The sequence below is a fragment of the Mustela putorius genome, unplaced genomic scaffold, assembly GCF_011764305.1.
Source record: "Mustela putorius furo isolate JIRA1106 unplaced genomic scaffold, ASM1176430v1.1 tig00003901_pilon_pilon_pilon, whole genome shotgun sequence".
NCBI lineage: Eukaryota > Metazoa > Chordata > Mammalia > Carnivora > Mustelidae > Mustela > Mustela putorius.
In genome coordinates this window covers 7,567,687-7,638,780 of record NW_025422049.1, presented here as the reverse complement: position 1 = coordinate 7,638,780, position 71,094 = coordinate 7,567,687, and the positions used below count along the sequence as shown (strand labels likewise).

At 43.3% G+C, this 71,094-nt stretch overlaps 4 protein-coding genes across 6 annotated transcripts; 2 read left to right on the top strand and 2 right to left on the bottom strand.

Moving 5' to 3' along the window:
* Positions 1 to 4,257: 4,257 nt before the first annotated feature.
* On the bottom strand, positions 4,258 to 4,714 carry LOC101680993 (NADH dehydrogenase [ubiquinone] 1 beta subcomplex subunit 4-like). The gene has a single exon (XM_045068241.1). The coding sequence runs from the start codon at positions 4,706 to 4,708 to the stop codon at positions 4,319 to 4,321; it is 390 nt and encodes a 129-aa protein (XP_044924176.1). The 5' UTR covers positions 4,709 to 4,714; the 3' UTR covers positions 4,258 to 4,318.
* Positions 4,715 to 10,330: 5,616 nt separating this feature from the next.
* Positions 10,331 to 10,789, top strand: LOC101680718 (histone H3.3A-like). The gene has a single exon (XM_013061254.2). It carries the CDS (start codon positions 10,346 to 10,348, stop codon positions 10,754 to 10,756), a length of 411 nt encoding a protein of 136 aa, XP_012916708.1. The 5' UTR covers positions 10,331 to 10,345; the 3' UTR covers positions 10,757 to 10,789.
* Positions 10,790 to 18,452: 7,663 nt separating this feature from the next.
* On the top strand, positions 18,453 to 21,685 carry LOC101680202 (testis-expressed protein 13D-like). Its single transcript, XM_004762064.3, has 2 exons — positions 18,453 to 19,718; positions 20,540 to 21,685. Exons 1-2 carry the CDS (start codon positions 18,683 to 18,685, stop codon positions 20,587 to 20,589), a joined length of 1,086 nt encoding a protein of 361 aa, XP_004762121.1. The 5' UTR covers positions 18,453 to 18,682; the 3' UTR covers positions 20,590 to 21,685.
* Positions 21,686 to 29,458: 7,773 nt separating this feature from the next.
* On the bottom strand, positions 29,459 to 68,770 carry LAMP2 (lysosomal associated membrane protein 2). 3 transcript variants are annotated; one of them, XM_045068239.1, is made up of 9 exons: positions 68,522 to 68,770; positions 57,510 to 57,628; positions 56,627 to 56,840; positions 52,117 to 52,275; positions 50,832 to 51,019; positions 49,489 to 49,611; positions 44,966 to 45,029; positions 44,273 to 44,437; positions 29,459 to 31,844 (listed from the first exon to the last, which is right to left on the bottom strand). In XM_045068239.1, the coding sequence occupies exons 1-9, from the start codon at positions 68,583 to 68,585 to the stop codon at positions 31,702 to 31,704; spliced, it is 1,239 nt and encodes a 412-aa protein (XP_044924174.1). In that variant the 5' UTR covers positions 68,586 to 68,770; the 3' UTR covers positions 29,459 to 31,701. The 3 variants fall into 3 exon arrangements, with proteins under 3 accessions (XP_044924174.1, XP_004762120.1, XP_004762119.1); XM_004762063.3 differs by lacking the exon at positions 29,459 to 31,844 and adding an exon at positions 34,117 to 34,625 and having other exon boundaries at positions 68,522 to 68,769; XM_004762062.3 differs by lacking the exon at positions 29,459 to 31,844 and adding an exon at positions 38,979 to 41,468 and having other exon boundaries at positions 68,522 to 68,769.
* Positions 68,771 to 71,094: the final 2,324 nt, after the last annotated feature.

Here is a 71,094-nt window from a genome sequence, read left to right as displayed (position 1 = left end):
CCAGGACCCTGGGATCATGACCTGAACTGAAGACAGAGGTTTAACCCACTGAGCTACCCAGGCACTCCGAAAGTCTTTATTTTTGCCTGTTTTAAAAAAAATATGTTGATGAGTATAGGATTCTTGATTGGGAGGGGCACCTGAGTGGCTCAGTTGGATAAGCATCCAACTGTTCATCTCAGTTCAGGTCTTAATCTCAGTGTTGTGAGTTCAAGCCCCATGTTGGGCTCCACACTAGGCATGGAACCTACTTAAAAAAAAAAAAAAGAGGTGTTTTTTTTTTTAAGATTTTATTTATTTATTTGACAAACATAGATCACAAGTAGGCAGAGAAGCAGGCAGAGAGGGAGGAGGAAGCAGGCTCCCCGCTGAGCACGAGCCGGATGCCGATGCTGATGTGGGGCTTGATCCTAGGAACACTGGGATCAGGATCTGAGCTGAAGGCAGATGCTTAACAGACTGAACCACCCAGGCATCCCTTCTAACCCTAACCCTGACCCTGTTTGTAAGATTTTCTCTTTATCACTACTTCTAGGCCATATGATATTATGTGCTTGACACAGTTTTCATGTTCCTTGTGATGGGAGTTCATTGATCTTCTTGGATCCGTGGGCTTCCTAAAATTTGGAAATAACTCAGCCATAATTTGTTCTTCAAATATTCTTTCAGCTACCACTCCCACCTCATCCTCTCCTTCAGGGACTCTGAATACATATATGTATTAGGTTGCTTTATATTCTCCCATAATTCATTGATACACTGACCTTTGTTTCCATTCATTTTCTATCTGCATTTCATTTCAACTATTTTCTATTGTTTTATCTTCAAATACACGAATATTTTCCTCCACACCTGACAATCTATCATTAATCAAAAATACAGTGCTTATTTCATCTCAGATACTGCAGTTTTCATTTCCACAAGTTTGATTTGGATCCTTTTCATATTTCCCATGTCTCTATTTATTATGTTCAATCTTTCTGTACTATATTGGGGATGTTAAATACATTTATAATGACCCTTTTAATGATTTATTTGTTATTTGAGAGAGAGAGTGGGGGGCGAGGGGCAGAGTGAGAGGGAGAGAAAGAATCTCAAGTAGACTCAATGCCGAGCACAGAGCCCCTCGTGGGACTTGATCTCATGATCCCGAGATCATGACCTGAGTTGAGACCAAGCATCGGATGTTCAACTGACTGAGCCACCCAGATGTCCCAATGATGTTTTTAAAAGATTAGATGGTTACAGATTTATGGGCAGAGGGTACATGGCTTGGCCTTCTGATTAGGAAGCTGAAAGGAAAATGACTAAAAAATTGCAGGCAAAAGAGTCTGGGATGTGGATGAACGTATGGCAATGCTTACAAAGTGTGAAGATCTTTGTATCACTTGTTAATGCTCACAGACAGTGTCTACCATAGAAGAGGTACTAAAAAACCAAGTAAACAAATGACTTGGTCAGTTGACATCAGCCCGTCACTTCGGTGCTAGCATGTTGAGCACAGGAAAAAGACGGCCTTAAGGGTAGAGGTGGAGACTAAAGATGGGCACAAAAGCATGGATTCATACTTACCAAGACTGGTCTGGCTATTGCTACCTCTGAATCTCTAATCTATCAACAAATTAGGCCAATAGGGAGCATCTCGTATGGCATCGTCACTTTATGTGTCCAACTGACCATTTGGTGACAAGTTGACTACAATGAGCCACTTCATTACTGGACATACCACCAGTTTGTTTTCATGGCAATGGATGTACATTCCTGGTATGGGTTTGCCTTTCTGGATCACAAAGTCCGAGTCAACACTACTACCTCAGATCTTACAGAGTATTTGATCGATTAGCATGTCATATCACATAACACTGCATTAAGCCGGGAGATCCATTTTACAGCAGAGTAAATATAAGAATGGGACTATGATGATGAGATCTACTGGTTCCATAACATATGACATCCCCCCAGAAAGCTGACAGCCTTACAAAGTAGTGGAATTGCCTGCTGAGGAATAGTTGAAGCACCAACTCAAAGTAAATACTTTGTGAGGACAGAATGCTGTTCTCCAGAATGCATTAAATTCATCGAATCAAACATTTTTACATGGTGTGTATCTTCAATTGGGATACACGGGTTCAGGAGCCAAGAAGTGGAAACAGGAGTAGCCACAATTATCATCACTTCTAGGGACACATTTGGAGAACTTTATGTTTGCCATCCCTGCAATTCTGAACTTTCTAAGGTCAGAGGTGCTGGCCCTGAGGGGAGCTCACTCTAGCCCAGGATTTCTCAACCTTGCCCCTAATGACACTTGGGGCTAGATAAGTCTTTGTTTGCAGGGGCTGTCCTATACATTATAGGATATCTAACAGCATCCCTGGCTAGATGACAGTAACACACTCTTCCCAGCTGTGATGGACAAAAATGTCTCCAGATATTTCCAAATGTTCTCTGGGAGACTGAATTGCCCCAAGCTGAGAATCACTGCTCTATCCAATAGAGGGAAAAAAAAAAGGTTCACATTGAACTATAATTTGTGGCTGCCACCCAGGCATTTTGATCTCCTAGTGTCCACAGTCCAGCAGGCAAGAAGAGTCACCATTTTAACTTGGTCAGTTGACCCTGACCATCAGGAGACAGGGCTACTATTGCGCAATGGAAACAGGGAGGAATGATTGGAGGATCAAGAAGTCTCTAAGCAGAAGCAGCCACTAGGTTGGGTTACTACTCTGTCAAAGATCTGTCCAGCGAGGGGAAAAGACCAACTAGATACACACACTTCATTACTGACATAGATAGTATAAGCAGGATCAGCTCAATGTCAGCTCCCCACATCCCTAATCTCACAGAATGACTCCTGAACCACAGGGGTCAGGTAACAGACTGATAGAGCACTCTGTTGTGGAGGAACCAATTCTAAACTGCAGCTAAGAAATGTTAGAGCCTTTATCTATATGCTAAGAAGGCCAAGGTAGACAGTCCATACCTCATTGGAACCAGGGAGGTAGATAAGCACCTGGTTTGTGGCATCCTCCTGCAAGATAGGGTTGAGCCTTACCCATGTGGCCTACACAGATACATGAAGGTTCCCAGCGTGCTATGGTTGATCCATTTCCCTACAGGTATGTATTTGGAACCCAGGTGATCCACTTGAATATTTCTAGGTACTACCTTTCCCGGTTATGACTCTAAATGGACAGGTACAGCGACCTGAACTGAGGTCTTGAACTGAGAAGGACCTAGTGAGGTGATTGAGGCCACTCAAGGACTAAGGTCCGGGTCATACCTCTAGGTAAGCCACTGAGACAACAGAGGTAGTAACTGGGGATAAATGGATCTTAAAATGGAAGGTGGAGGAAGGAGATATTGACTATTAATTGTGAACCCAAGACCAATGTCTACAGTGTTGCTTGTGTTTATAACACTGACCTCCCTCTTCTAAGTTTCCCCTTAGGAGGAAAGATCTTATAGAGTCTTGTAGAATCTGCCCCCCAAATATAAAGAAAGAAGCAGTGGCACAGGTAGTATATTGTGGTAGACAAAAACATATACTACCTAGCTGCCTCTTCGAGGAAAAGGTTGCTGCTCAGCTCTGGGAAGGGCAGTCAGCGGACCCTAGGTAGCTGTCAGTGTTCTCAAAGTGTGTCTCAGCAACCATCTCTCTTTGCCCAAGTTACACCCTTCCTGTGGCAGCCCACATGTAGGAACTGAGTGAGTCTGACCCAGGGCCATGCTGATTGGCAGTACTCATGCCAAAGCCCTTTGCTGGGTCACCGAAGTCTTTGGCCTATATCATATTCCAGCCTCTCCACTGGCCCAAGGCTACTTCCTCTGCCTTTCGTGGGTGTTGATCCCTGACAAACATCTGACACCCTAACTCCATTTCAGCATCTGTTTCTGGAGAACCCAAACTGGAACACCAATGATGATGTGCAGATCCAGGTTTAGCAGAAACAGTGTATCTTGATATGTCAAAATATACTCTGCACTGATATTTTTGCAGCATAAAGTTGTTCATAATATTTCCTTAAAGCATTTTAATGTCTGTATGAATCTGCAATGATGTACCATCTCTCATTCTTTATATTGCTAATTTGTGTCTTTTCACTTCTTCTCCCCTGGTGAGTCTGCCTGGAGGTTTATCAATTTCACTGATTTCCTTAAAGACCTGCTTTAGAGTTCACTGATTTTCCTCTATTGTAGTTTTACTGTTTTCTACCTCAATGATTTCTGTTCTGATTTTTTTTTTGAATAATAAGAAAATTTTTAATGATTAATAGAAGATTTATTTAAACAATAATACAGAGAGTCATCACTACCAGACTTAGTATGAAATATTCCATGTTCGATCCAATTTTCCTTCCTGGATAAGTTTTTCTTTCCTATCTCTGTCAGTTTTGAATACATAAAACCAGAACAAAAGGGGCCCCATTCCAAACAGAGCTCCTAAGAGCGAGGTCTTGGGAGTGGGTCTGAAATTGGGATAGATGTTTGCCGATCTTGCATAGGTCCAACGAAGCAATGCAGGATCTTCGATGAGCCCTTGGCATTTGGGGTCGTTGTACTGAAGCAGATACTCCCGTTTAAGTCGGGATCTTATGGCCAACCGCTCGGCTTGCGCCTTCCGGGCTTCCGGAGATACGTTGTATTCGGCCGGGTCGAGGGTAGAGGGTAGGGTAGCCAGAGGCGACGGCTCGTACTTGGGGAACGACATCTTGGCACTCCCTCTGTTCTGATTTTTAAAAATTATTTTGCATTTAATTAGTTCTTATATTTTTGGATTCTTTTTTGGGGAGTTCTTAAAGTGGAAACTCAGGTCATCGAACTGGACCTTTCCTCTATTCTAATGTAAACATTTAGTTCTATAAAATTTCAGGTATGTTTAGATTTAAACAATATATTTAAACATGTTTAAATTTTCCTCTAAGTAAGCTTGGGCTTTAGCTACACCTCAATCATTCTGCTATATTGTGCTTTTATTTTAATTCCCTTCAAAATGCTTTCTAATTTCCCATTTAATTCCTTCTTTAACTCATGAAATATTTAGATGTAGTATTATTTAGTTTCCAAATATGCAGGTATTCATAGGTATCTTTCTGTTACTGATTTCTAATTTAATTTTCCATTGTGGTAAGATGACATTCATTATATTATCTAAATGATTTTATATGTATTGACTTGTTTTATAACTCAGAATATTGTCTATTTTGGCAAATGATCACCTGAAATATATATTCTGATGTTTGCAGGTATAATGTTCCATAAATATCAATTAAGTCAAGTTAGTCATATTTTTAAAATATATTTTGTTTAGTTATTTGACAGAGAGAGAGAGAGAGAGATCACAAATAGGCAGAGAGGCAGGCAGAGAGAGAGGGGGAAACAGGCTCCCTGCTGAGCAGAGAGCCCCATGTGGGGCTCAATCCCAGAACCCTGGGATCATGACCTGAGTCAAAGGCAGAGGCTTTAACCCACTGAGCCACCCAGGCACCCCTGTTAGTCATATTTTTTGCTCGATCATACTTCTCAAGGCTTCTTTGTGTTTGCTGCTCTGCTGTCTACTTTGTTTGAAATTAAAGCCACCATTTCAGTTTCATTTTGATTAGTGTTAGGAGGATGTATTTTTTTTTCTATTCTTATACTTAAACTTATTTGTGTCTTTATATCTAAGGTGAGTTTACTGTAGACCACACGTAGTTGGGTCTTCGGTTTTTTCTTATGCTGACAATCTCTACCATTTACTTGAGTTGTTCAGACTGTTTATTAATAACGTGATTATTGATATGAATTTTATTTAAATCTACCATCTTGCTATTTGTTTTCTGCTGGTCTTCTTGGTTCATTGTTTCCCTTTCTTCTTTTTTCTGCCTTCTATTTGAATTAATTGGGTTTTAAAAATGATTCTACTTTATCCCCTTTATTGATTTATTAGCTATATTGTTTGATTTATTTGTTGGGTTTTTTTTAAGACATTGCTTTAGGGTTCATAGCAGGTATTTTTAACATATCACTGTCTACCTTGAAGTCATATTTTACCACTTCTCATATAGTATAGGAAATTTACAATATACATCCATTTTCATCTTTGTGCTATCATCATATATTTGTCTTCTATATAAACTACAAACATCACATTACATTGCTATTATTTGCCTTAACCAATTATTTTTTTTTTGCAAACATGACTTTTAATAACTAAATTGTATTATGTACTATTGAGAGTATGGATGTGTCAAATGTATTTAACCAATTCCAAATTGTGCATTAAAGTTGTTACCTTTTTGGGCTGATATTACAAATTATATAGCAATAAACATTCTTGCATAAAAATCTCTTTGCATGTTTCTGATTATTTCTCTACGATAGTTTTTTATTATGGTAAAAGTCCATATAACATAATATTTAACATCCTAATCATTTTGGGGGCCACTAGGGTGGCTCAGTCAGTTAAGCCTCTGCCTTCAGCTCAGGTCATGATCCCAGGGTCCTGGGATAGAGCCCCGCATCGGGCTCTCTGCTCAGCAGGAAGCCTGCTTCTCCCTCTCCCTCTGCCTGCCATTCTGCCTGCTTGTGCTCTCACTCTCTCTCTGTGTCAAATAAATAAATAATCTTTGAAAAAAAAAAACCATACTAACCATTTTTAAGTGTATAGTTCAGTAATGTTCAGTATCTTTATATTGTTGTGAAATGGATCTCCAGAAATTTTTCATCTTGCAAATCTGAAACTTTATACCCATTAAACAACTCTTCCTTTTCTCCCTCCCCCAGTCTCTGGCAATAACCATTCTACTTTCTGTTTCTGTGAATTTAGATACTTCATATAAGTGAAATCATATGGTATTTTTCTTTTTTGGCTGGTTTATTTCACTTAGCAGAATGTCCTCAACATTCATCCATATTCTGGTATGTGACAGAATTTCATTTATTAATTTATTTGGATGCCTTTTCTTGAGTGTGTCATTTGGGATGGCTTCTATTGCTACATATTCAAGTTTACTATTTTTTTTCTTCTGCAATGTCTAATTTGTTGTCAATCTCATCTAGTATATTTTTATTTCAAATTGTACAGTTCTCATCTCGAGATCTGATTTTTGTCTTTTATATTATCCATGTTTTTACCAAACTTTTTGAACATACAGAATATAGTTATAACTGTTTTAATGTCCTTGTCTTCTAATTCCAACATCTGTGTTACCTTGGGATTGCTTTCAATTGCTTGATTTTTTTTTCATTTCATTATGATTTATGTTTTCCTCCTTTTTTCATACCTAGTAATTTTTTGCTGGATGCCCAAGATTATAAATTTTAACTTATTGGGTATTTATTGTTTTTGTAACTCACAAATATTACTGGGCATTTTTCTCAGACATAGTTAAGTTATATGGAAACAGTTGGGTCCTTTAGGATCTGGCTTTTATGATACTCCAGGTAGACTGAGAGCAGTGTTCAGTCTGAGTCTAAATACCCTCCACTACTAAGATAAGACCTCAATACTCAGGACACCTGGGTGGCTCAGTCGGTTAAGCGTCTGCCTTGAGCTCAAGTCACGATCTCAGGGTCCTGGAACTGAGTCCTGCATCAGGCTCCTTGCTCAGCGAGGAGCCTGTTTCTGCCTCTGGCTGCTGCTCCCCCTGCTTTTGCTCTTTTCTCTGACAAATAAATAAATAAAATCTTAAAAAAAAAAAAAAGAACCTCAAGAGTCTAGCCAATGTCCCATGAATTGTGAAGTTTTACCAGTTTGACTAAGGGATCAGGTACTATTTCTAGCTCTGTGTTCCAGTCTTTTTGTGTGGTTAATTCCTTAGCCTTCGGTAGTTTCCTCAAATGTATGTGCACATTAGTACTGGGGGGAACTTCTGTTTGTCCGTGGAGTCCTCTCTATATACATCTCTCCTATCTAGTACTCTGTCTTCCAAACTCTAGTTGCCGTAGTCTCCCCAGACTTCCACTCCATTTCCTCAGTTTTTCAGGTTCCACCTGGGTTCCCTCTCCTTACACCATGGCCTGGAAACCCACTGTGGACCGTATGCCACACAAGCATGGGGTTCACCTCATTTATCAGGAGTCATTGTCCTTAATTACTTAATGGCCAATTACTTTAAACTTAAAACTGTTATTTCATATCTTTTGTCCATTTTTAAGGGTTTTTTCTGGTGGGAAAATAAATTATTTTCTGTTATATCCCTATCATATCATTTTGGCCAGTAGTGGAAATCTACCTCCTTTTTTTTTGTTAAATTCTACTTCAAAGTGTGTCAGTCAGGCTTCAAAGTAGTAGAACTACCATGTGTGTGTCTGTATGTGCGCTTGTAGGTATATGCATGTAACTTATAAGGGATTTTCTACAGAGATTTTCCCTTACACAATTGTAGGAATTGGTTAAGGATTCTCTGTAAAGCTGTTATCTTTAGGTCTGATGCTGAAACCTGAGGTCTGCAGTGTAAGTAATCAGGACAGCAAGCTGGACGTAATGTAAAGCATCAGAGAACAAACCCAAAGTGGAACACACAAGCATGAGCTGGCCCCCCCAAGGAGAGGCTAAAACCTTTGTCAGTTCCTATTTCTTCTGACCTTGACGGAATGGGTATTCTGTAGAGGCCAAGACACTTCATCACAGAACTAAATTCACACAACCTGGCCCAGGAGTCAGAGGAGCCAAAGGAGGACCCAGCAAAAAGTGGAACAGTTCCAAACCCAGCTCCCACTTTGTGTCAATAAGGTGAATCCACACAAAAAAGCCACCGTGTGTTTAAGCTACGAAGTGGCCACCGCTTCATTTTGTCCCCCAAATCTCCCAAAATAAACTCGTATGTGTCCCACCCTAACAGGAAACATAAAGGAAAGCGAGCTCCCCCAATGTTTATAGCAGCAATGTCCACAACAGTCAAAATATGGAAAGAGCCCAGATGTCTATTGACAGGCGAATGGATAAAGAAGAAGTGGTGTATATCTACAAGGGAGTATTACTCAGCCATCAAAAAGGATAAAATCTTGCCATTTGCCATGATGTAGATGGAACTAGAGGGCTATTATGCTAAGTGAAATAAGTCAGTTAGAGAAAGACAAATATATGATTCCACTCATACGTGGAATTTAAGAAACAAAACAGAGAATCATAGAGGTAGGGAAGGAAAAATAAAATAAGGCAAAATCGGAGAAGGAGACAAACCAGAAAAGACTCTTAACTGTAGGAAACAAGCTCAGGGTTGCTTGAGGGGGGTGGGTACGGGAAAAGAGGTAACTGGGTGATGGAGATCAAGGAGGGCACTTGGAGTAATGAGCATTGCATGCAACTGATGAATCACTACACTCTACCCCTGAAACGAAGAGTACACTATATGTTAATTAAATTGGATTTTAAATAATTGTTAAAATTTTTATTTTATTCTTTTTATCATTATGTTCAATTAGCCAGTGTATAGTACATCATTTGTTTTTGATGTAGTGTTCAACAATTCATTAGTTGCATTAAAAATTTTTTTAAGTTAAAAAAAAAAAGGGTTTTGGGGCGCCTGGGTGGCTCAGTGTGTTAAGCCGCTGCCTTCGGCTCAGGTCATGATCTCAGGGTCCTGGGATCGAGCCCCGCATCGGGCTCTCTGCTCAGCGGGGAGCCTGCTTCCCTTCCTCTCTCTCTGCCTGCCTCTCTGCCTACTTGTGATCTCTCTCTGTCAAATAAATAAATAAAATCTTTAAAAAAAAAAAAAAGGGTGTTTTGGGAAATGTAACTGAAAAGGAAGGACTGAAGGAAGGAAACCAGGAAGGTAGGGAGAGAGGGAAGGAGGAATCAGATACAGTGGAGAAAACAAAACAATGAAACAGAGGTCCACAGCTTGACCCAATTGAAGATCCAAAGTTTACTAAAAGAATTTATAAAACAGAAAGATAAAAGTGTGCTGATTTGCTTTTGCACCTCTACAACATAGCTTCTGAATTAACTTTAATACCTGCTGAAATGCATCAACTGGCAAACCTTGATGGCCTTAATACTTGGGCTCAAATTATAGTGATACCTGAGGATCCTTCTAAATTTGAACACAAGCCCTATAACCATAGGAAGTTACCATAACATAAAATAGAGGGCAGATATGCCTCATCCTGATTATCAGGACAATAGCTTTGGCTAAATTCCCTGTGATGGTAGCACCCACTGCCCTAAAATATCCCATAATAAGGACACAGACGCTCTAATCTGATGGATACTAAATTAAAATCAAATCTTTGGCACTTAGAAACTGGCTTTAAAAAATGAGACCACAGTGTTCACAGCCCCCGCTGCGCCGCCGTCGCTCGCCAACGCCGGCACCGCCTCTCGCTTGCCGAGCTCCAGCCGAAGTAGGGAGGTTTCTGTACCATGGCTCCTACAAAGCAGACTGCCCACAAATCGACCGGGGGTAAAGCTCCAAGGAAGCAACTGGCTACAAAAGCCGCTCGCAAGAGTGCGCCCTCTACCGGAGGGGTGAAGAAACTTCATCGTTACAGGCCTGGTACTGTGGCATTCCGTGAAATTAGACGATATCAGAAGTCCACTGAACTTATGATTTGCAAATTTCCTTTCCAGCGTCTGGTGCAAGAAATTGCTCAGGACTTCAAAACAGACCTGCGCTTCCAGAGTGCAGCTATTGCTGCTTTGCAGGAGGCAAGCGAGGCCTATCTGGTGGGCCTCTTTGAAGACACCAACCTGTGTGCTCTCCATGCCAAACGTGCCACAATTATGCCAAAAGACATCCAGCTAGCGTGCCGCATACGTGGAGAACGTGCTTAAGAATCCACTATGATGGAATACATTTCATTCTTTTTTTTTTAAGATTTTATTTATTTATTTGACAGACAGAGATCACAAGTAGGCAGAGAGGCAGGCAGAGAGCCTGATGTGGGGCTCGATCCCAGGACCCTGGGATCATGACCTGAGCCGAAGGCAGAGGCTTTAACCCACTGAGCCACCCAGGCGCCCCTACATTTCATTCTTAAAAAAAAAAAAAAATCTCTTCTTCCTGTTATTGGTAGTTCTGAATGTTAGATATTTTTTTCCCATGGGGTCAAAAGGTACCTAAGTATATGGTTGCAAGTGGAAAAATAGGGGACAGAAATCAGGTATTGGCAGTTTTTCCATTTTCATTTGTGTGTGAATTTTTAATATAAATGCGGGGGCATATAAAGCATTAATGCAAGTCAAAATGTTTCAGTGAACACGTTTCAGCAGTTCAACTTTATAACAATTATAAATAAACCTGTTAAATTTTTCTGGACAATGCCAGCATTTGGATTTTTTAAAAACAAGTAAATTTCTTATTGATGGCAACTAAATGGTGTTTGTAGCATTTTTATCATACAGTAGATCCATCCATTCGCTATACTTTTCTGAGTTGTCCTACATGCAAGTACATGTTTTTAATGTTGTCTGTCTTCTGTGCTGTTCCTGTAAGTTTGCTATTAAAATACATTAAACTATAAAAAAAATGAGACCACATGCAACTTCTCCCCTCCACATACCTGTTAAAAAAAAGCTACCAAGGTCCAATGTAAACTTAAATAGGGCCTTCAATGATAGAAACCCATTATATAATATATATTATGTAATTAAATATTTAGAGAAAGAGTGATTGTTAACCACTCCTCCTCCATTTAACAATTCAGTTTGACCTGTTCTTACACTTGGAAAGAACAAATGGTACCTCCTAGAAGATTATTGCAGCCTTGGTGCTGTGGTCCCATTCATTAAGGCTCCCATACTCAGAATTATTGAAATTACTATCTGATCAGCAACTGGTAAATATTTTTCTATAATAGATTTGGCTCATATGTTCTGTTTAGTGTCTATTCTACCGTTAGTTTCCTTTACCTGCTGTAGACATGATACACCTTAACCTGGTAATCTATGGAGTACCACAACAGCCTGGCCATCACACACAATCTTTGCAGATGTGATCTTAACAACATCTAGATTTTTCCAGGGACACACGTAAAGCATTATATGACACCCTCCCAGGGGACATTTATTTGGAACACTTATTCAGGGCATATGAATACTCATAAGGGAGCTCAGCAAAGTGGATGGGCCATTGCCTCACACATAGTGCAAGGCCCCGCCATCTCTGTAAATTCCTAAAAATTATTTGGTAAACCAAGGGCCCCCCCATTCCTAACACCTACTGACTCTTTCAACACCCACAGTATTAAAACAAACCTGGGCGCCTGGGTGGCTCAGTTGGTTAAGCGTCTGCCTTTGGCTCAGGTCATGATCCCAGGGTCCTGGGATTGAGTCCCGCAAGGGGAATCCCTGTTAAGCGGGGAGTCTGTGGCTCCCCCTGCCCCTCTCCCCCACTGCATTCAAGTGCATGAGCACACACTCTCTCTCTCACTCTCTTGCATGGGCCCACATACAAACATAAAAATTAATAAAATCTTAAAAAAAAAAAAAAAACCAAGCCCAACAGCTTTTAGGCCTTTTGGGTTCCGTAGGCAACATATTCCTCATTTACAAATTTTCCTTCAAGCCCATTTCTGCAGTTATTTGTAAATCAGTCCAACTTGAATGGAACCCCTTCCAACAAGAGGCTCTAGATTCTGTCAAAATTGCATTACAACAGCCACTCTCATTAATGCCCCTCCACCAGACTTCCTTCATGGTAGAAGCTTTAGCAACCTTCTCTCATGCCCCGCCTAGAGTCTCTGGGCCACCCATACTGGCCATAGGTTGCTGTCCTCTGCAGCCCTGTGCTGTATACTATAGGAGAGGCAATTGCTGCCCATAGTCTGGGCTTTCCCACAGGCCCTGAGCGCATGTTCCTCCATACCTAGCCACTCACTATGCATTGGGTCATGGCAGAAGCACCCATGAGTTTGCCGTGACCACAAAGGCCTCCTTTGCTACAGGATAGAACCAAATTTAGGGCGCGCCTAGATGGCTCAGTCAGTTATGCGTCTGCTTTCGGCTCAGATCATGATCTCAGGGTCCTGGAGTCGAGCCCCACATTGGACCCTGCTCAGTGGGGAGTGTGCTTCTCCTTCTCACTTTCCTTCTGTATTCTCTCTTTCTCTCTCTCTCAAATACATAAATAAATTCTTAAAAAAAAAAAAAAAAAAAGAACCAAACCTAGGCCCCCTGGCATATCCCATCTGCAGGAGGGGTGGCCTCCCCTGTCTTCAGTTCTTTGCCAGATGGCATGGTACTGGAAGAAGCCAGCCCTCTACTAGACCCCTTGGCTACTTGGGGAGCCCCTTGGGATCAGCTGAGTGAACAGTGAGAGTGTACATATTTTAAAGATGATAATGTCCATCACATGTGACAGAAGTTCACTGGAGGGCTATTGTTTTCATTCCTTAACCAGGACATTCCTAATAAAGGATAAGACAGAAGAGTCAACACAGTTGCCCAAATTTCAAGCCTGCATCTCAAAACTATTTTTCCTGGCCAAGAATCAGCCCCATCTGCACCGTTTTACGGACTCGCAGACTGTTGCCAGTGGTCTGGCTCTCTGGTCCAGCCAATGATAGAAATAATAATTCTTTGCCTGGGGTTCTCCCCCTTGGGGTAAAGAACTTTTGCCTCACAGACACCCCACATAAAATCAGGGTCATATATGCCTGTACGTATGCTGAAACCACAATAGAAGGCCTTACCAAGACACTCTTTATTCCCTTTGGAGTTTCAAACATCACTGATAGTGACCAAGGCACTCATTTTGTTTCTCAGAAATAAAATACTGGGCTCTTGAACAAGATATTCTGTGAAACTTTCACTTTCCTTACAGGCTACAGGCTTCAGGCCTCATAGAGTGCCATAATGGCTTATTTAAACAAGTTCCAATTCGATTAAATAAAGCATGGTACATTTTTGTCATCACTCAGATATCCAGGGTGAATTATAATGAACAGCCTGACTCCATTTTTTGATGTTTTACTGCTGACAGCTTTTAAGCCTCAACCCGCATTCTCTCCCTGAGTTCCACATGTGGGCAAGTTAATAAGAAGGCCTAAGTTTTCCTTTGGTGCCGACAGGGTTTTCAAACCATACCCATGCAGGTTTCAAGCCCCTGCCCCATGCAGGAACTGTCAGCCCAGCCCTAACTCTAACCACCATTAAAATCCCAAACCAGTCTCCTTTCCTTACTGTCTTAAGCCATTTGTGGAGGCCTGGCTTCTCTCTCCAGAGAGTCCCATTAGGTAAGTAGTAAACACGTTCATACCCTCTTTCTGATTGTCATCAGTCTTGACATCTGAGTCAAATTCTGGGTGGCAATTCACCTTGTTTCCGCTTGATGTTCACAACGTATGTCTGCCATGTATCTCTCCACAGTCTCAAGGTCTGACAACAACACATCTTCATACCAGCATCCCAAGGATGAGGGCTTGTGGTAAGGTTTTCATTTTATTCCTCCTTTATCACAAAGGAGCATCTTTCACTGGAGCCACCAGGAAATTTTCTGTGTCCCCCTGACCAGCACAGCGGAACATACCCACCCCTCAACCAATCACTGACAAAGGGAAACAAGATGGCTGAGACCAATCATGAGACACTGCCCATATCTTAACACATCACTGTCTAAGCAACGTAGAGGCTGTGCTGGCAGGTAAGAGAGGATGGCTTGCTGTTGGTTATTAACCAGCAATATTTGCCACCGGAATGCTGATATAGTCCTTTTTCAAATATTTAATGTAGAATTTTTACAGATGGGCCAGTATGTTTTATACTATATTATTTTTTATGCTATTTTTTTCTGATTGGCTGTTATATTTCATTGGCTTCACAAGAGCAACTGGGAAGCTATCCATCTTTTTCTATGATGTGGAATATACATCTTTAGCTTATCATAATATACCTTTAAGAGTCATCATACTCCTTCATATATAATGCAAGAATCTCAAAACAGGGAATTGCTTTTGGATATTAACCAAAAGTAGCATAGAAATGTTGGTACAATCTCTTTGCAGCTATACTTATAAATGAAATGGGTTAGTAGCATTCTTTTTGAGGTAATATATTTTTCTCACTGGATACTATAGTATAATGGCTACACAAAATGATCTAGGGAGCTTTTCATATTTCTCTATGGTTGAATGATTATATGATTATATGTCATAATCATCTGATTTTATTTTATTTTTATTTTTTTAAGATTTTTTATTTATTTATTTGACAGAGAGATCATAAGTAGGCAGAGAGGCAGGCAGAGAGAGAGAGAGAGGAGGAAGCAGGCTCCCTGCTGAGCAGAGAGCCCGATGCGGGACTCAATCCCAGGACCCTGAGATCATGACCTGAGCCGAAGGCAGCGGCTTAACCCACTGAGCCACCCAGGCGCCCAATCATCTGATTTTAAAGGCTAAATAAGAATTAGCATGGAAGGGTGCCTGGGTGGCTCAGTGTGTTAAAGTCTCTGCCTTCAACTCAGGTTATGATCCCAGGGTCCTGGGATCCAGCCCTGCATTGGGCTCTCTGCTCAGCAGGGAGTCTGCTTCCTCCTCTCTCTCTGCCTGCCTCTGCCCACTTGTGATCTTTGTCTGTCAAATAAATAAACAAAATCTCTTTTTTAAAAAAAGAATTAGCATGGAATCATATTTTGTGCTTTTAATAACTGACTATACTCAAACAATGCTTCTATAGGTTGGACTGCTCCAGGACTCGGTCCTCTTGTTTTCTACTCATCTCTTTTCCTAGGGGATCTCATTCAAGTCTATTGTTAAATCCCATCAACTCATTGTTTTTTCCCCCAAAATTTATATATCAATCCAATTTCTCCCCTCTGCTTCAGACCTGTATATCCCAGAAGGTCTGCTTGAAATCTCTATCTACCCTAGTCACAAAAAGACATCACAACCACAACTCTGAAAAAGTACTCCTGTTTTTTCCTTTCTTCCCCTGTTCTTCCCCATCTTAGAAGTGGTACTATCAACCACCCATTTGCTCAAGTCTAAAAACTAGGGGTCATCCTTATCTCCTTTCTTTTTCTCAATCTTTATAACTCTCATACAGTCTAAAAATACTTGTCAATTTTATCTTTTTTAAATAGAGATTTTATTTACTTATTTGACAGAGAGAAAGAGAACCCAAACAGGGAGAGTGGCAGAGGGAGAGGCAGAAGCGGGCTTCCCGCTGAGCAGGGAGCCTGATGCGGGGCTCCATCCCAGCACCCTGGGATCAGGACCTGACCTGAAGGCAGATGTCCAACTGACTGAACCACCCAGGCGCCCAATTTTACTTTCAAAATACATTCTCTCTCCCTGTGTCCATATCCACGAACACCACTTTAGACTAAGCCAAATCATGATCATTTCTTGCTTAATCCACTGCAATAACTTCCAAACTGTTGCCCGTTTATGTAATTTCATAGGATGTCTATTCTATAACATCCAGAGGGAAACTTTTTATTTTTTTTTTTTTTTTTAAGATTTTATTTATTTATTTGACAGAGAGAAATCACAAGTAGATGGAGAGGCAAGCAGAGAGAGAGGAAGGGAAGCAGGCTCCCTGCTGAGCAGAGAGCCCGATGCGGGACTCGATCCCAGGACCCTGAGATCATGACCTGAGCCGAAGGCAGCGGCTTAACCCACTGAGCCACCCAGGCGCCCCAAGAGGGAAACTTTTTAAACCTGACAACACTACTACAAGAAATACTACGACGTTGCTCCTTCATACTTGGAATAAAATTCAATCTTCTTAATATTGCTTCCAAGGCCATTGCAAGATGGCCCTTTTGTTTATGTTTCTAACATCATCTTATTCCACTCCCTCCCTAACTTAGCAGGCTCTTGCCCACTTGGATCTTTTCTACTCCCTAAAGATTTGAAAATTTTCTGCACCAAGACTTTTGCCACTGGAATTCTGGGTCTCCGTTCAAATGCCCCCTTCTCATAGAGACTCTCCTTAAACTCCTTATTCACAAGAGACAATTTCAAACCCCTGCAGAGTCTCTATCTCTCACATCAACTTATATATTAACTTGATAGCACATATCACAATTTACAATTATTTTGCTTATTTATTTACTTTTTTCATTTATTATTCCACCAGTGGGATATAAATAACAGGAGGGCCAGGAACTTTTCCATATTTTTCACCTTTTGTCCAATGAGCTCACTATGTGTTTAATAACTATCTGTCAAAGGAAGAAAAATATACGTATCCGATGATGAAGAGAAGAGTCTAAATTGGAAATACAGAGCTGTGATTTGAAGTAGTGTTTAAAGTTACTGGAGTGGATAAGCGCAACCAAAGAGGAGGGGTCTGAAGACAAAACTGGGAAAACACCAACTCTGGGGCTGTGGGCTTTAGAACAGGCAGTTCGACGAAAGATAAGCGACAGAGCTGAGAGGAACGTCAGTGAGAATTTGGTATCACAGAAACCAAGACAGTATGGCATCAAGAAGGGAATGGTCAACAGAATTATATACTGCTGAAAAATCATGTGAAAACTAACTTTTGGGGCACCTAGGTGGCTCAGTGGGTTAAGCGTCTGCCTTCAGCTCAGGTCATGATCCCAGGGTACTGGGAGGGGACCCCGCCTCCCGCCGCCCGCTGAGCAGTGTCTGCTTCTCTCATTCCCTCTGCTCCGCCCCCACTGCTATGATCGCGCATGCGCAAGTGGTCTCTCTTACAAATAAATAGGAACTTAAAAAAAAAAAACTAACTTTCAAAGTATGCACTTGTTTTGTGTTGAGGTAGGGACTACTGGTGACCTTAACAGAGAATTTTCACTGAGGTTTTGGGAGGTAAGAACCAATATGCATGCAGCAGGCTGAATGGTAAAAGGAGCATAATGAAGCGGACAGCGAGTAGACTATGTCTAATGGGACATAGTCAATTTCTCTAAGAGAGGAAGGGGAGGATATGGGGTAGATGGAGGAAATTATTCTAAGCATAGAGGGAACTTGAACAGGTTGACTTTATGGGAGAAAGATTCAGTAGCCCAGGGGATGCTGGGAAATATGGGGGCGGGCGGGGATGAGCTGTATTGAAGCGGCTGAGGAAATGGAACAGGAGGGACTAGGGTCTGGGGCAGGAAGATAAGGTTTAGCAAGGCAAGCTGAGGGACTTCACGGCTCAGTCACTCGATTTTCTCAAGGACAGGAACTCTAAGGTCACCTGCTTAGAACCAAGAGGGAAGAGGACGGACAGCTTGGGACTACAGAAAGTTTGGGATCGAACCTGAGAGCTATGGGAGAGGGCGCTGAACCAAAACGCTCCCTCCCCGCCCCCTGCACGCACTCACCTAACCCCCAGGTCAGAAATTCATTCCGCGCGCCTCTGGGTGCTGTCCAAGCTCTTGGGAACCACAGGCGTCCTCTGGGCTTGCAGCAATTTCCAGCACAGTCGCTCTCCCGAGGCGCCCTGTAGGAGGCGCTTGCCAAGGAAAGGGGGCAGAGCCCAGCGCCGCAGCCCTCCTGCCAGACAAGCAGGGGGCTCTCTCCCGAGAGGGGCGGTTCCCAACAGGCCTTGCGGTCGTGACTCAGAGCCCAGATCTCTGACGCGCTAGTCCGCCCCGACCGAGGGCGGTGTGGCGAGCCGGCTTCACGCTTCGTCGGGAGGACGAGTGGGTGAGAGAGGAAGCCCGCGGTAGGGGAGGCCAGGACCGGGCAAGGACTGAAGGAGGACCGAGGCGGGTGGGGGTGCGGAGTGCGGGGCAGACCCGTAGGCCGCGGTGGTTTCCCAGCAGCGGGGGCGGTCGGGTTCGCCGACTAGGCCGCAGCGGCCATGGCTGTAGATTTCGGGGACCCCCGGAGCGGGTTCCGCCACAACGAGGTGGTGGTGTTCATCAACGAGGAGGTGCTCAGCAACGGCGGCGGTCCCGACTTCTACCTGACCTTCTGCTCGAGGCCCTGGAACGAGGTAGAGGACGAGCTACTGTCCATCGTGGCGGACCCGCAGGTGCCGCGCGCCGTCAAGCGGGCTTACTCGTGGAGCGCGCTGGCCTTGAGCGTGCGCGCGGCCGCGAGGCAGCAGGAGCAGCAGGCGCACCGCGTGCGGCGGCTGCAGGAGCAGCTGGAGGAGCGCGAGACCACCACTTGGGCTCTGGCCAACCAGCTGCAGCGGCTACGCCAGGAGCGCGAGCAAGTGGTGTCGCAGTTGCGCCGTGTGCAGCACGACCTGCAGCATGTGCTGGATGAGCGCGAGGCGCTGCGTGGCCAGCTTCTCCAGGCCCAGAGGCAGCCCCAGCAGGTCGGGTCTCGAGTGCAGCGGCTGGCGACGGAGGTGTGGCCCCTGAATGCAGAGGAGCGGAACGAGGTGCTGGCCGCCACCCGGTCGCAGCGTGAGCAGGATGCGGAGACCCAGAGAGGAGAGAGAGAGGAGAAAGAGAGAGAGGAGGCCCGCATGGCCTCTGAGACAACAGGTGTGCTTTACGCGCCAGGATCGCCGCCGCCGCCGCCGCCACCGCCGCCGCCGAGTCCCTGGGCCCAGGTTGTTCAACCCTCTCTGCCCATGCCGTTCCCCATGCCATTCCAGGTGGCGTTCCCCTACCCACCACCTCCCCAACCCAGGGTAGTCGCGGAAGCAGCAGCAGGAGCGGCGTTCACACCCCAGATGCCTGCTGCAGCCATCTACCCACCTGGCATGTGGCCTCCGTTCAGGCCTCTGGAGGAGATAGCCATGTGGTGGAACCAGAGACGCCAAAGCCAAGAGGAAGGTCCTGCCAGGCTCCACTTTGGCGTAAACCCCGCAGGGCGCAGCTGGAGCCAGGGAGACCTGATGAAGGAACAGCCACAGGGAGAGATGCCCAGGCAACCAAATGGTAAGAAAGGCTTTGAATGCCAGCAAAAGGAGAAACCTGCCTTGAACTTGGGGAGGAGGGATTGAGGCTGCCTGTGGTGTAGAGCGTGATTCATTTTTCTGGACACTTGGCTTGTGATAAATGCAAGAAAATCTAGATACTAACTTTGACCCCAAACTAGCTCCTCCCGAAACCTGGGCATGCAGAAAAGAATGGGGACAGCCTCCAAAGAAAAACCAATCTTGGCAGGCCCCTTTCTGATAAAAAACTCACTCTTCTATGTACATCTTCTGTTTACATCTCTTCTATTTACATATTTACAGAAAAATTTAAAATGCCCCAAATTTTCAGTATCCTACCATCCAGCAATGACCATTTTTAGCACATTGATATAGCTGTTTCCACAGGCGGCTCTCTTTCCCTAGTTGCGTACTATACATGTATTTGTGTCTGTGTTTAATGTGTATTGCTTTAAAGAAAGATGAGACTTTAGCGAATAGTTAATGAGTCGTTTAAGGGAAAATTTTTCCGATTGTGTTTGAGTTCACAGGTGGTGGACTCTGGATGGCGGCTACCAATCGGTTGACCCTCTGGCAAGGCTGACATGATGAAACCTTCTTTTTCTCGTTTCTGTGTTCTCATTAACTTCCTCTCTCCCACAGTAGCAGGTCTTTGGCTAAGAATAATCACGCTTTTAGAACACATGCCCATTACATTCTAGGAACACCACTTCTCCCACAGAACGTGATTGCTAGGCTGTAAACTGCAGCAGTGTTCCTATTTGTTTCTTGATTTATTTTTACAAAATTCATAGCCGAGGACCTGTTCTTTGTGTCTCTAAGCTCCAGGAACTTTGTGTGAAGCCGAAGAAACTCCAGCTCCCAGTGTGTGAATGAATCCTCCCAAAATACCCTCTGGCTCTCAGCGGGCTTCACCTCAGTGAGACCTCAACTGGCTGGAGCTAGTAGAAGTGTGAAGAAAGGAGACATTCTGGCACACATCTTGAAACGGGGGAAGCAGACAGATTTTGTTAGAATTTGACCCTTCTCTTATGGAAAAGGGATTGGCAGCAGATTTCAAAGGGTGGATGGGAAGGTAGTATTAAATGTTAGAGGTTATAGCAAGCTTGTTGAATTTTGTTTATTAATTCATTGAACAAATAGTTACTGATTGCCCCGTAAGAGTTAGGAACTACAGTGATATTTTATTCTCTGGTGCATACATTATAGCTCAATTGGATGAGTCTGGTTAGATAACAGAAGAGCCTTATTTAGGATACAGTGTACACTGGGGTTTTTTTGTTTGTTTTGTTTTGTTTTGTTTTTTGCCTAGCATGCAATATGGCTTTTGGGTAAACCCAACTGAAATGACACAATATCTATTTCTGTGATTCTGGAGGCAATGTCAAAGGCACTTTCATGGAAGGACTTGAATGACTAAACTGCTTAGCACATCAGTCCCCACAGAAACAAACAGGCTGTGGCAAAGACTGGGGGAAGCAGCCTCACCAAAGGATAGGCGGGACTTTTCCGAGACTCCTGCTGATTTCCTCCCTTGAAAAGCACTGCTAGTTTTCCGGTTGTCTGAAAGACCACTGGGCTCTCTTGAAGAAGGAGAGTGTTGGCTATGCACTCGGTCCCTCAGCTTGGGGCCACCATCTTCCCAAGCTCCTTTCCAGTCAAGATGGATGAAGAACAAAATGGATTCCAAGGGCGGACATGGTGCTGTGAATGGTGCTCCTCTTGGAAGACTGATTGGATTAAAAAGAACTGGACTGGGGCAAGCCCTTTTGGGAATGCCCGGGGCCCCTTCTCTTCCATTTGGTGTGTTCCCTGCAGGCTCTCTGCTCCCCCGAGGCGGGTAGAGCCCAGTGGGTGGGAAGTTAGATGGTCTCCAGTCTAAACAAATGGTGTTCTTGAGAATCCCCTATGAAGTCCCAGCTCGCCAAGCTCAGCCTCTGTCAGAAGCTTCCTGGTTCTGGTAATAAAGAGTGTGCACTTGTCCTCTGGGTCTTCTGTGTGGTGTGCATCTCGGGGCAGGTTTGCTCCGGGTCGTCAGTTTAAACCCACATCTTCCTACTGTCCCACCAAAGCAAAGGAAATTTCGATCTTATTCACTGTTAGAGGGCCTCTTCTCTTCCAGTGAGTTACCCAAGGCTGGGAGTGGGGGAGCTTCTACGGGACCTTCAATCTATCATGAATGTCCCTGTTCCCCTCACTGTCTGAACCACATGGTCCCTTGAAGGTGGGCATCTCCGCTGCTCTTGGGCCCATGGGAGGGGGCTTCAGTCTAGGCTGGGAGCCTGAATGCCTGGTGTCCAGCCTCCCTATATGCACCGAGAAGCCATTTACCTGAGGCCCCGTCTCCCAGAGGTCCCAGCAGAAATTTCCCTCCTGCATTTCTGCCCTGCAATGCACAGTCCCCTCCCTCCTATGCATAATCAATCCCATGAAGGGGCTCATGATTCTAGAAAACATCCAGGTTTAGATTGCCTGTTAATAAGGCAAATGTTCCCTGAGGCAAAGTGGGGGTGGTGCAGAACCTGGCTGCTTGCTTGGTGTAGGGACAAGGATGGGGCAGAGAACTGACCCTACCCCACCAGCTTTCTCTCCTCGGTCCTGGTAACTGAGAGGACTTGCTTACTAGAGGGCAGCACTGGGGAGGGAGGACCATCAGGGACATCAACATAAAGCTAGGTTTTCTGGGTTTTCTAGGTTTTCTAGGGGCTGGTTTTGTGATACTCCTGTGTGTGCTGATAGCTCCCCCAGAATCTGGGGAGGATGTGACTCGGCAATGTTATAGGATATTTTTATCTGGTGGTTCTCAGCGTGTTTTCTGGATGACCTGGGAACTTGTTACAAATGCAGAAGTCCAGGAAGTGGAGCCTAACAGGTGTTTCTGATGCCTGCTGAAGTTCAAGAACCTTTGTTTGTAATCCATACTGTAATGTGAACAAATCACCCAAGATTTCATTATGGTTGGTACATTTAGGGCTTCACAACTCACTCTGATGTCCACTGGAATGTCTCTAGGTCTGCCTGAAGGCAGACTCATCCTTGGGCATAGCTTTTCCACAGCCCAGTGTGATTACCCAATATTGCAAGGCTGACTTTTTTCGTAAAAACCTTCATAAATCTTTGGCCAGAATTACTGAGTCTGGCTCTCAATGATCCCTTCATTCTGGTCTTGGCACATGCGTGTAAAGCCAGTAAGTTCGGTTTAAGGGAAGAGCCTGGGCTTTGGGGCCAGAGACACCTTGGTTCATGTATACCCGTTCTGCCATTCACTAGCTGTGTGACCTTGAACAAACTACGGAATTTCTTGGATCCCCAGAAAGTGTTGTCTCCCTTCTCTTACCCTTATCGTTCTGCTCTGTGATAATGGGGTAATGGGTATAACAGATACCCACCGAGTACCTCTGAGTCCCGCTGAGTGCCTACCATGTGACACTTCATGGCCGTTATCCCACTGTGACTGTCACAGCTCCGTGACATATAATAGATTCCTCTACTAACAGTTCTTCAAAGAGCATATTGTATTCCCATTTTACAGATGTGGCAACTCAATAACTTACCCTAAATCATTCAGCTGGGAGTTGGTGAAGCCTCGGTTCTCACTCCAATCTGCCTGGCACCAAATTCCATGTTCTTTCTACTGTAATACTTCAGTGCCTCAAACTTCTCCCCTTCCCAGTCAACAGCAGTTAACAGGGTCTGTCAATGCTGGGACTGACAGAATTGACTACAATGAAAGGACTCGAAGTCACAAAGGCAGCCTGGTGGGGAAGGAAGTGGGTGGAGACGGCAAGAGTCCAGCTTTGGTGGCCAGGAGTGTTGGTGAAAGAAAAGAAGGTACTGGAAGAAAAGGATTGTGGACACACCCCCTAGAGGCATCAGCCTGGTGGAACCTGCAGAGACAGCTGAAGTCCGGAAGATGGAGCAGCATGAAGGGGGGACTTGTCCCCAGCGCCACCTGCACAGAGCCCCTGGCCAGCTACACTACTACCCCCATTCACCTCCGCTGCAGAAGGAATGGCTCCAATCCCACCCTTTCCGGTGGGGGCGTCTGCAGGCAGCATGTAGAAAAGTGTAGAGATGGGGAGAAGCAGCTCCCGGATACCACAGGAGGCAATGACAGCCTCATGAGAAACTTGCCTCTGCATTGCCCTGGAGGGTGACAGAGCTGTGCACAGAGCGCAGTTACAGGCCAGGTGCCCGGACTCAGGAACAGGATAAAATAAATGCATTTTTCTTTGAATTAAGTATGCTTTAAGGGGCACCTTGGTGGCTCAGTCGGTGAAGCTTAGTCCCTAAGCGCCTGCCTTCAGCTCAGGTCATGTCATCCTGGGGTCCTGGGATCGAGCCCCACATCGGGCTCCCTGCTTAGTGAGGAGTCGGCTTCTCTCTCTCCCTCTCCCCCTGCTTGTGCACTCTGGCTCTCTCAAACAAATAAAATCTTAAAAAAAATAAACGTGCTACAAATGAGGGGAAAGTCCTGGTAGGAGTGGAGGCTTTGTCCTCTTATCTAACTTTCATCTCTCTCACATGAGCTGGCTCTAGGCTCAGAGCAGAATGCCAGAGAGCACCATGGAAATCCCAGACCCACCACCCTCTCCGGGAATTAGCTCCCAGAGGCCCTTTTCTGATTATCAAAGCAAACTCGGCTGACCCAAAACGAAGCATCAAAAGCTGTTAAAACTGCACACAATCCCCAAACCTGGAGGTGACTGCTGGTTATACTTCAGTGTCTTTGTTTTATAGCCACACAGGCATATGTACACGTCTGCACATACAGATCTATTGAACAGGATAGGGTACATGCTTTTTTCTGGAGCCTCCTTAGCTGAAGTAGTGGTTCCAATCCGGACCCCTCTTGCGGGGGACTCTGCACCCAGCGTGAGGGAAGGTGGAAGAAAAGGGAGAAGCATGTCTAGATACAGATAGATAGAGATTTACTTACCAAATCAGAATCATGGCACATCTTTCTTTCCAATATTTTTCGCTTAGCGGTTAAGACCTGAGCTGTCTCATATTCATCTTGAGAATGTGATTTCAAATGACCATGTAACATTCTGTCACGTCAACGTTTCAATCGACTTAACTAGTTCTTCTATCTCACTGGGCATTTAGATTATTTTCAAATTTTTATTTTCACGTTCAACATCGTATCAGTATGCACAGTCTTCTGAACCACAGCCAAGAGTGAATGTCACAGTTAAAAATATCCTAACTGGTTTGAAAGATCTCGTTTTGATTTCTATTTCTTTGCCGACCTGGACAATGGAACCTTTTTTTCAAGTTATTCAGTTTTTGTTTCTTCTATCATGATTTAGCTATTCACATTCTTATTCAAGTTCACTCGTGGAATATTCCTCTTATCTCGTTTTGTGTTTGATAGTAAGGAGAGTAACCCAACCCTTTGTCATACTTACGATTGAGAGTATTTTCTCTTGTTTGTAGTTTCTCTTTAAATTTTTGCCAGGTGGTATTTCGATGATCAGAAGTATTATGTTTTTATATATTGAGATCTTTTCCATGGGCATGTCTTCTTTTTCCTTTATTCTCAAGAAGGTCTTCTTTATTTTGAGGTAAGATCTACAGCCATCTATATTTGATTCTATATTTTATAGTTTTCAAAAATTTAAGTCTTTAATCAACCTTGAATTTATTTTGGTACATATTGTGAGGTAGGTGTTTAAGTGTAATTAACCTTGTGTCTCAGCTTCAGTGTATACTTCTTCCCCACTGATCTGAAAAGAAAACCTTTACCAAATACACACACTCACAGAGTTTGTATGTTGCCTGTTAAAACTGCTGGTCTATTCTAATTCCCATCTAACATTTGATTCTGGCTTTATAACACATTAATAAATGCAGTGCAAGTTATCACTCATCTTTTTCTAAACTTTCCAGGGAGTCATCACCTGTGTATTTTCTCAGTTGAAACGTCGTAATTTAACTCTCTGTTCCTTTGAGTCCCGGATGTACTTCCCTCATTTGGATTCTGAGAGACTTACCCTGTAACTTCGTAATTCACTCCTCTTTTTAAAAACCTAGTCTGAGTGAATTTCCATTCCTAAGGTTTTTCTCTCAGCCCTAATCTTTACTTCCTGTGTCTGTGATCTTGTCTAAACCTTCAACATCTATCATCTTTAGAAAGACCTTGCTCTGCATCATTAAAAAAAAAACCACGTTTATTGCCTCACTATGTATTTGGGGGCATTGTGCTATTTAGCTCTCTTTAAAGCCCGACAAGATGGGGGCACCTGGGGGGCTCAGTCAGTTAAGTGACCCGCGGTCCTGGGATGGAGCCCCATGCCGAGCTCTCTCCTCAGCAGGGAGCCTGCTTCTCCCTCTCCCTCTGCCTGTTGCTCTACCTGCTTGTGCTCTCTTTCTCTGTCAATTCAATAAATAATATCTTAAAAAAAAAAACCCTAAAAGATGGGTAACACTATCATCTCCATTTTAAAGATGGAAAAACCTTGGCATAGCGGTTAAGTCCAAGGTCATACCACCACTCTGTTGTATGAGCCAGGATTCAAATTCTGTTCTCACACACTTACAATACTCTACCATATAGCATTTAAAAGAAAGTGAAGGCTAAATATCATTTCCTTTAAAAGTCAAAATTATAGGGGCGCCTAGGTGACTCAGTCGTTGGGCATCTGCCTTCAGCTCAGGTCATGATCCCGGGATTGTGGGATCGAGTCCCCCATCAGGCTCCCTGCTCAGCATGGAGCCTGCTTCTTCCCCTTCCATTCCCCCTGCTTGTGTTCCCTCTCTTGCTCTCTCTCTCTGACTTCTGGTTTTGGAACTGAAAATGACACAAGAACCAGCAGGTCATGCCAAGGGGAGGCTGCTATGGTAGAGGACTGATGGGCTTCGACTACTTGGGTCTGAATCCCAGATGTGTTCAGTGGATGAAAGGCAGAGGGTAGAATCCATGGCCAGCACTCTTTCCCTGGCACGTATCAAGTCTCATCTTCATCTTCATCTGCATCTGTTCATTTGTATGTGTTTTATACCTTTATACCTTTTATACCTTTGGCACCAATAGGGTCCTCACAACCAGTTTATTTATTTTATTTTTTTGAGATTTTCATTTATTTATTTGAAAAAGAGAGAACATGAAAGAGATAGAGCACAAACAGGGGGAGGGGCAGAGGGAGAGGGAAAAGCAGACTCCCCGCTGAGCAGGGAGCCCGATGCAGGGCTCCATCCCAGGACCCTGGGATCATGACCTGAGCCAAAGGCAGACGCTTAACAGGCTGAGCCACCCCGGAGCCCTTCACAACCAGTTTAATTGGCATATTTATCTTACAACGGATTGCATCTTAGAATTGGTGAAATAAAATAGTAAGTGCATAATAAATGTTTAGCTAGGACACAAGATGACCACTCATACACTCAAGCACTATTTATTCCGTGTGAACGATGTGCCAGGCCCCATTCTCCGGACTGGGACAGAGTAGTAAACATAGCAAAAATTCCAGCTCTCGGAAGTTTCCCTTGTAGGGGTAGCCATCCATAAAACCTAGATTCACAAGCAAAATGTGTGGTTTGCAGATGGTGATAGGAGATGAGCGGTAAGTGAAGCAGAGGAAGGGGAGCGAGAAGCGGAGGCGGGAGGGGGTGCTATTTTTACGGTGGTCAGGGAATGTGGCACTGGCTGGGGGGCATTTGAAAAGAGAACTGAATGGGATGGCAGGGTGAGCCTTGAGGGGAGCTAGGGGAAGAACTTTCCAGGTTAAGGCAGAGCAGGTGCGGGGGGCCTTGAGCACCCTTATAGACTTGGAGGAAAAGCCCAAGGGCCGGTCTGGCTGGAGCGGTGTGAGTACAGAAGAGCAGTGGATGGGCTGAGAAAGGGGGACCCTGCAGAGGGGGCTGGAAATTTGAAGTATGTGGGTACAGATTTCCTTAAATCCTCTCGAAAAGGTTCTACATCTGAAAGCAGGAACCGCATATCGGAGCTCAGAACCACCTAGAAAGGACTTCTGGCTATCATGGCTACAGGGCACTTAAAGCTGGGGGACGGCTTGGGGGAGGGATGGCATTAATTTAGGCAAAGTGAGGAGAGAGACAGTTCCATTTAGTCTCTTAAACACACTAATGCACAGTCAAAATGATTCACGGTGCAGAACAGTTTGAGGGCAGAATGATGATACGTGATCAGAATAAACTAGACGAGGCTCCTCTGGAAGAAAGTGACATTCAGGGCTTCCCATTACTAAGGAGGCACAGCACAAACGGGCCTTGGCTTGATCTTTCAAAAGCCGTGTGGCCACAGCATCCGTCTGCCCCGTGAGTGGGCTGGACAAAACTCAAGTTATTTTAAGAATATTGAAGACCATTTCTAGGATGACCACACACAGGATAGAAGAGTACAGGAGCCAGATTTCTCTAACCATTTAATATAAGGCATATGGTTGTTGTTTTTTAAAAATCTATTGTTCCTTAGAAACCAGAATGCGCAGTGGTTAAGAGCATGGTCTTTGAAGGCAGAGCTAAGCTCAAATGTCAGGTTCGTCACTGACTTCCTGTGTGACTTTGGTTAAGTAGCCAAGCTTGTCACGTCATCTGTGAACTGGGAACCACACTGCACTACCTCAGAGAGTAGCTGCGAGAATTAAATGCAATAACGTGTGTCAAGTGCACGGCTCTGTAACGGCTAACAGCCACTATAGCTTTTTCCTACTAAAAATGCATCGTGTTCCAAGAGGCTTCCTGTATCTTACGCAGATCTCTTGAAACAAAGGGACTCAAGTTTATGCTGCCATCAAAATATACACAGAGAGTAAAAGCAAAGCGAAAAGAAAACATTTCCTCAGAGTCCGAAAGACAGTTCTAGACAGAGGAGACACACTGGGCTTAAAAAGATGAACCCCCATGTTGACTTTTTTTCTTCCCCCAAGTGGGCTTTTGAGATACACAGTAACCCTCCCCACCACGTAGAGAGAACCACTCTTCTGTCAGCCACGTCCAAGTGCTTGTTTTTTTCCGAGGTCTCACGAGGTGCGGAACTGTGAAATATAGTCAGTGAAGACAGCTTCTACCTAGAACACCCTTGCCAGTCCCTCAAATGCAGGTAAGGCCTTTTTCTTTTTTTAACTTAATTAACAGCCATTAAATGTCTAATAGAAAGCGAAGCCCTATTACTCAGGAGCTACAGCGAGAATGAGTGTTCAATTTCATCTGCCACCCGCAATGCGCCCAACGTAAAAAGGAATGTGTTGTCATTTAACCCAATGATAGAACATGTGGGCATCAGACTAGGTCACAAGAAATTTAAAGGAACCTGTGGAAAACAGGTAGCTTCTCCCCTGCTGCCCCTGCCATATCCCGGAGGTACATCTTGCTCGGAATGGAATGAACTTCACAATGAGTGCTGTTTGTTAAGGAAAAACAGACACATGCTGGAAGTCCATTTATTCAGAAGCTCTTATATGTTTGATTTCCACATTTTCTTTTCAGTGTTTTCCTGGAATTTTCATGACCACATAGTCCCCCACAGTTGAAGTGTCTATACTAAAGGTCCCTAATGCCTTCTTCCCGGTGGCACTGGGTTAATTTGCAGACCTATGAAATCATAGGATTCCTACTGACAATCCAAGAGACTAGAATTTGAGGAACTTAGATCATGCAAATCAATCCAAGCTCTTAAGGCTGAGCACACGGAGTAAAAATGAAGTTATCCATAGTGATATGGATTGTGTAACCTTTATTATCTCTGAACCCACTCGTCTAAAAATCACACGAATCAGATTAAACAGGAATACCACAGTATGCTTTATTTTGCCAGTTCCGTTAGTTCATTAAATTGATATAGCCAAAACTTTAGGTCACAGCAAACATCAGTTCTTCCAAAGAAACTTAGGTGAAAAGCAATCCTTTTTGTCTGTGAGTTCCAAGTCCTACTGTGTGATCCACTGTCATACTGACGGAAAAATGAACTCAGTGAGCAAAACTAATTGAATCCTCAGTTCACAGATCTGGGGCCTTCCCATATTTTATTGGAATTAAAGCAGCTTTTGTTTTAACCCTCCACAAATATTTTGCATTTTAATCTTTATTCTCAAGCAAGAATTAAACACATCTGCTAATTACCTAAGATAAAGCCATGATACCTAATGAAAAATTAGTGCTCTTAGTCTCCTACCGAGAAGGTAGGAAACTTTTAAGTGAAGCCTTCATTTTCTATGTATCTGAATTTCCAGTTCATATACTTAGCAAGGACACAAGCTGATTTACATAATCTGGCTTCCCAATCATCTCAAAAATATTTATTGAAATGAAGCCACTGTTCTTTACAGTGCCATCATTTTGACCAAATAACAAAGAAGCAATTGTTTTCACACAAGAACATTTTAAAAGAAAACTTTCTATACTTAGCAAATAGAGGAGAGCTTGAATCTGCAAGTCAGAGCTGGAGAGTTCTAAGGGAGATGTAACTGAGCAGTCTAACCCTATGCCATGTTGGAAGAGAAAGATCTTGATGAAATCTCTTCCTTTTTAACCAAAATTTCTAATTCTAGTTATTGGCAAAGAGTTCTGGCATCAGTTAACAGCAACAACACAGTGGCAAGCACTGCACTGGGCTGAGAGGTAGACTGGGACTGAATCCTTGGATTTAATAGCAAACTAACTTTATTTAAGGTTTAGGCTTCATTTTGTAATCCATGGAACACTTCCGAGGCGAAGGCAGATCTTTGGAGACTTCTGTTTTTAGTTAGAGAAAAAACAGCCCGGTTAAAATCAACATCTGCCTTATACTAATAACAGTTATGCAAAGTAGCCATTTGGGCCCTAGAGAAATACAGCCCTGCGCTTCCAAATCGAAGGGCAATTCAACAGCCTAGCCAACCAAGTGGCTCTGGGACAAACGGTCTCCAGTACCTTACTCTGGAAGCCAGAGCCGTGAGAGGTCCCTATCGGGATGTAAGTCTCTATCAAGATCAACAAATTTACAGTGTAATCGCAGTCTAGCTTTGACTAGGCAGCCATCTGACTGAGGACACTTCAGGGCCCACTAGCCTCTAGAGTTAGCACTTGCTGCTGCAAGAAAAAAAGAAATCAATACATTGAAAAATGTCAATTAGAACTTATTCATATAGGCAATGGGAGAGTGCAGGAGACCCACAAAGTACAGAAATGTTTTGGGGGGGTTTTTTGGTGGAGGATGAATTCACTGAGTAAGTTAAGGCTCTAAGGGAAAAAAAAAATCTAAATTATAACCCTAAAAAACCATAACCCATCCTATAGCAATACTTAAAAAAAAAAAGCTGAAGATCTTACTTGATCCTTCAGCATAAATATCAAGTCTGAGATAATCGATATATTCCAAACTCCAGAAGGCAAAAAGAAAAAAAAAAGACATCCTTATTGAAATATAGCTGCCACTAACGGTAATGAAGAAAACAGGCAGACTATTGCTATTAAGCACATATTGTGAAGCCATTTCTTTCTCACTTTTTTTAAACAGAATAATACTAAACAGATTTAAATAATCCTGATCAGGAGGTGAGGAAAGGAAGTCTTATTATGAACCAAATTTTCTGCTTGCCACCAACGAAAAGGAATTCAGGGATGTTCTTGAATTTATTTCCCCAAGCAAGTTAAATTCTCTAACAGCTTTGATTTTGTAAACACTGTCAACCAAAGTAGCAAACACAAGTAGCTGCAACATATAAAATTATTCTTCAGTAAAAATGCTTTCGTAATTGAATCCAGAGGCTTAAAATCATTATTTACTAAAAAACAAATTCTAAGCCACAATTTTTCTTCTGATAACACTTTAGCAAAGGAAGAAAAAAATAGAAAAAAAAAAAAGAAGAAATTGGTCCTAATACTTTTTTTTCTTACGTAAGTGCTACTCATGCCCAAGTTAGCTAGCAATTCACTGAGGTTAGTCAGCAGATCTTAAACAATTGGCTGCACAGAATTTCCTGGCATCTAGCCAATGGAAATCTAACTTCTGATAGCAAAAAAACAGCACTAGGTTTAATTGATTACACAGACTGATAACCAGTACGACTTTTCCTTCTTCCAATCATATAGGAGATAAAGACAACAATTATAAGGAAGCCCAAGGCCACACCCACTGCAACAGGAATAAGAAAGTTGAGGTCAGAGTCAGCAGAACATTCTTCAGCTGTTAGAAAAGAACAGACAGAGAGCAAGGAAATTAGTAAGGCAGGCAATTAAGCAGCAACGAGCAAACAAGAAATAAAGCATTTCAAAAGTGAACACAGATTAGTCTTTGACAGCATTACCTCTATGTCCGTATTTTCTCCATATCCATCCAAATATTTCTAAGGAACCAATCCTCCAATATCTCCCATTATTATTACTTCATCTCAGATACCTAATTTCCTCAGTACAAAAAGCAGAAGGGACGAACAAGATCTGTGCTCGCCTAACATGGGAAGATTCTATGTTTTGTTGTCTAAGGACACTGTGGGAAAGAACCATCATCTACACTTAGCACCCCGCCTGCATGTTTTCCCACTCCCATTCTCCCTTGCCACAATGATCATCAACATAGGAATAAGAATTCTGCAGGAGTAGTAAAATTTAAGTTAAAAAGGACTTAGGATCAAGAGAATGCAGTATAGTTTTTTCCCCCCACATGGGCATTAGCTTGCCAGCTTATACGTGATTATTTGTAGCTGAGCAGGGACCTAGAAGAGTAATAGAATCCAACACATCGTAGTCCATTCTGGGACTGCCAGGAAGGCAGTGTGTATGTCGATTTTGAGCTCTGGGCTCAGACAGAACCGACTTTGCATCTCGACTACTTCTATAACTAGCTAAAGGACTTTGGTCAAGTTACTGAAACTGGGCTCATGTTCCTCATCTGTAAAAGGGGGATAATCATGCCTGTACTTAAGGTATTTGAGGACTAAAGACAGTTCTATTTCTAAAGCACCTGTCACACATCAGGTGGTCAACAGGTGATCTTTCCCTTTTCCTTTCCTGCCATGTCTGTGATCCCATCCAAGGGTTAGGTTTTGAAGTAGCAAACAGATCAAAAGCCAATATTCAGTGCTTTCAAAAATTACTTAATTGACATCGCGTTAGTTACTGAAAGTAGTTAGTACAGAAGCTCAAAGCCCCCTTCTGATCTCCTAATTTCACGTTTAAACTAGTTTTACTAGTGAGTGACTAGATTTCCTTGGGATAATTGTTATCAAAATGCTAATATGGTGTTGCTGCCCACCAGATATGTAACCTCTATGAAGTCACTCCCTTTCCTGTGAAATTACAGGGTTAGAGTCATAATCTTTAACGCCCTTTCCAGTATAAGCCTAATGCAATGCACAAGATGTGGTACTTGGTGTGATTTATGACTGAGTGATAACTTGCCCCTTTTCCTCTAATTTTATCTTTTGCTCCTCTTGCACTTTTGTCATTCATTAAAAACACAACACAAAACAAACAAAAAAGAGTTGCTAAGGTTCCAAGTACATGAATTTCAGGAACGACCATAGCCTTTATTGGAAGGATTCACCGTATTTCACGGAAAGCCTTCAGGAAAGACAGATAGCTGGGTACCAAGATACTGTAATCAGTGGGTTACAGAAATTCTGAACAAGCCAATATATACACAGAAGGAATTAATAAAATAATCACTTCAATGTGAATGTCTGCTCCAATCCATTGATTAAGCTTCCTTCTTATTTGTCTATACATTCAGTATCTGAGCAGCCCTCATGGCAAGGAGGGTGCTTCAATAGAGGCTGATTATCTAGCTCATTTTCATGCCAACAGCTTTTCTCTCCCCCGCTCCCCATCTATGCTCTGCCCCACGGGGGCCTTCATGAAGCAGCAAGAGCCTAGTTGCTATGCTTCACTGCCTCCCTTCCGAGATTGCTGTTAGCTTACATTTCATAAGTAGCAGTCTGATGACAACACTAAATAGATTTTAATGCTCTAGAGATCAACAAGATGAGGTAGAGAAACACAACACAATCTGTCCTAATTAGTTCATAGAATATTTCTATCTTTCAATGCTAATCAGGCATCCAAAGAGGAGAAAAACACAAGGGGGAAAAAAGGCAAGTGGTTACATGTGTTTGCATCTTCTCAGTCTCTACTGCTGAAAAAGAAACAATTTTTCTAAAACTCTAGTTCTGAAGCCAGCTGAAGTTCTGCTGTGGCCCCTTAGGGCTGTTTTTTACCTAGGGAAAAAAATCACAAGCCTGAGATACTGACTCCATCCTTAAATTGAACTCAAAGAAAACAGCAAAAGTCATATAACCTAAAAAATGTTGATGGCCCTGAGGACATTCAACTGAAAACCAAGTTTGAGCATATCTGATGGGCACTTATGTCACATCGACATTTATTTAATGAACTATACACAAAAGTACTGTGGTGAGCTTCAGTCAGGATAGTTCTCATACATTAAAACAGAACACCAGTGGTGAAACAGAATTTATTAATTCCATTGAGAGACAACTGCATATTTTATTCTTATAACGGCCATGTTTATAAGTTTAAGGCATCTTAGGACCAAAATCTGGCTGAGGCCTCTTAGGATAGACCTTAACACACTGCACACCGATGTGTTTTGAACCAGTTTGTCTTCAGGACCAGTGAATACAGTATTTAATTTTCAGCTGGGAAAAGAGAACAGTTTTTATTCAGAGAGACTTCTCTCAAAATGCTGGGACTGATTTCAGAATTACCGTTTCAACATGATCAATCTTAAAGAGCAACGTGTTTCAAGATGGAGAGGCAAGAAAATCTCATGCGCGTGTATTTTTATGTCATCGATCAGACTGCAGGTTCTAAAACTGCTCATATCCAGCGTGATGGCGCTTCAGACCAATAAAGTAAGCCAGCAACACTAGAATAAGTACTCCTGCCAACGCTGCTCCCACCGCAATGGGCACAAGGAAGCTGTCGTCATCTGCACTGCAGTCTTGAGCTAGACGTGGAGAAAGGACAATTGAGAACAGGAACAATGACACAATTTCAAAGTCGCAAATGTTCTGTTAACACACAGCCTTGCCTTTGACACCGCGGCCATCAGGCTTCGGCCTTCCTCACCAGCGAATGAAAGGTTCCACGAAAGTGATCCTCCAAGGAACCAAATTATACATTTTTAGGTACCCCGCTCCCCACCCCCACCCCCCCACAAAACACAGTCATTTGGGATGAATGACAGATTTTCAATTGATCACCGACTTCCCAGATTCCCTAAACAAAAGATAATGGGTAAATATAATGAATCTTTCCTTGATGATCAGCTGTGGGCTTTCGGGGGGCAAACTGCGGATCACGTAGCAGCAGCACAGCGCCCGGAACACCGCTGACCGTGGGGTATTCATGAAATGAACCGAACGAAACGGAACAACGCCAAGCGGACATGCGAACTCCACGCCCCGCACCCGTGGGTCAGCTGGCGTGACGGCTTGCGTCCAGCATGAGTCAGACAAAAGAAGCAGTGGTTATAGTCTTGGAAAGGTGCTGTCACAGGGGCAGGCAAAGCACAAAGCATCACGGAAGTGTTTCGGAGAGATACTCGACTCAGCCTTGTTACACAAGACATACTTTGAGAGGGGACACTGGAGCTGAGCTGTTGAGGACGAGTAGGAATTCACCACCCAGGTAATGGAGGAAGCGCGTTCCAGGGACAGGAAACAGCACAGACAAAACGAGCTAGAGGGGAAATGCAGGCAGAGCTGGCACGGGCCGAAGGATACTCGTGGCTGGAAGAGGCAGGAAGGGGGTACTAGGACCAGCTCACAAAGGCACTGTAGGCTCTACGTATGTCCGCCTTACACTGATGGGAGGAAAGAGTACCGTGGGATTTCAGGCAGGGCGGAAGTCATTCCAACAGGAGACTGGAAGCGAGGCGGGGCCTCTACTGATAGAGGCCAGAGGACCAAGAATACGGTCCTGACCTGAGTGACCTGTGAGAACGAAGCGCAGATGCAGAAAGGGACAGATAGATCCAATGAGAAGGCAGAATGGACCAGATGGGTGTTGGAGGAGTGGTGCGAGGTGATCCAGTGGCTTCCAATTCCCCACTTGAGTGACTGCGTAGATACTGGTGCCATTCATCCCAATAGGGAGTACTGGAGGGAGAATGTATGTGTTCAGTTTTTTTGGTAGTTATTTGCATGTGGGAAAGGTCAGGGGGGGTAACGGCAAGAGGGAGACGTTCAGTTTTGGACCTTCTGGGCTTCAGATGCCTGTGTCCCAACCAGGTGGCAGTGAAAAAAATGATTCACCTGAGTGGTCGTAAAAACCAGGGACACGTTTGTTTCTCAGCAAGAGCAAACAGAATCTAAAAAGGCTCAGAGACACAAGCCTTGGGGACACTCCTATCTGAGGAATAAAGGAGCAAGAAAAAGAAAAAGGCAAGTAGACAATGGTGCCACAGAAGCCAAGGAAGGGAGTTTCGATTAGTACGGGGGTAGAGGCCACGGGGTCTGTGGACATGGAGGGTATTGGCTGTGAGGCAGATCGCTGCTGGTTTAGGAGCAAATGGGAAGTGATTGTTTAGAAGACCAAGAACTTGGGTTGGGAACATCCAGTGGTCATCCCGAGAAGTTTGGCGAAGAGAGCGCACAAGGGAGGGAGTCAGAAGGTGAACAAAAGGGTCTAGAAAGTGTTATCTTCAGGGTGGAAGCGACTCAGATGCATTTGTAGAATGAGGGCAAGAGCCACAAACAACGGACCAAAGCCAACAGTCCGAGGTCTCCCAGGAGGTAGGTGAAATGGGCTCCCAGAAGCAAAGCCAGGGAGAGTGGAGAGGAGGAAGGGGTGGCGCCTGCAGACAGAAGGCAGCTGGGATGTTGAACCCCCACTTCTGATTCCCACGTCCTTGCCTCTTATTGCCCTAGTTCTCCTCCTAGCTCACAATCTACCAGGGGTGGATAAATCAGATAATTATGCTTATTAGAACTGTGTCAAAGAAAGAATGAATAGGCTGCCAGGCAATTCTGATCGTGCCCGCATTTAAGAAATGTGCCAGGCTTTTGCTAGCCTCTGCGTAATAACTGGGAACAAGATGCAATCCTGGAGTTTATGGACTTTATGATATCAGCTTTGGCTGCCAGCTCAGTGAGCTTTTTTACTTGCTTCTTGGTTCTGTTAGAAATCCGGATAGCGGAGACTGCCGGATGTCTTGGTGTTAAGAGCACCCAGTTAGCGGACTCCTCCCCTTCAATTTCCCAAATTACCACCCACCACATAAACCGTTAGGTGACACGAACCATAAAGTATTATGCCTTGGATTTAATGTAACTTGGTTTTTAAAAAATTCATTAGTAGATTAATTTCTTATTCTGGCAACGGATTCACAGTCCTCCTTTTCCCAAATTGGGTATTTGACCTAGTACTGAAACAACTTTCATAAATACTGCCAATAAGGCTTTCATGTAAGACAAATATTCCCAGAGTAGATCAAAAAGGCAATTCCACTAATACAAAGATCTTTCTAGATGCTGTCACTTACTTAAAATGCTCTCAATTAGTATGTGAAGTATTAATTTATAATAACTATTGATTTTATGAATTCAACCTTTAAAAATTCTTTAGGTAATGGAAAGACATTTTGGAAAACAGTAATTTTAATAGGATCACATCCTGAGGTAAAGAAAATCTCATTCTTTAAGTCATTTCCACCTGATTTGCATAATGTACACTGGAAACCAAACTGAAAGTATGGGGGGGGGGACAGTATATTTGTGGAAGAACTTAATGATTAATTACAGAAGCAGTGAGGATTTTTAAGGATAAAAGTTTCGTGGCCATTTAAATGTCAATGTAAAGTTTCATGAAGATTAAAAATACTGTTAATCCTCATTTTTCTGTTCGCTCAGAAATTTCTCAGATATAATTTTCAGTGTGAGTTGGAAAGCTGAGACACACATTTGTAATAAAATATAAAACGAATTCATCTTTTTGCCAATTGTGTCAAAATTTCTATTTGGAAGAATCAGCATTAAGAATCATATTCTTGGGGTGCCTGGGTGGCTCAGTGGGTTAAGCCTCTGCCTTCGGCTCTATCAAATAAATAAATAAAATCTTAAAAAAAAAAAGAGTCATATTGTTATGTGACATCTTATTATATACCTTTTAGATCTACAGTCAAACTGAAGTATAGGACATGAATCTGAAGATAATTGAAGCTACTCAGTATGACCCAAACATGTCTTTTACTAGTTTTAAAAACAAGATACGGTAATTATTGATGCAGAAAGTTAGTTACCAGAGTAAAGGATATGGGTGGGAGAGAGATGAGCCCAAGACAGTGTAACTTTATCTACTTAAAGAAATGAGGATGAAATGCTATCATCTTAAAAATATCTGAGTCTTACAAGAATTCTTCCTGAAACATGCAAGAAACTTCAGATGGCACATTTACGCTGTATATAAAGTATGTTCTTGATTTTAACTAGTAGCTTATCAGATTCCTTCTAAAAATCCTCAAATTTTCATTGTAATGGAAACTATCACTCACAGAAATTAAGAGGAACAGGATTATAAAGACCTCGGTGGGCCCCCAGATGAAGAAACGGAGACCCCCAGAAGTTAAGCTGCTTGGCCAAAGTCCCATGGCGGCCAGTTGTAGAGCTGGGAGTTCAGAGGATTACCTGGCAGTCAGGGAGCTTAAGCGGAGAGGTCAAAGGAAAGCTACTAGACAGGCTGCCAAGTTTTTGTGTGTGGGAAGCTATGGCAAACTTGGAAGGTTCAAGTTGTTTTAGGGTGATCGGACAGTGACTGCACACAATCCTATTTGGGTTTAGATCAACAGCCGGGTCGGTCGGTGTGGCAGCAACGCGCACCTATTAGGAGCAGCCTCAACTGAGAGGGGCTGAGGAAAGTGAATGAAGAGATACTCTCAAGCTTTTCCTATGAAATACATATTCTAGATCACTGGTTTTCTGATCTACACACCAGAGATCCCACCCGGGACCTTACGCAACCCCCCCCCAAACACGTGCACACCCGTGCTCACACACGCAGGCACATGCTTGTACACACACACATGCCCAGACCTGCTAAGTGAAATTCTCTAGGAATGGAGCCCGGCATGTGCCTTTTTCTAACAAGCTTCCCAGGTGATTCTTATTCTAGCCAGCCCAGCATCCGTATAGACCTATCTATGCATAGGAACATTTTTCTAGATGGTTAACACACAGAATATTCTGGAAATAATTTAGTTCCACTTCTAAGCTTTTCTAAAATTCTCCCTTTTGGAAGAAATTGTCATTATGTAGCATACAAAATTTTTACTTTAACCAACAGGAAAAAATGTGAGCAAATATCCTTAAGAAATAAAAGAATCTTTATTGTTTGTTTCAGAAGCAATATGTTAATAAGCAAATGGACAGGCAAATATCTAAAGAGAAACACCATACATCGACTAGTGGTTTAAACATTTGAAGAAAAAAAAAAAACCATGGAAAGTATTTACATGGACCAGTTTCTTTATACAAATGCTGAGACATGAAAAACACCCAGAACCAGATAGCAATGTTAGACCATCAAGGTATAAACCCAGTAAAATGAACAAAACTACAAAAGGTACAAAGAACATGTGGCTACAGGAAATAACAGTGTAAATAAGAGTATATAAACTGGCCCATGTAAAATACAAAAATATTCAATGAAGTCAGAGTTTCTATAAACAGTGCTAATTAGAGGTATTTTAATATGAATTAGGTATATAATCTAAATGTAAAACCTTTTAGAAACATGAACAGCATTAAGCTAGTCCCATCTGCTTGTGCTTCCAATTTTTATTTTCAAAAAAAAAAAAAAAGGCTGCTCTGTTTCGACTCATGAGAAGTATCTAACGTCTATATTCTTCTAAGCATTACCCATTCATATAAGGTTAACAATCATACACTAGAGCATTATTTAAGTAAAAAATAAGTTTTAAAAATCAGATTTCTATTTAGTCCTCAAAAGGTGCCTTAAGCTGGCAATGCAGCTCAATGTAGCTGTATCAAGGGGCTGGTCAGGAATCAGATTCTGAGCCAGTAAGAGTTTCAGGCTACTCTAAGCAGAGAGCAAATTTAAGTGGAAGAAAATTTTTACCACTCCAATATAACTTGAAAGATACTTACAGACATACACATGCTAGCACGCAATTGCCTGTGTGTGTGTGGTGTGTAGAGCTAAGCTACCAAATTTATTCTACATCAGTAATTGTTTAGAACCCAGATGTCCCATTTTCTAGTGAATATGGGGGCACATCATCTCCCACCTCCAAAACACAAGCACCTTCCATATAGGGGTGCATATTAACAACTCTTTAATATTTACTCAGCCATTCCAACACCCAAAAAAAAGAAGATCTCCTGGAAGCAGTGCGAAATCCTATGTGTTAACTATCAAGCTGAAATGTTTTGCTTTCCCATATAAACATTAGGTAGTGCACAGTAAATGGACAACTGGTGCATCTCCCAGGGCACAAAACCGATCACAAAGTACATGAATGAATAATGATTCTACCATAATGAACAATGATAATGCTAAGTTTTGATTAGCACAGAACCATTTAATGGTGAAAGCCAATTTAGTAAATGCTGTAAGTGTCAATGCAAGCTGGAAACAAAGAACAACTTTTTAATGGGATAAGAGAAGACCAAGACTTTTGGGTTACTTGCTAAGTGCGCTTCTTTAGCCGAGTTCTAGGACTTCCTGGCATTTCTTCTTTAAGAAAGAGAAAAGGAAAGGAGAGAAAAGGAAAAGAAAGAAAAGGAAAGAAAAAGAAAAAAAGAAAAAAAAGAATACAACATCCTACCACTAGCAAAGATACTGCAAAGCTGAAGAGAAACTACATTCATTTTAGCAGGGTACCTAAAGCCCAATTTACAGGTACGAAGGACTAATGCCCCAAATTGGCATGGCCTAGCAATTATCTCTAAAGCACCTAGAAAATAGACTGAAATGCCCAGTTGGAGTCTTGTGTCTTGCCATTTAAAAGACAGAAAATTCCAGATTTTTTTAAAGGATTAAACAAGATTAACACCTATTCCAAAATGTATACAGCTTTTGTACCTTTTGTCATTACAGCCACATCAAATACAAGTATATTCAAAAGGCATTAGAAAAGCATTCATTGCTAAGAACATAATACCAGACTCTATGCGAATCTACTGGCGTAACTCTCATAGGTCAAATATGCAGCAATGCCAAAGTCGCTAAGTTAACCTGCAAACAGAATCACAAAAAAATACAAAAGGAGCAAGTACAAATCCACTGTAGGATGCACAGTCTCAATTTGGACTACATGCAGGGGAAAAAAGAATCTCTTTTTGAAAACTGCTTTTCCTAAACTGTTTGCTTTTAGTCAGAATACATAAAGTGAAAACACGAATCCTAACTCAAGATAACAGAATGGAGTCAATCATCCAGGTGACTTTACACATGCTTTTTGCCACAGAAATTAACAGTTTTAAATTCCATGGTTGAGGAAACCAAAATCAGGTGACTAATTTGTAGCTGGTATTTTCATGGTGTTTTTATTTATTAAGTTTGAAGTCCCTCACACCACCCATTCTAAAATGAGAACTGCAACTAAATATACCTGAAATTGAACAGTACTGCCATGTTGGAACTTGTACTTGCTTTATTATATCGTAACAGAGATCACATACGGATTAGTATTACAGAGTCTGATATCCAGCATAGCTTTTTCTTCTGCCAATTAGGTAAGCAATCACTATAACAATAATCAAGCCTGAAAGACCAGCACCAACTATAATTGGTATTAGAATGGTGTCATCGTCCAGCGAACACTCCTGGGCTGTAGGTGAGAAAAAGTGTGTAACAAATAATGAGTATAATAAAAAATGAATGTCCAAAAGTAAAAGATATTGATTCAAAAGTCAGAAATGCTCTTACAAAATCAACTTTAAGGAATTAAGACAGGTATATTTCAATGATAAAGCTACAAAAAAGTATGGATTGCTCTAGAATTAAAATCCTAAACTTATTTGTCTTTTCTTTTGTGTATGTATATTCATATATATGAATACACACATACTCATTTATATCTAGGAGTAAATACATACGTATGTGTATGTATTTCATATTATAAGTCCCTTCCAGAATAAAGGAGTGAAGAGGGGCATCCGGGTGCCTTAGTCCGTTAAAGCATCTGACTCTTGGTTTTGGCTCAGGTCATGATCTCAGGGTCCTGAGATCCAGCCCTGCATCAGGCTTCGAGATCAGCAGAGTCTGCTTGAGATTCTCTTCCTCTCCCTCCACCCCTCGCCCAGCTTACACAAGTGCTCTCTCTCTCAAACAGATAAATACAATTAAAAAAAAATTTTTTTTAATCTTTTTAAAGAAAAGATTGTATTTATTTATTTAAGAGAGACCAAGATAGCAACAGGGGGACAAGTTGCAGACGAGAGGGAGAAGCGGGCTCCCAGCTGCACAGGGAGCCCAGTCTGGGGCTCTCTTCCGAGATCATGACCTGAGCTCAAAGTAGACATTTAACTGACTGAGCCACCCAGCCACCCCAATAAATAAATAAAAACTTTTTTTAAAAAGGGAAAAGAAACGAGGAGAGCTAATTCTAAGCCATCTCTATATAGTTAGATTAGCCTCTAAGTGCTAGAGTGAATGTGTTTTGGGAAAACTGAGAACAGATCAGAAAGGTTTCATCAGGGGATTAGAACCACGCTGACTCTGGAATCTTTCAGAGCAGAGAGCACACTATAGACTGGAGGCCCTATCTGGCCCAAGAGCTAAAAATGGCTTTTCTCCGTTTTTATTTAAATAGCCAACCCCCCCAAAAAAAAACAAAAGAAGAAATTCTTTGATACATGAGCATTATATGAAATTCAAATCTCAGCAGCCATAAATAAAGTTCTGTTGGAACCCAGCCACACTCATTTATTTATTGCCTTTTATGGCTGTTTTCGTGCTACAACAGGAGAGCTGATGAATAGTGGTGACAGAGCTCATATGGTTTGCAGACCTGAAACGCTTCCTGTCCATGCCTTACAAATGAACTCTGCGCACCCCTGACCTAGAGTATATGATCTTAGTGGCTACAGAAGTCAAGAAACGGGGACCTCTTACTGATCTGCGTTGTGTTTACTACATTTATTAACGTGGCCGGAGCTGGCAACCCACAGGGGCTAGCTTTTCTATTTTCAGAGAGTCGTCTGATCCAGTAAAATCCATTCAACGCTCTTTGACCTGACTACAAGTCTACTTCCTCCTCCTGCACAGGCAAGCATCAGTGGTGTGTCTTACCTACAGGTACCCAGGGTCGGGAACCTAGCTCCGCGAACACATTACACGTTCATTACCGCTATCGAATGCTACGTATTCCTTTGGGTACCATTTTTAATTTGACATACATAAAAACCAAAGTTTCAAATTCAAGAAAAGAACACAGCTCATTGCTATTACGGCTGACTAGATAAACAGACTCGAGCTGGTATCACGCTGCAAATGATTTTCAATTCTAAACACCAATCTGAACCTAAAATTAGGGTAATAATGGAGGGGAGCTAGATAAAGACTCAAAAATAAAACTATGAAAAGGATTAAAATAATTGTAGTACATAAGCAACACCGACACGAGGGAAAATGAATTCTTGAGAAAAATTTCTAAGTGTGATTAACCTCTCTCGTCACGAGAATGGTAGGATGAAGATCCCAACTTACCCGGGCCTAACCAGGTCAGGCTGGGGACCCAGAGCCACCGCAAAGGTGGCCACATGGTTCACGGCAGCACGTAACTGCCACACTGCCTTCTAAACCATAGAATTAATTGTTAAAAAGGAGGTGGATGGTTTGAAAAGCTCTGCTCAGCAGAGCTGTGATCCACAAAGCCCCAATCTTAAGTAAGCAGTTTAAAAGGACAAGTTAATTAAGGAATTTTACGGACTTTGTTTTTTTTTTTTGCCTACATGCAAATTTTAATCTGGTAATGGCAAATGCATCTTTCATATTCATATAAACACACTGCCATGAGCCCTCCACAGAAGGTTTCAGTAAAAATCTAATAGATATCACCATGAGCCCTGAGATCTTCCAAAACGCCTCATGCACACTGGCATTATGCTTTTAAAATGCTCCAAGTCACGTGGGATGGCCAAAACACTGTCCATGGTATTTGAGGCTTTGCCTAACCATCACCTTCTATCTTAACAAAGTAAGACCAGTCTGCTTTTATTTGTGTATGACAATATTTCCAATGAGAAGAGGGCCCCCTTGAAAACAGATCCCAGCTGCTCAAAGCTGCCATCCTTCCTACAAACTAAAACTCAGAAGGGAGTGTCTATGAAGTGAAGCTCACTGAATGCTTCCATCGTCTTAAGAACTCACTGAATGCTTCCAAGTCTTAAGAACTTGGTTGCAAATGGGTTTCCGATCCCCACACACAAAAAATCCATTTTGAGCAAAATGATGGGCCATCACAGAGTTCGCAGAACTCGCTCAGGGCCACGTGAATGCTCCAACAGAGTCACAAGAGATGAATTCATATTTCTCTATTTCAGTGCTTAAATTTCCATGAGTCAAAAGGAAATGCCACCTATTAGTCAACGTAAGAACATAAATTATTGATAAAACTTGCTCAACTCTTACCTGTAGAGTATTTTCCTTCCATCACATTGAAAGGCTGAACCCTTAGATCAAAGGTATTTATCTGAAAGGCTCCAGACACAGAAATGGTCTGCTCTTTGTTGCACATGTAAGAACTTCCCAGGGGGGCATCCCAGTAGCTCAGATTGTTATTTGCGATGCTGAAAACTTGAAAGAAAACAAAAATGTTAGGAGCTTTTTTTTTTTTTTAAAGTAGGCTCTACACCTAACATGGGGCTTGAGCTCTCATCCAAGATCAAGAGTCGTATATTCTACCCACTGAGCCAGCCAGGCGCCCATTAGTAACTTCTTATTATACCAACAGAAGAAATGGGACAGTTCTCAGAATTTTTCAGTGAAGTATAGGAGCCTGGGGTACAGGGTCTACCAAAAAAAAAAAAAAAAAAAGAAAGCGATTGTTAGGATCACTAGGTTTCCTATCTTTCTATAGCTGTTCCTGTGGGCTAAAAATCAGTCATCCCTAAGTATTACCCACCCTATTTGAAAACAAGGGGGACTGAAAAGATAAAACACTAGAGTTCTCAGTTACTGATTTTCAGTTGTGGTCAAGGAACCATTTTCACACAAATTCTTCTGTTCCATGAAGTAAAAGGCACTATTTGGTAACAAAACAACTCTGGTTTCTATGCCTTCAGTGTAACTCACTCTCTTCCCCAAGGCCAATGCTTTGCTTACCAGAGCCATTAACCAAGTACACGCTGACATTCACTTCCTTCAGATAGAATCGGTTTTCATTTTTCTGTTAGAAAAAGAGTATCCAGTTAATCAACACATCACAACCGTCTACAGGTACAGTTAATATCTACAGATGAAAAGCAACCTAATACTATTAACCAGAAGATAAAACCAAGGATCAGACCTGGACCAAAAGAATGAACTGCAGCTAAGCAAAATTAACAGAATCCCTTTTTCCTCTGTGTTCTGTCTCCAATTTTCGGGCCAAGGATGTAGTCATGTGGTTCTTGGATACTCAACAATTCGTTCCCTCATTTTATTCCTCCTGTCAGTTGCTAAGCCCCAACCCACTCTAGCCTGGATCCTGACAGTCTCTTAACTGGGCTCCCTCCCTGCCCTACAGCCTCTCCAGCTGGGAGCTTTCCTTGCCACTATTATCTCGGTGAAGCACGCATCTGATCAGCCCATCATTCTAATTATGTCAGTGCTTAGCATGTACAAGGCAACATATCTAAGTGCTCCAGGGAGCTAGCCAAATGAACCAGGCGTGGATCCTGCCCCAACCCGTGTTTGCAATCTGCCAGGGAAGATAAGATAAATACATAAAGAAATAACCATATTGCAAAAAAGACAGCAATCAATTATAAAAATTAAAAGGAGACAGAGGACTTCCATGTAGGGGAGAAGCAAAGCAATGTAAGCTTAGGGATATGCCACTTGAACTCTGCCGAGTCAGGAAATTAGCAGGAAAGGGTATTCTGGAAGGCAAGAGCATGAGTAAAAGGTATCCAGAAAATAAGCACTATTACAAGTACGCCATCATTTGAAAATTTAGTGCCAAGCGATGTTCCTAAAACTTTACTTATAAGGCACCTGGGCAGCTTAGTCAGTTAAGCCTTTGTCTTCAGCTCGGGTCATGATCCCAGGGTCCTGGAACTGAGCCTCGCATCAGGCTCTCCACTAACTGGGGAGCCTGCTTCTCCCTCTCCCTCTGCCTGCCTGTCAAATAAATAAATAAAATCTTAAAACATTTTTTGAAGATTTTATTTACTTATTTGACAGAGAGAGAGAGATCACCAGTAGGCAGGCAGACAGGCAGATGGGGGGGAAGCAGGCTCCCCACTGAGCAGAGAGCCTGATGCGGGGCTCGATCCCAGGACCCTGAGACCATGGCCTGAGCCGAAGGCAGAGGCTTAACCCACTGAGCCATCCAGGCGCCCCATAAACAAATAAAATCTTTTAAAAAATTTTACTTGCAAGGTATCACTGAATAATTGTAACATGTTAAGTGATTTTCCCCAAAACTATACCGTCAGTGGTCAGCGAGGTGGGATTTGAACCCCGGAAGCCTGGCTACAGAGCTGAAGTGCTGGCTGCTACTGGGCTCTCCTCTACCTCACAGAACACCGTGAGGAAAGCATGGGCTTCCTAAGTGAAGGGAGAGGAGGACACAGAGAGTCAGACATGCAAGATCTGCTGCGTGGCGGGAGCAGGGTGGGGGGCGGGGCGGGGAGCCGCTTGGGGAGAGAGATTTGAAGTAACCTGCCATGGAGCTTAGAGGTTATCTTGTCGGTAAAACAGAACCGCTGAAGCTTTCTGAGGACGAGGGAAGATTAAATGAATGCAGAAGAACACTGAGCGGGGAGAGGAAGAGGACAGACTGGACTCAGAGCAGAGGCAGTGGGGAACAAAAATGGAAGGGACAGATGCAGAGAAATGTCAGGAGGAGGCACAAAGGAGGACTTGACCACCTCATTACACCTTTCCTCGCCTGAGGCTACGTCTCGGCTTGGCATTCAAGGCTCCTTGCAATTTGTCCCAACTACTTTCCCATACCTGTCTTTCCCAGATTATGCCACGTGCCTCATTCGCCAAGGTGGTCTTGATTGCATTCCTTTTTCCAGAAATGATCTGTACTTTTCTGCTTCCTCCCCTTATCCCCACGTGTACAAACCTATCCTTGAATGTCCAGCTCAAATGTCATCTCTTCCATTAAACCTTCCTAACTCTCCTCCACCCAGAATTAACCACTGCCTCCTCTACGCTCCCACAGACTTTGTCTTTTCTTCTGGTCTATCATTCATCCCAACTGGAATGCACCTTCCACAGATCTCTAATTGCCCACAGAATCCAGTTCGAAAGTCTCAGCATAGCATTCTAGATCTTCCACAAAAATGGTCATTATTTGTACATTCCTATCTTTACCACTGAACTGTGAGATCTTTATTAATACAGGGCTTCTTCTTTGAATCCCACCATGGGATCCAGCACTCAACACACTCAAACTCAAGAAATTTTCCTTAGAAGCGTCTATCATGACAGGGTTGAAGATGCACCCCAGTGAGGTCTGGTGACATTACAGGTGTTTCTTCATTTTTTGAAGTGCCTACAGCATGGTTAAAATGCCACCCTTTTGGTTTATTTTGTTTTTTAAAAAGATTTATTTATTTGAGAGATATAGACAGAGACAGCAAGAGAGAGCAGGAGCGGGGAGCCTGATATGGGGCTCGAGCCCAGGACCCTGAGATCACCTGGCTGACCAAAGGCAGAAAAGGCAGACGCTTAACCCACTGAGCCTCCCAGGTGCCCCAAAATGTCACTGTTTTGAACTGCAATCAAAATAATCTGTTGGGGGCATCTGGGTGGCTCAGTGGGTTAAGCCTCTGTCTTTGGCTCAGGTCATGATCGCAGGGTCCTGGGATCGAGCCCCACATCGGGCTCTCTGCTCAGCTGGGAGCCTGCATCCTCCTCTCTCTCTCCACCTGCCTCTCTGCCTACTTGTGATCTCTGTCTGTCAAATAAATAAATAAATAATCTTTAAAAATAAAAAAATAAAAAAAAACTTTTTAAAAAATAAAATAAAATAGTCTGTTGGGAAAATTAGATACTGTAATTATTAAATATTTCCCCACAACAGTCAGAAGAAACCATGTTCCTTTTAGGACCCAACCACAGCTAGAAAAATCAAACTCAATCACTCCAAAGGGAAGGAACCTAAAACACTACTTTCTTCATTCTTATAGTATAATCTCTATGAGGTAACTTTAAAAGAGAACATGTCCAGGGAGGCCTGCTCTTACCTCATCAAAAAGGACGAGCCTGACCAGACATTTTTAATATTAATCCTCTGGTCATATGTGTACGTAACAGAGGAAAGCTTTCAATGCTGGTAAAGGGAAGATCCTTATAAGCCTTTCTAAACTGTAATTGCCTGATACAGTCCTCAATTACTCCACATATATTCCACAGAGAAAAGGGCTTCAGACTAAAGATACTAAGTTCGGACTTGAAACAAACTCCACACACCTAATTTTTTTATGTATCAGATGTTGAGAGTGTTTCTCCATCCTAGATAATATAACCTGATTTAAAAGCAGAACTGTTTTTTACTCTACCTATACAATAACTCTCAGTTTGAGAATTGCTGGCAGCTTAACGTTTTCCCTGATGGCTGTCCCCTTTCCCATTTGCTAAAACACGTGTGTACACACACACACACACACACACACACACACTGGCAGCTTAACGTTTTCCCTGATGGCTGTCCCCTTTCCCATTTGCTAAAACACGTGTGTACACACACACACACACACACTCAAAAATTATGAGGGTAATAGCTGCTTCTGAGAAGGGAGAAATAAAAGTCCTCAATGATGAATTTATGCTAGCAAGAAGTAGAGCACATAGGCTTAACCTAGAACCTTCTCTTTAGGGTTCAGCCCTTCATGCAAGCATGAACAACAAAAACCCGAATGCTACCATTATATACTATGTTGATTTAATGAATTTATGCATGGTAAGTACTTACACAGAGCCTTGTGGGTGGCAAGTACTCAATAAACGTTAACTATTATTATTCCTGATACTATGACAAACAGTATAGCCTCCAAAAAACCTAAAATATTCGAGTAAACAAACATGAGTTTTCTAACCAATAACAGAGAAACATGTGAGGGAAATTACTTTTTACCTTTTATAACATGTAATATATAAATATATACACTTTTTTTTCTTTTTTTAAAGATTTTATTTATTTGACAGAAAGAGATCACAAGTAGAGGGAAAGGCAGGCAGAGAGAGAAAGAGGGAAGCAGGCCCCCCGCTGAGCAGAGAGCCCGATGCGGGACTGGATCCCAGGACCCTGAGATCATGACCTGAGCCCAAAGGCAGTAGCTTAACCCAGAGCCACCCAGGCGCCCATAAATATATATACTTTATTGTTAAGTATTTCTACAGCAGATAAAGATTTTTTTTTTTTTTGATGTGGGTTAATTCTTGCTCCTACCCTCAAGTCTATGTGAGGGCAGAACAGTCACTTCTGGTGAACATGAAGCTAAGAATCCAGCCTGCAGACCCCCGAGGTGACTGAGGGGTTAAGAGGGACCGATGGCCCACACTTTATCATGAAGCAGTGCTGAAATGGAAAACAGAGCTAAATCCCCTGCTACACACACACAGCTGTTCAGACTTTCAGATGTGTTTCTAAGAAAACAGCCCAGATCTCAGGGAAATCTGTTACTCACCACAGCAAACACGAAGTCAAGATACTTGACGTTGCTGCTGTTCAGGCTGAGCAGGGCACTCCGAGGCTGGCAGCTCCCGGTGAAGTCCGTGGTGTTGGGGTTGATGTTAATAATTGAAACCACCTGGAGGGGAAGACAAGGGAGAAAGGTACAGCTGACCGGGGCGAGTCCATAGCAAAACCTTACCCTCTAATAAACAACTTCGGGGGGGGGGGCAAAAAATGCTTTTGTCTGGATACTTAAGTTTATGGTGTCTTACTTTCAAACGAAGTTGGCCCAGGCCCTCAAGCTATGACTCAGACAACTTAAAAAAAAAAAATAAAGAAAAGAAAAACAAGAAGGAAGCTTCCTCAGTAATGAGCCAAATGAAAAGACACATTTTTATGGAGCATAAGAGTCATCTGCGCCGCTCGCTTATTGAAGGCGCAAGACTCTGGAAATGGGATGCGTCCGTCGGCACGCCCCCTGGAGGCGCAGGGGAACACTGCAACCACAAGCGCCGTGGCAGACGCAAGCCTGGGGTACGCGGCCACCGTCTGAGTCATGGAGAAACAGCTGCACTTTCCCCTAAGTCAACCTACACTGCGTTCCAGATACAAATGTGAAGGAGTTATATTTTAAACGGACTGAAATAAAAATCAACTGTCTGTACTCCGATCTACTGATGGTAAACAGAATCTAAACCCCGAAGAGTCCCTGAAATGGCTAGGTTTCCCACAGGCCAAGAAAACCCCTTGCCTGGGACATTAACTCTTCGTGGTTACAGTAACTCCGAATTTATCAGTCCTCAACAGGTCAACATCAAATCTCCATTTAAAACAGAATTGGGGCAGGGGTGCCTGGGTGGCTCAGTGGGTTAAAGCCTCTGCCTTCAGCTCAGGTCATGATCCCAGGGTCCTGGGATCCAGCCCTGCATCGGGCTCTCTGCTCAGCAGGAAGCCTGCTTCCTCCTCTCTCTCTCTCTGCCTGCCTCTCTGCCTACTTGTGATCTGTCAAATAAATAAATAAAATCTTTAAAACAAAAACAAAAACAAAAAACAGAATTGGGGGCGCCTAGGTGGCTCCATCGTTAGGTGGCTGCCTTTGGCTCAGGTCATGGTCCTGGGGTCCTGGGGTCGAGTTCCACATCAGACTCTCTGCTCAGCGGGAAGTCTGTTTCTCCCTCTGCCCCACTCCCAGCTCATGGTCTCTCTCTCTCCCCCCCTCTCAAATAAATAAAATTTTTAAAAATCTTTAAAACAGAACCAGTCTAGCAACAAAACTACTCTTAGGCCAGAGGTAAGATACACCGCATCTGAAGGGAGATATGAGAAGAACGTATCAATAAACACAGGGATCTATACCTTGTTGTGAGTGAAGTTCAGCTGCAGCCCCATGGTAGCCAGAAGACAAGTACCATTGCTGTTATTAACCGAGTAGGATCCCACCTCTGGTTTCTCCTTTGGAGTAGGTGCTGTGGTGGGGGATGGCGCAGCGGTGGAGGTGATGGGCACCACAGTGGTGGAAGTTTTATCTTTTTCACACAGATACTCTAAAGAAAACAAACAGGACAAAATAAACTGAAGTGGCCTTCTTCTTAATTCGTAAGGCCAGGAAAGAGCAAAATATTTCTCACAATACAAGTTCAAAGAGTTTTATTAGGGGACTCAGGCAGAGGTTCCCAAACTGCTGCTTCAGATACTGGCGGGTCTTTCAGAATTATGACACACCCGACACATACAAATGCTTTCTCCAGGGGTGCCTGGGGAGCTGGGTGGGTTAAGCCTCTCGGCTGAGGTCATGATCTCAGGGTCCTGGGATCAAGCCCCGCATCCGACTCTCTGTTCAGCGGGGAGCCTGCATTCCCCCCCTCTCTCTGCCTACTTGCGATCTCTGTCTAATTAAAAAAAAAAAAAATGCTTTCTCTACTTCGTACTTCAGCTACCACACACTCATCTTTTTGCGCCCTGATGTCCCTTTATTCCCAAAGAGTGTCACCTGCTTCTGATGTGAAAAAGAGATTTAAATCTGAAAACATCTCCCTCCTACTCTCTTCTTTCCCACACACAACCACTAGAAGGAAGGAGTGTTCACCAGAGGAACATTTAGAAATCACTACAGGGTTCAAATACAAATGAACCCTCTATTTGTATCACCCCTTCAGCAAACCAGAGGCATTTCAACCTCTTAGGAAGGGCTGGTCGATTTTCAGAGCTGGTGAATGAGAAATTATGACATTTCCATTTAGCTATACGTAAGTTATAAAAGCAGTTTATAAGTAAACTCAAGATTCAAACACAAAAATCTCATTCCTAAGCTGTGGTCTTGGATCATCAAAAGCTAAAAAGCTGATGATCAAAGCAAGCTATCTGAGGATCTGTTCAAACAAAGACTGGGTTTGATCCGCTGAAAACGCTACAGGTCAAGCATCTGCAAAAAACCATCCCCATAATGTATGCATCATCAACTTGAAACTGCAAAGTCCCACAGGAACAAGAATTATGGTTATCTGCAAAAACCTCACGGTCCGGTGAAAGCTACGCAAGTCTTAGTGTAGAAATGCTTCCAAATAACAAGACTTCAATGCAAGCCAGCTGGTATACTTGAAGCTTAAATCAGGATCCAAGTGTATCTGTTTGAAGAACTCACCTTTTGTGCTCACTGTGCCATTCTGGACAAAAGCCTGTACGTGAACATCCCAATAGTACTGGACGACACCGCTGTTCTCTAGAGTTGATAAACTATTGCATCTGAACATGTCGTTCAAAGGAATTCTGAATCCCACAGCGTCACGGACGGTCAAAATTCCTGTAAAACAAAATTAACACTAACGGTTTCCAAGAAGGCAGGAGAAAAGTGAGGACGTAAATTTATCTGCAGACTCTCTCCTCCTTCTGCCATCCTGCCTCACTGCATCCACATGGGACAAAGGACACGGCATGTTCAAGAAATGACAAATTCAGGGCACCTGGCTGTCTCAGTGAGTTAAGCTGCTGCCTTCGGCTCGGGTCATGATCTCAGGGTCCTGGGATAGAGCCCCACATTGGGCTCTCTGCTCAGCGGGGAGCCTGCTTCCCCCCACCCTCTGCCTGCTTCTCTGCCTACCTGTGATCTCTCTCTCTCTGTCGAGTAAATAAATAAAATCTTTAAAAAAAAAAAAAAAGAAAGAAATGACAAATTCACTGGGGCTAAAACAGAGCGAGTAAGGAAGAAAGCCGTGATGGGGGTTAAGAGGGAAAGATGAGCCAAAGGTGGCCACGCGTTGGAAGGAAACTGGAGGAGCTGAGGACAGGTTAGGCTTTATTCTGTCAGCAGTGGAGGGTGAGCTTGAGTTTTTAAAGCTGGAAATAAATAACACACATATAATTTATTCTAAGGGAGATGACAAAATTGCAGGGGCTAGGCAGGGGCAATAACTTCTGAGGGAAGTCATTAAAGAAGGAAAGTAGTTAGAAGGCTGCTGCTCTGGCTGAGGTAAAAGGTGAGGGGCTGCCTAAATTAAGATGGTGAGAGGCAGAAGACGGACAGCAAAGAGGCCAAACTGAACACACAGCTAACGTACGATCAACAGGGCCGCGCGACCAAAGGAAGGAAGGAAGATGGATTCGGCAAGGACTTCGGAGGAAGTCCTGACTTTTGTGCTACTATCCCGAAGTCAGTTACAGTTACTAAAATGAGCTTCTGGAACCTCTTCCTGGCTAGCATTTCAAGACTATTCCATTTCAGGGTATCTTCAGAATGTGAAAGGAGTAAGTTACAGTCAGTCTGTATGGAGTTTTTATTGTAAGGCCCATGGTGAAGAGACTATGACCACAACTAGCCACACCCAAATGGCTTAGTTTCTTCCGGAGAAGCATCGAGGGAGGGAGGGATACGAGGTCCTTAACAGGGGCGGTCTTCAGGGCCTCTCCATGAAGTAGCAAGACAGCCAATTCATGCTGTCATGGCACCCCCTAATGGCCAAAGCGGGGAAAAATTTAAGTCAAAGAACTAGAACATTTTTTCCCCAAAACTGGTTTTTCTCACTGTTAACGTAAGTGAATAGGTATTTGAACTGTCTTATATAAACAGAGCTCAGAAACCATCTACAGACATACTGGAGATATACTATGAAACGATAATTTTTTAAACTATGTATTATTTATGAACATGTACCGATTAGTCCAATATAAACAGACCAATAGGAAGGCTCCACCCCAAGTTCCTAAGAGTGGCTGCCACTTGGGAGGCAGACAGGGAAATGACTCCGGGGAGTGAGTACAAAGGAAACCTCAAGTGTATCTGTAAGGCTTTATTTAAATAAATAAATAGATGAGGCAAAATATGAATGAAATGGCATTTATAAATTCTGGGTAACAGATACATGTAGGTCTATTACATGACTCTCTGGACTTTTCTGTACTTTAATCACGAAAAAAAATTTAAAAGAAAACAGCAGTTTTCAAAATTACTCCAATTATCAGATGCCTAAAATTAAAACACTAAATCATTTCAAAAACAACAGTCCATTTAAGGAAACCATTTTAAATTCCAAATAGTTTCAAATATGTTATTTCATAGATGTTGGTCATTTAAAAAAAAACTGCATTCCTCGTTTAAAATAAAAACAAGGAGAGTAAGATGTTAATTTTAGAGTCCACTGTTTTTCCATTCAAATCTGTCCCATCTGTCCTTTTATCGCCACCCCTTGATCTCGGCCCTGGTCTTATCACCTCTTGGTTACTGCAGCAGCCCCTTAACGTGGGCATCTCTGCCTGCGGTCTCCTCACTTCCCAATGAATCCTACAGAACATTCTTTATAAACTACTGTCTCTGCTTCTGTTCTGTCATTCTCCTGCCTAAAAACCTAAAATGGTTCCCCAGTGCCTACGCCATCAAGCTAAATGCCTTTCCTTGGCTTCCAAGGCCTCCTATAATTTAGACCCGCTGCGCCCAGCCAACTTGATTCTCCTGCTACACACACAGCCTCTATTTTCATCAGGAAGCTTTCCAGCGACTGCTGCTCATACCATGCTTCCCCCTGCTGGAAAGCCTCTGCTCAAACTCCCTGCCTGACTCAGCTCGTCCTCCTCCCTCCTCCAACACCCGCCGACCTCTCCTCTGGCTCGCCAGCAGGCGAGCAGATGACTGGTGAGGACACATTCAGACCACGCACTCTAGAACCACAGGCCCTCACAGATGGGCTCAGGAAGCATATGGCATCTGCAAGTTTACTCTGTACCCTGGGCGAGAGGGCCAGCAGGCTTCCCTCAAGTCCACCCCCGCCCCCCAACAAAACCCTGGAACAACAACAAATAATCACACTGATCCGGCGCGTTCTACTTTTGCCATCGAACTTGGAAAAACCATTTTGCTTTGTCTCCCCAACTTGTTTTACAGCTCCTTGAAGGTGAGGGGCAAACCACAGACTAGTTGGAAAGGACAATGCAGGGCGCAAAGCTAAATACACAAGTAAACCAGTAACAGACTCGCTCTAGTTAGCCTTTCGCAGGAGATTAGGAAAGAGAAAACTAGGACTGATTTCCAAGTCTCTGTCCTGTTGCCTCCCAAGTTTTGTATGAGCTCATTCACCTCTGGGTCCTGAAAATAGGATCTTTTGCTATCCATACCTCCAGTGAGTCATTTATCCCCAGGGCTTGCAACTAAAGACCATCTGCGTGTGTTTCTGGGGTTGAAAGGAAATACTATCTGTGAAAGCTACTTACAGACACCCTGTTGACCCAAATCTCAACAGAAGGGAAAGAAAGGAGAATTACAACCCCCGACTAAACTGAAATCTCCACTATCCATGCCCTCAAAATACTCAGTACAAAATAAAAAATCCAGTATGCATTTCAGTTCTAAGAGTGACAAGAACGCCTTATTTGCTAATGCTTTTCCGAGTTGGTCTGGATCTGATATTGTCTCCAAATAGCAACATTTTCCCTTTCATTTTGCCTTTAATCAATCATTTACTTTTCAGTCCAAATCCTATCTAAACGGTAAAAAAAGAAAAAAAAAGGATCTGAAGATGAAACATTTCTGCTGATCTCAGGTTACTGAACTTGTACAGATTTAAAATCTCTATGGGGGGGGGGCTGTGTGGCGCAGTCATTAAGCGTCTGCCTTGGGCTCAGGTCGTTACCCCAGGGTCCTGGGATCCAGCCCGCCATCCGCCATCCAGCTCTCTACTCAGCTGGAAGCCTGCTTCTCCCTCTCCCACTCTCCCCCTGCTTGTGTTCCCTCTCTCGCTGCCTCTCTCAAATAAATAAAATCTTTAAATAAAAAAATAAAAAATATCTATCCCTAAAGGGTTTTCTCACTCATTCAGCATTTGTCGATGACCCACTACTGAATGAAATAAGTAAAAAGAGTAAAGCCCACAAATGCTGCAGCTTAACAGACTTTGGTTCGAACACCAGCTCACCACTTACAAGCTGTGTGACCTCGGGGCAAGTCACTTAATCTCATCAAGACTGACTCCCTTTACCTATAAAGCTGAGATAATTTCTACTTCCCAGGCTTGCTGTCATGGGACTGAAACTCAGCTAGTCACACACTTAGGGTACTCCGTGGTACAAAGTAAACTCAAAGAGGGACAGCAAATTACCATCACCATGTCGAACACTGCCATACATGGGTGGTGGGGACACAAAGACATGAACTTTCTGTTCTAGTTAGGAAGACACACGTGTGTGCAGATATTTTTAAAAATTATTTACATTTGTACGATTTTCTAAATGTGTATATAGATACATACACACACACTTTTTTAAAAGATTTATTTGAGAGCGAGCAAGCATGAGCAGGGTGAGGGGCAAAGGGAGAAGCAGACTCCCCGCTGAACGAGGAGCCCGATGCGGGGCTTGATCCCAGGACTTTGGGACCATGACCTGAGCCAAAGGCAGACTGCTCAACCCACTGAGCCACCCAAGCGCCCTACATTTGTATTACTATAAGCAAGAGAGGGGCGCTGGGTGGTGCAGTCTGTTAACTGTCTGACTCGGTTTCAGCTCACATCGTGATTTCAGGGTCATGAGATCAAGCCCCGTATCAGAGTCTAACTGGGTGTTTCTCTCTTTCCCTCTGCCTCTCCCCCACCCCGCACATTTTCTCTCTCAAAGATTTAAAAAAAAAAAAGAGCAAGAAAGCATAACACAAATCTAATTCATAAGCTTACCTTTATCTTTAGCATCGGGAAAAGTCGCCTTATCACTAGTATTGTAGGAAAACGAGATGCTGTCAATTGAGTAAGTAGACTCTTCCTTGGTAAAATTCACAGTCCAGGAAAAACCAGATCCAAACTGCACCACTATTTTGGGATTGTTCTGATCATCCCCACAAACGCTTCCATTATATGATGCAGTGCTGAAGTCGGAAATGGTTACAGTTTTCTAAAAGAAAAAGGAGTGCGGGGGTAAGGAGGAAACAGGCAGTACCGAGCACCAGGCATCTGTAGAGGACGCGCCAATTGGGTCTCTGTCACCGGCCCCCGCCTCTCGCCCCCCACAGCCAGGCTGCCCTCCACCTGCCCCATTGTGTAAACCAGTCTCAGATTCTTCACCTACATCCCAGTCCTCTGGACAAATTCATGTATGTCAGAAAGGAAAAAGGAAAAATTGGCCTGAACATCTGCTCTTGATTCAAAAAAAAAATTAGGTTATAAGCAGGCAGGACCTTAACTGAAAAAAAATAGGAAGGCAAAAGGATTGAGAGGCTACCCCTCAAAGGAGATTTTAATAGCAAACTATTAAACTGGGAAAGCTTTGATGTGTACATGTTAAGTGTTACAGATGTAGTCAGACCTCAACGCCACAGTCTTTGGATCATTTGCCCTTAATCAGCTGCAAAAAGAACTCCAAAGAACCCGGGAAATAAAATATTCCTTCCAACACTAAACAGAACACCTTCAAGTATCTACTTTTTTTTTTTTTAAGAAACCAACAGAATTTAAATGTTAAGTCAGTTAACATATGCAATCTTATCTACGTGAATATATACAAAGGATAAAGGGTAGAACTGAGTTCCTACTGTAAAACCCAAAGAAAAAGAAAAGCACTTACGTAAGTTTTGTTTGTAGTCTCATAGCGTATTGTGAAATTCATCTGCCATTTTGCAAAAAGGCAAACGGCTTTTTCTGAGTCTGTCACATTAAATTCCAATGCATAAGATGAGACCGCTCCTAGATTAGAAAGAATCAGACTGTAAAATTGTACGACCACAACATACCTAAAGGAAAAAGCTCTATCCACCACTCAAGTTCAACCAGCTCTAAAATGAAACAAAAGACTCTGAACATATATGGCATCTTGGTAATGGTTTTTCTTTGTATTTTTAGCAGAATCCTATTGATAAAGTCAGCATCACCCGTTCCAGAAGGGTTACTTGACCTAGGATGCTTAGGTCATGGCACAGACTGGTGACATTTGCCTTTTGCCTCCTAACAGTCATATATACACATTCATCTATGTCTTGCTAGCTTTGCTGTCAGGACTTTTGTTTTTAAGGCAAATGAACTTAAAGGGAAAGGCTCAGGAGGGGTGTTAAACTGTCCCTCTCCTTTGCAACAAGGATAGAACTAGAGGGTCTTATGCTAAGTGATGTAAGTCAGAGAAAGTCAAATACCATATAATCTGCTCAGATATAGAATATAAAAAACAAAACAGATAAACATAGGGGAAGGGAGGGGAAAATAAATAAGACATAGTCAAAGAGGGAGACAAACCGTAAGAGACTCTTAACCGTAAGAGACTCTTAACTGTAGCAAACAAACGGGGTTGCCGGAGGGGAGGTGAGTGGAGGGATGGGGTATTGGGGTGATGGGCATGAAAGGGGGCCCCTGGTGGAATGAGCACGGGGTGTGACATGCAACTGACGACCCCCTAAACTCTACCCCTAAAACTAGTAAGACACTATGTTAACTGACTGATTTTAAATAAAAACAAACAGGGACGCCTGGGTGGCTCAGTTGGTTAAGCCGCTGCCTTCAGCTCAGGGTCCTGGGATCGAGTCCCCAGGTGGGCTCCTTGATCGGCAGGGAGCTTGCTTCTCTTGCCGTCTCTGTCTGCCACTCTGCCTGCTTGTGTATACTCTCTCTCTGACAAATAAATAAATAAAATCTTCTAAAAAAATAAAAAATATAAACAAACAAACAAAAACAAAACAACCCTGTCTCCCTCAAACCAGCCAATGGAACTTTCTCTGTCAAAATAATGATAGACCGGATGTTCTATGGTCTTGTTGCTTTCAATCCTGCCGAAAGCTATGTGACCTATGACACCAGATATCTTGGCAAACTATTTTACTCTGATAGGAAGGTGTGCGAGAGCCTTGTAAGCAGGTGTACCATGTGACCAAAAGAACAGAGTTTCAAAGGTTGTTAGGTCTAAACGCAAAAGGTTAATTTTTTATAAATGTAACACTCATCACTTGGTTTTATTTTAAAATCCAATCGATTAGGAAGGCTGACGAATCTTTTGATACAGACTCAAAGACATTTCCCATGTTTGGAACCTGCAACCTCTTTTGGCAGAGAAACCCTACAGGGTCAAAAGCCTTGGGACTTTTGAGCTCACGTGGCTCTGATCTACACCAGGATACACGCAGGGACATTACCTGTTAAGCTAAAGCGCCCAAGGACTCAAAATGCTATGTGCCAGCAAACACGCCAGCGGCCTAAGTGACTGACAACCACGTAAGGGTTTTCTGCACTGTCTCCCACATTACCCAAGGGGTGAGCTGTTTCCTGTTAAGACACTTGCGTATCCTTTAATGATACCTGAGCAATGCGGCGTCATCTACAAGCAGGGACATGTTGCGGACTACAGAGCAGAAAGTCCTAAGAGGAATACCAAGAAGGCGCGCCTCAGCAACGCCTTTCAAGTTGTACACAAAGGCCGACCGTGGGGATGCACCAGAGACTAGGCTGCCTTGCCAGCCCGAATATTATGCTAAAGCTTGTGGTTGCTGAGTGCCTAAATGTATTGGTTAAGGCTAGAAAAGACCTCCGAGAGAGGCCTAAGTAGGTTTCATGCCATTCTTTTCTAAGTAAGGTGTGGTATGGAGGAGCTGTCAGCCCTGACCCCAGGCTACCCAGGAGTGGGGCTGAGGACTCTGGCTTCTAATGCTGCCTATCAAATAGAGGCCTGCTTTTTATAGGCTGCTCTCTGCACCTCATTTCAAGTGCCCCAGCTTTAACATAAACTCCTGTAGTCAAAGGATTCAAATCAGCTGGAAATAACCAAGAAAAGCCTCACATTCACTTTCCATACTAATCATTTACATTTCAAACTAATCATTTACTTTCTGAAGATATTAAAGTGACGGAAAGAAAATGGCAGAAGATGGTTAAGAACCCCACGGTGCCCATGTGGACCTCAAACTTCATGAAGCAGAAGGCACAAGTCAGCTGTGGTTCCAATGTACCACTACAGTAAAGTCAAGACAGTCTAGCTGCTGACCTGAAAATGAGAACTGAGAAAGGCCCTGAGGACTCCAGCACTTTCTGTTCTGGTGCCTTCGCTGCCTTTCTCCCAGTGAGAGCTACTCCTTTCACAGAGCTTCACCACTCTCTCCCCTCTGCCTCTCCCAACCGCACTGGAAACCACTTTCACTCAGTATCTATCACCTCACACTCAACGATTCCAAAACTGAAAGTCACTCTTCTGCTTCTTCTAAGCTGGTCCCCTTCTCAGCCTCTATAGTTCTCAAGGAGAGATGGGACCCAGTAGAGTCATTCAGGCACAGAAGTTTGGGAATAGCTTCTACTTCATTCCCTTCCTGAAGTCCTAACCAGGTTTTTTTCCCCTTCAAATCCTCTCTTAAATCCAACCTTGCTTGGCCTTTTCTTTCTACTCCCAATGCACTGCCCCACCCCTACATTACTACAGATGCCTCCCAGCTGTCCCTAGAAATGCTTCCTGATTAATGGTCCTTAAATACCTCTTCCTTTCTGGACACTTGTTCAGAAACTTTTACTAGCTCCCAAGCTCCCATATTAAATTTAAATCCCTCCACCTGACTTTCAAAGTAATCCTTAATCTCATCCCACCCTATTCCTTCAACTTCTCTCAAACCACTTTCCCAGAACACACCCTTTAATCCGGTTAAACTTGTCCCGCAGGACCCAAACAACCATGCTTTACTCAATTTCTACCCCTAGGCTTCGACTGTCCCTACCATTTGAAATTTACAATTTTTCTACTGACCTCAATGTTCAGTTCAGGAAGGATATCCCTCTCCGTCTGGCTACCCCCAAATACAAAACCCCCCTCGCTCGACACTGCCTCTTCCTAATCATTTCTGGTCAGTATCACCACCCACTCTAAGAGCTGAAAATGCCAGATACTCGCCGGCCCGTCCTGGCCTCCCTGGCGGCAAGGATGGGCACTTGGGCTCGGCTCTGCCTGACAGAGGCATCCACCCCAGATTTCAGATAGGAGGGCGGTGGAATCAGAGCCACGAATGGAACTGTCTCCCTCGGGCGGAAGCTGCCACCACAGGCAGGATCTAGGCGGGACAGCCGGTTTCAGGCTTGGCGCCGCTCGGTGGTGCGATTTGGGAACCTCAACCAGGCTTCAAGATACACAGGCAGGAGCTCTGGCGATTCCGACTTACCTGATACACGTCTTTTCATCAAGTGAAACTGTACCAATGTGCAACATACACATAGAAGAGTGCACACTGCAACACACAAAAGCAAAAAGCGCACTAACACGAAGCAGACAGCTGCAAGAATTTTCGCTAACTGAATCCACTTGTGTCAAGAAACAGAACATTCCAAGAGCCCCGAAAGCCCCTGCTGTGCTCCCTTCCAGGTACCTTTTTCCCCCTCCCAAGGGCATCCACTACCCTGACTTATAACTGTATTAGATTCATTCTGCCTGTTTTTCAACTTGCTATCAGTGGAATCATTCACTGTGTTCTTCTGAGTCTGGATTCTTCGACCGCGCCTAATGTCCGTGCCGTTCACCCAGGCTGCGTGTAACTGCAGTCTGTCCCTGCTCACTCTGTATGTGTAGCTTTCTGTTCCTGGGCAAACACTCCCCTGCTGAGGGATGACAGATCGCAGATGGCACATGGTTTGGTTTCCAGTTTGGCCTTACCACACGGGGACACGTTGGCGAACACACATGCACGTGTACTTGCTGGGTGTATATCTAGGGATGAAATGGTGGGACTCAAGCCTACACATATGCCCTGGTATCTTTTTAATAAACTCCTTTTCTGCTTAGAATCGATCAGATTTTATTCCTGGTGCTTACAATGAAGAACCTGGACTGGGGCGCCTGGGTGGCTCAGTCGGCTGGGTGTCTGCCTTGGGCTCAGGCCATGATCAGTTTCCTGGGATGGAGCCCCCGCATCAGGCACCCTGCTCAGCCGGCTTCTCCCTCTCCCTCTGCCTGCCGCTCTGCCCATTTCTGCTCTTCCTCTGTCTGTCAAATTAAAAAAAATCCTAACAACAACAACAACAACAAAAGAACCTGGACAGATTAAGCTACCCATTTTTCAGCAGCCATTTTTCTCCACCATCTCCTTAACTGTAAAAGCCTCAAGAATCGTACATGGTGTATACCCCGACCTTTCTGTATATTTTATACTATCCTGAATAGTTCAGTTATTTTATGCCTGTAAATCCTGACCCCTATATTGTCACAGGCACTGCCTTAAAACAGCAGTTTTCAACTATAACTTCACAACAAACTGATGTGTCATGGTAAATTATAGTATACAGCAGGTAATTTGTTAATTAAAAAAAAGGACCTCAGTCTGTGAATGGATGATATATATGGATTTAAGATTCCCTTTTGATAATGTCTCCACCACTCATTTGAATTCCAATATTCTCCCTTCCCAGCAGAAGATCTAATCTATGCCCCTGCTCCTTGGAGCGTGCCCCTTAGATGAAGGTCATCCATAAGGAGGCCAAGGTCGGGGAGACCATGTCTATCACTCTCCCTCCATTTTCTATCATTCCTAATAGTGTGGAATACGTAATAGTTTCTCAGTAAATCCTGGTTGATCATATCAAGATAAAAATACTCTGCAATAAGGACCTGAAATATAGTTTAATTACAAAAAGGCCCGTGTTTCAGCTCTTCCAAATCATGAACCTAATCTACCTGGCTTCTAGATACTCCCTCAACCCCCAAGCCAAGTTTTCACCTCAATAAGTTGTGACATGAATTTCAAGCTTGGAAACATCCATTTCCTATAAGGCAAATTCATAGTTGAAACATTTGCACTTTGCTAAAAATGTCTCCAGGCAAACCATTTCTATCCTTGTTGCTGTCTTTGATTTTAGCACAGCTAAACCACTTCTGTTTAAGTCTTTATGACACTAAAAAAAAAAAAAAAACCCACAGCTGTGTCAACTATACTCAAATTTTTTTAAAAAACAAATTAATTAAATTTAGTTAAATAATGTTTTTTATAAGAAACCCCACACCGCTGACTATATCCTTGAGTGTGTAATTACAGAGCTGGGAGTTCATTCTCCACAAAGAAAAAGGCATGCCTCACAATCAACTTTGTCAAATTTAAATATCCTCTCAATCTTATTTCCAGAGAGTTCATTTATAGGTCCTTTTAGAACTCATTAACTTTTCTCGCCAAGCATGAGATGCTGCAAAAAGTGGCTAGGTTTTTACAAATCTGACCCGAAGTGTAGTTGAAAAATAGACATTTGCAAACAAAGGGAGGGGGTGGGGTGGGAACATAATAGCAGTGGTAAAACAAAACCAATAAAAGACAATGATCTAAGAGCCAATATAATGAGGCAATCAAGCGCCCCATCCCTGGCACTGAAAAGCCAGAATTCAAATCCAGTCACAGTCCAATTTACTAGCTGTGAGACTCTAGGCAAGTTATCCTCCCTAAGAATCGGAGCATTTCTCGAACAGGTTCTTCGAAAGCATGCAAGCCCTTCAGAGCTAAGCCAAGCACGTTGGATACTCCCGCTTACAAGCTTCCCTTCTAGTAAATATAAAGGAATATAAAGGAATCCTTCCCAAATTTTAGTTCTAAACATACTATCATCATATTAACTTATGAACTTCTGAACTCAAACTCATCAGCTCAGAATGATGCTGGGCAAAGGGTCTTAAAAAAAAAAGACATAGGCACACACTACTTATTTATTCCTTCTTTGCTGTTCCCGGGTTTAATAAATCTGATTAACTGTTCCTCATTTACAAGTCCTCACTGATGCTTCCTAATATAGGTACAACTACCCATTCCGTTGCTGATATTCCCGACTTCTGGTAAATCTCTTTTAAAAAGAAAAGTAATGAAATGATTTTAAGCTCCAAAATAATTTATTTTTAAGATCAGACAGTGGATAAGGAAGGAAGATTCAACACTATTCAACTCATGGAAAATGCTTATTGCTGAGTGAGTGGTGCTTGGCAGACCTCCAGAATTCTTCTGCAATGCACAGCAAGACACCACCAAGTACTCCTAAAGCACACTTTCGGATCACAGGCGATCTCTGATCACTTTAATATGAAATTATAATCGGAATGCTTTTGTCACTGCAGGAGAAGAGCAGACTTCCTGCACCAAGGATCACTTGAGTCAGCCACAGTGCTATGAAATAATTGTCAATCGCAAATTCCACTCAAGGACATAGGAGAAGAAAGCCTCACTCCTGGGAAACATGTGAACATATTTGAATATAATCCTATCAGATGTGATAACCGATAACCAATGACTAATGGACAAATAATAAGCCTGTCCTTCCGAGTATCTCTATTATAGCTAAAAACAATTTTAGCAGAACCTTGAAATCAAAGTTACCATTTTAACGAAATGTGGTTAAGGTTAGAGAGCGATCGCCCGCTTACCTTCTTCTCTCAGATCACCTCCAAAACAGGAGAGACTGGTTCTTTGTGAAAACCTTATTGCCCCTCCTACCAAGGACTTCATACTTCTCCCTGTTAACTGTGCCTCTTATGGAGGTACAGCTGAAGGGGTATGAGTAAGATACTAGCATTCCCTATGGGATCACACATCAGTGAAACGGTTTATAATGATCTGCACTGCTCAGCACGGATCTTGAAGTTCTCAACCCAAAGACATAAAAAACACTTCTTGCAAAACATAATTTAAGGTTCACAGAAGAAACAAGCTGGTCTGAGAGTCCTATTCCCAGTGCCCACCACTGAAGAGCCTCCATAAAAATCTTCTAAGGGTTGGGACGCCTAGGTGGCTCAGTTGGTTGGACGATTGCTTTTGGCTCAGGTCATGATCCCGGAGTCCCAGGATCGAGCCCCGCATTGGGCTCCCAGCTCCACGGGGAGTCTGCTTCTCCCTCTGACCTTCTCCTCGCTCATGCTCTCTCTCACTGCCTCTCTTTCAAGTAAATAAATAAAATCCTTTAAAAAAAATCTACTGAGGGTTAAAACCATGTACCAGGCACTCTGCTAAGTAGGCAATGGGAAGTCACCGTGCCTAAGCTAGTCTTGGCTCTTAGAGACTAATGCCTTGGGGGAGACTTGACTGGCACTGGGATTTTTAAAAGAGTGGAAAACAGACCAGCCTAATAACCTTAAGAGCTTGGGAATGGCCAGATTTATTCTTTCCTATTCCTCCAGATGGTCACCTGGCCGGCCTCCCTGCAACACTCAGGTCTCTGCTCACGTGGCCTTCGATAGATCACTGTTTCTGGGAGGGAGGGCCTCCTCCTACCAGTGAGGTCCACACTCTGGAGATTTCTATGAGGTTTCTCCCACCCAGAAAACATCAACCTCGTAAAAACCAGAAGTCAAACTAGTTGTAAAAAAACAGTAACTACTGAAGAATTCTGAATCTCTGGTGCCACAAAGAAAAAATACTTAGACAACGATGCTAGGAAATGATTTTTAGCCACTCCTCTCTTTATGATGCATCCTAGAGATTTTCTTCAGGAAACTCCTAGAGCTTTTCTACAAAATGTTCTCTCGTCAGTTGTAAGTCGTTCAAATAAAGAGCATAACTTAATCTCTGTGGAAAGGACCGGTAACACATAACCCCTAAGAACTCCTAAGAACTCTTTTCTGTACTGGCTCTAAAGCAGCTATTTTTTTTAAAAAGTTTCCGTGGAGCTGGGATAGTTACAAAGTGAAACTGGTAGAGATTGAGCAAATTCAGGACAGATCCCCCTTCAATGGTAGCCCAGAAGAGCAAGATTCGCAACAGGTACTTTATAAATATTTACTGAGTTCTTAAAAACCTACTCTGGGTATCCACTGTGATGGATGCAAAACCCACCAAGCAACTCAAGTTGGGCTCAAGTCTTAAGGGAAAGAGCCACATGGAAGGAGTCTGAGCTCCACTGAACCAGCAGATGCCAGAAAAAGCAGCTGTATGGAAGAGATTATTTCTTTTTTTTAAAGATTTTATTTATTTGACAGAGAGAGATCACAAGTAGGCAGAGAGGCAGGCAGAGAGAGAGAGGGAAGCAGGCTTCCTGCCCAGCAGAGAGCCTGACAGGGAGCCTGATGTGGGTGGGACTCGATCCCAGGACCCTGGGATCATGACCTGAGCCCAAGGTAGAGGTTTAACCCACTGAGCCACCCAGGTGCCCTGGAAGAGATAATTTCAATTTTATCCTGCTATCATCTGAAAAATCTAATCTAGGTACATTATGAACTTTTTACTCCACCAAACCCTGTTCTAAACCTGGAAGTGGAGGAAATCGATTTTGGAAATCTTCCAAGAAGATGAATCTAGTTAGTCCCAGATCAATAAACGGCAAACTAGCAGATAGCTGACGGATTCTTTCATGTGCTTCTTTTTGCCTGTTTATTTTCTGCCATGAGCAAGCATTGCTTTTGTAAAAACAAAACAAAAAAGCTTTCATTAAAAAAAGAAAGAAAGACACACACAAAAAAACCTAATGACACGAAAGCCAACAAGTAGGACAACTATTATTTTTTTTTCACTTTCTCTAAACAATAACCATGTTGTGTTTGTGCAGATTCAACTGGCAGGGAAGTACTGATTAACAGATGCCTGGGTCAGATGTGTTCTAGCCACTGATAAGGTGCTTTTCGTTGTAAACAATCCTCTCTTAGGGTCACTGGCACCTCACTAAGTGCTTCATGGCAGTGTCAGAGCTTCGAGTTATGTTTGATCAAAGTCTCCCTGGCCCCCTTTCAGAAGAGCTATGGAGGTGGTCTTCTGTGCTATGTGGACAGCGGCACTGGATCCGAGACTCTGAGACATGTGGTATCAGGATCCCTTCCTCACTTACCCACTGAGGACTTCAAAGAGCTTTGGTTCATGTGCATTCTGTCTACTGGTATTTACAAAGTTTGAAATTAAAAATGGTAAGTGAATGAAACACAACATCAGAGCCATCAGTGCTGATGTCATTCCACATCATGAAGCCTCTGGAAAACTCCACTGTACACGGGTGAGACTGTGAGTGAAAACGACAAATAACTTCTTGGTGTTCTTTCAGAAGTAAGTTTTCATCTGACAAGCACCGTCTCCCAAAGTTCTCTGAGAATCACTAGGTGAGATCACCAAGAACCCTTCCCGCACAGTCACTTTGGAGCAAGACTGCTCAACTTTAGCACTACTGACGTTCTGAAGTGGGTAATTCTTTTTGGGGGTGGAGGGAGCCCTATGCTGAGCACTGTAGGATGCTTAGTAGCATGCCTACCCTCTACCCATCAGATGCCATACGTAATCCCCTGATGGGACAACCAAAGATGTCTCCAGATATTGCCAAATGTCCCCTGTTTGAGAATCCACTATTTCAGGGTGCTGATTTTATTCTACCGATATACGAACTGCAGAATGCACACCTCTCATGCCTTCTCAGACCCCAAATAGCTCTATTTCCTCGCCACTCCCATCTGGGTCTGTCCTTTGGGTTTATTTGGTCACAAACAGCATGTCAGTGGAGAGCAACAAGCACAGGATGAACCAGGTCAGGAAGAGACATTCTGGTCAAAGTTCACCTTTCAGGCATTAAAGCCCTGGGGACCCAGTGATCTTTGGGCAAGGGCGGGTAAAATACAAATCAGCGAACATTCATCCAGCCATTCTTATGACTGGATAACAACCCAGTCTTTGGCAAGTTACCTATCTTCCTCCTCCAAAAAATGAAATAAAAGGCCAGTTGTGCCACTGAGAAGAAAAAGGGCTTCTGAAGGCAGAAGGCACTCAGATACACCACCCGCAAACCTCACATCTGGGAGATCCTCCCAACCAAAATACCTGCAAACTTTTTTTTTTTTTTAAGGCTTTAAGTTGTTGTTTTTAATCAGGATCTGGCTGGGAGGAAATAGCAAAACTGACATGAAACCGACATCCTCAACACCTCCAAGTCAGATCTTCGCTCCCCATCAAAGTTCCCCCTCTTCCTTTTAGTCTCCAGAGGTTCAGTCCGAGTTTTTCCCCCTCGAAATTGCCCCGGGCCACCTTAGATCCCTACCCCTCAAAACTCCAACTAACAAACTAAAATCCAGCATCTCCTTCCTCGTCTCTTTATTCACCCTTTCTCCACGGCCTCAAATTCCCACCCACAAACCGCCCCCCTAGCCCTGTCGCTGTCCCCCCGACTCTACTGTCATATCTACCCATACCCTTTCCCTTCCCCCAAGCTTCTTCGTGTAGGCGACAGTCTCGTCCCTCCCCAATTTTCGCTCTCATCCCACAGTTGTCCACCATCTTCAAAACTCTTCTCTGGTTCTAAGATCTTAACCAGGACTCTCCTAATGGTCTCGGCCACCCCAGAATCAATTGCATATACGTCCGCTCTCCACTCCTATCTTCCCCAAGTTACTCTTCCGAACCCAGGTCGGCTCCACGCCTCGCTCTTCCCCACCTACTCCCTCAGCGCCCACCCCCCCCCCCTTACTTGCCCCTTCTCTCTCTCACGGGCCCTTCTTCCCTGCCATCCCTCGGTCGGTCAGGCCTTCTCTAGGTCACAGCTCGCTTCCTCGGGCCAAGCGCCACCGCCCAGTGTCAGCTGCTCAGCCTCTCACCCCCGCCCTGCCCCGGACCAGTCTTTCAGGTTGTGGCCTTTGAACTGGGCTCCCCGGGCCCCGGCTGAGGGACACAGCAGAAGGGCCCGACAACTCACCCAGGACGAGGCAGAGCAGAACGAGCCCAGTGCCCGGAACCGGGGAGAGGCGGAAGCACACCATGATTCCGCAAAGCAGGCGGCGGCTGGTCGGAGTAGAGGTGGCGGCGGCGACGGCAACAGCAGCAGCGACACCAGGGAAAAGGCTTGCCGGAATCCAGCCGAGAGAACCGCAGACCACCGACCACAGCACTGCCAACGCCAGGACTCGGCGCTTGAGCGCGGGTCATAAGACTAGGGGCGGGGCTTTTCCTTGCGTTTAGCCAATCTCCGCGCTGGAAAGCGGCAAGAGGGGTGGTGATGTAGGGGCAGGTGGGCGGGGCGACCACGCCCTGGCTTTTTGGTTCACAACCATTCTTCTGCGCCTAAGAGATACATGCGGTCGGGCTTTTTCTAAGGCTTAAGAAAGAGGATGAACTTTTCGTGATGTAGGTAGTGGAGTTCATTTCAGTTCCAACCCCTTGAGGAGGAAGAGAATGATTTTGTTGAATTAAAAAGGTTGCTAAGCATCACAACGTAATATATATAAAAGTAATACACAATTATTTCAGGAACACTGTTGTTATCCCTGCAGTTCATGTGATTAGATGGATAAGGGAGCTGGGGGTAGGCGTGGTGGCGGACTTACCGACCAAGACGCAGCCTTGAAGATTGCCTAGTTACAATGCCCTGTTTTCGCAGATGGAGGAATTGAACTCAGAAAGAAGAATAATCTTCTTTTTTTTTTTTTTTAAAGATTTTATTTATTTATTTGACAGAGAGAGATCACAAGTAGGCAGAGAGGTAGGCAGAGAGAGAGAGAGAGAGAGAAGCAGGCTCCCCGATGAGCAGAGAGCCCGATGCGGGACTCGATCCCAGGACCCTGAGATCATGACCTGAGCCGAAGGCAGCGGCTTAACCCACTGAGCCATCCAGGCGCCCAAGAATAATCTTCTTTAAATACAAGAAAGAAAATAGGAAAGAGAGAAGTAAGATAGGAGGATAAAGGGGGGAAAAAAAAGATCATCCATATTCCCACTACCCAGAGAGATGGTTATCTATCTATCCTTCCAGTTGTTTTTCCACATTTCCACATGGGAATATATTCTTTAATGAGTTTGTACTAAACATACTATTTGGTACACTTGACAAGTGAGCAGATGAAAACTAAAATAGTCAATAAAGGAAAGCATTCAAAAACTACTAAAAAAATCTCAAGTTGAGATAAATCACTAATTCTCAAATGTGAGTGTCCAAAAGAGCCATCTAGGGAGTTTTAATATCATATAGACTCCTATACCTCATTCACAGAGATTCTGAAACAGTAGGTCTCTGGCTGCTCTTGGAATCTGCTTTTTTTTTTTTTAAGATTTTATTTATTTATTTGACAGAGAGAAATCACAAGTAGATGGAGAGGCAGGCAGAGGGGGGGGGGAGCAGGCCCCTGCTGAGCAGAGAGCCCGATGCGGGACTCGATCCCAGGACCCTGAGATCATGACCTGAGCCGAAGGTAGCAGCTTAACCCACTGAGCCACCCAGGTGCCCCTGGAATCTGCTTTTTGAACAAACACCCCAGGTGGTTCTCATTTCTATGGTTCCTGGACTACACTTTGAGAAACACTAAAAAATCGAGCCCCAAAAGCATCCGATCCAAGAGATCTTAATCTGGTATCAATGGATCTGTGAATCTCCAGACATTACTTGCAACATTTATGTATGTGTATATTTCAGGGGAAGAAGGGCTATACCTTTTACCCGGTCTCAAGTGGGACCTGTAAGTCCTCACCCTAACACACACCCCTGCTCAAAAATTAAGAGTTATTAATATGTCCTGCCACTTGCTTTAATATGGTTAATTCCTGAAAGTGCAAATACTTATTCACGAATGTCTTCTTCAAGGGTGCAACTGAGTCATGAGCAGCGGCTTGCTCTATGAGGAACTAATGTAGGCTACAGTATTAGGCAATGCTTTGAGCAAAGGAAGGTCATTTGACGGTCCTACCATCAATAAGACTTGAAAGGAGCCATGTCCTGGAGAATCCTTGATTGAGTGGAGTCCTTACAAGTTTCCCCACCCATTCTTACTGATGGACTCTGTCCCTTCTCCCTCAGCTGTAAATCATCTAACTACAATGTTCAGCGAAACCCCAAGTTCTAGAAGAAGACACAAAAAAGCATAGTGGAAAGAACATTGGATGGGCAATCAGAAGAGTCGGGGTGAGATACCATTTCCTGGCAGCATGACCTTGGGCAAATCACTTCATCTCTTTTAGTGTATGTGCTGCCGACGTGAGCACAAGTCACTTCATCTCTTTAACTTCTGTATTTTTACCCATAAAATAAAAGTGAGACCAGAGCAATTTCTTAATCCTGGCTGCATTGGAATAACTGGTGGAACCTTAAGTTGCCCCTTGGTCTCAGCCTTTGACTCTATTCGGATTCAGTTGGTAGGGAGTGGGGCCTGGGCATTGTTTTTTTTCTCAGAACTCCCAAGGTCAATGTTAATGGGCCAGAGATGATCTCTAAGGTGGTCCCAGCTAAGATTCTGTAAAAATAAATGTTCATTGTGTTCCTGGGTGGCTCAGTTGGTGGCG

Coding starts and splice junctions, on each gene's coding strand:
- LOC101680718 (XM_013061254.2), top strand. CDS start 10,346: ATGGCTCCTACAAAGCAGACTGCCCACAAATCGACCGGGGGTAAAGCT.
- LOC101680202 (XM_004762064.3), top strand. CDS start 18,683: ATGGCTGTAGATTTCGGGGACCCCCGGAGCGGGTTCCGCCACAACGAG. Junction 19,719..20,539: donor GATGCCCAGGCAACCAAATG/GTAAGAAAGGCT, acceptor TGTGTCTCTAAG/CTCCAGGAACTTTGTGTGAA.
- LOC101680993 (XM_045068241.1), bottom strand. CDS start 4,708: ATGTCGTTCCCCAAGTACGAGCCGTCGCCTCTGGCTACCCTACCCTCT.
- LAMP2 (XM_045068239.1), bottom strand. CDS start 68,585: ATGGTGTGCTTCCGCCTCTCCCCGGTTCCGGGCACTGGGCTCGTTCTG. Junction 57,629..68,521: donor TCTGCTCTGCCTCGTCCTGG/GTGAGTTGTCGG, acceptor TTTCTAATCTAG/GAGCGGTCTCATCTTATGCA. Junction 51,020..52,116: donor TGGCACAGTGAGCACAAAAG/GTGAGTTCTTCA, acceptor TGTTTTCTTTAG/AGTATCTGTGTGAAAAAGAT.